The 60,948-nt window shown below is 44.3% G+C and overlaps 1 long non-coding RNA gene across 1 annotated transcript; it reads right to left on the reverse strand.

The window, feature by feature from the left end:
• Positions 1-21,690: 21,690 nt before the first annotated feature.
• Positions 21,691-48,241, reverse strand: LOC128351899 (uncharacterized). Its single transcript, XR_008320104.1, has 3 exons — positions 47,982-48,241; positions 22,773-22,874; positions 21,691-22,421 (listed from the first exon to the last, which is right to left on the reverse strand). It is a non-coding gene; the product is annotated as an uncharacterized LOC128351899 (long non-coding RNA).
• Positions 48,242-60,948: the final 12,707 nt, after the last annotated feature.

The following is a 60,948-nucleotide window of genomic DNA, read 5'->3' on the forward strand; positions in this document are numbered from 1 at the left end:
CTTTTTGTGAGCATTTTGCTCCATTTCCATTTTTCTGAAGGCTTATTGTCCAGCACAAGAAGAGCACACATATCCTCCTCAGTTTCTTGTGTTTGACACAAGGTCTGCCGTCTGCTTGCAGTGGGTCTATTATTCTCCATGCAGAGGGAATGTTGTCCTGCTAGCACTTGATCAGAGCTAGCTGTGCACAGCCCAGTTTGTTTGCAATTAAACAACAGTGCTTTAAAACAAAGGAGCAGGAAGGTTGGAGTTCATATAGCATCCTTCATACTGGAAAAGGGCTTACTAAAAACAGAAGAAGCAGGGATGCAAAGAGGTAGAAAGAATGTCAATCTAAGATCATGTCTCATGCTGTCCTCACTGTTTTGCTAGAGAATAGGTGTTGGCCGATGCCCAAGAAACCAATAGCAAAATCTGATCCACTCAATAAAAGAATTAAGTTTCAGACTTGTATGGCTCCAGTGTTACCATTTCTAAGATGTGGTGACAATTATTAACACATAGAAACAGTGAATGCCATTCAATACAGTTGTCACCACCAATATTAACAGCCATTGCTGCTTTCAGGACTTCATTTAGGAGATTTACTTTACTGCTTGTTGTTGGAGACGAGCTTTTTTCCTGCTTTAAGAGAAAACATCTAATTATGCTTTTATAAGAACATGACAGTGGACGCTTAACACACAACATTGGCTGACATGATCTGTAAGGGAAATGAAGATGGGAGTATTTTAGTAGCCATCGCACTGCTGTGGACAGTGCTATGGCTACTATGGTGCCACGGGAGAGGACGGTGGTTACTCTGTGAGCATTATTGTAGTTTCTCTTATTGGCCACAATGGCCGCCATCCTCCCCTTCCATGTCTGCAGCAGCACCACAGTGCCTTCCCGTCTCCATTACCCTCTGCAGCACATCAGCCCATGTGGGGAAAATTCATGTTTTGAAACCTGCCCCTGAAACTAATTATTCATAGATGTCATATTGTGACTTGAGCAAAGGGTGAAAGGCCACAATAGTTGAATTCATTAGGCTCACTCCCACGTGAGCCCAGACGCAAGCAAAATGTGCATCTCTCTACCTCAGTGTGAGGGTAAGAGGAAGCACTGGCAGCATTTGCCCTTTATTATGTAAATCTCAGGACCAAAACTAGATGCAACTCATGTTTGGCTCTGTGTATTTCCCCCTGCCTTTATTAAATAGCATATGAGGGAAGCAATCGGGACCACAGGCCTCCTCTTTAACAACAACAAAAAAGGTATTAGCTGCGAAGGGTTCTTTTTCACCGTAATCTAAGCCCATCCTCTAATCTAGGATATTCCCAGCAGGCCTCATGGATAGACAGGAAGTTAATACAGCAAAATTTACTGTTTGGTGTAGACAGAGACCTGATCCCCAGTTCCGAACTGTCGGACCGAAGGATGCTGTATAGCTATATCTGGAGAGAGAGAGAGAGAGCGCGCGCGCGCTTGCCAAGGAAGTAGAGGCAATAGTTTATATACATAGGAAACCAAGAAAGAAAACCTTGAGAATAGAAGTGTAACAGACCAAAAAGACTGTCTGTTAGGCTAACTGCCCATAATAATTATTTACAAAGTAACGTCACCTAGGTAGGGCATTAGTGTTTTTGGCCCTCAAATCAGACTTCTGTGGGAGGGCCGGATGGGCTCCGATTACGGTGAAAAATAACCCTTCATAGGTAAGACCAATGTTTCTTTTTCCACCGTAATCAGAGCCCATCCTCTAATCTAGGGACATACCCAAGCTAGATCAGAGAGTAGCTCAGGTGGGAAGAGGAAGTATACTAGACAACCTGTTGGACAACCATGAGGCCTAGTGCCACCTGTGCTGTGTGGAAAGACAAGATCCTGTAGTGTTTGATGAATGGGGTGACCAAGGACCAGGTTGCCGCGTGACAGATCGTCTGGAGTGACGCTCTGGCCTCGAATGACATTAATGTGGATGCATTTCTTGTCGAGTGTGAGGTAATGCTCTGTGGTACAGGGACCTCCAATGTATTGTAGGCCAGGATGATGGTATCTCTGATCCATTTTGTGAGTGTGGTCTTTGATACCTTGTTTCCCAATGTAGTGAGGCGGAATGATATGAAGAGGGATTCTGACTTCTGGAATGCTTTTGTCGTGTGTGTGTGTGTGTGTGTGTGTGTGTGTGTGTGTGTGTGTGTACACACACACACACACACACAACTCTTCTCACATCAAGGGTGTGCCATGTTTTCTCCCTTGGGTGTGTTGGAACCAGGCAAAAAGAGGTTAGTGCCACCAGCTGTGATCGGTGGAAGGTCAAGTTGACCTTTGGGGTGAATGTAGGGTCCAGGTACAGTATCACTGCCTCCTTTTGGGATATGCACAGTTCCTTTCATACTGATAGGGTGCCCAGCTCTGATACCATTCATGCAGAGGTAATCACTATCAGGAAGAGTACCTTCCCGGCGAGCACCCTGAGTGAGGCCTCCTTCATTGGCTCGAAAGGGGATCGAGTGAGTGCGTTGTGGACCTTGTTCAGATTCCACGTATGGGGGTAGGGAGTGGAGCCAGATTTTTGTCTCCCTTCAAGAAGTGTCTGATGTGAGGGTGGAGGAGTAGGGAGCCCGGGACGTTGAGTTTCAGGACAGAGGCCAGGGCCAACATTTGCCTGCATAGGGTGCTTAGTCATAGTCCCTGATGGAGACCGGACTGCAGAAAACGAAGGATGTCCAATACCTTTGCTGATGTAGGCCAAAGGCCCTTGCTCCTGGCCCATAGTGAGAATGCCATCCATGTAATCTGGTAGATTTTGTTGGTGGATGGCCTCCTAGAGGCCAGGATGGTTGACTGTACCTTGCAGTCATACAAATAGCCTTTGTAAGGCAAGATTTAGGCAGGGTAGCAATTAAAGGCCAAACTAGTTAAAGTGTTCGTTACATTGTTTGGTCTTGCATGTTTGGTTTTTGTTTGTTGGAGGCTCAAGACTATTTGCCTGCAGCTATTTGCCCATGGGAGCCAGTGCCATTAGGACAGAAGAGAACAGCTTTGGGACTGAGAACTAGGGCATGAACTGAGGGCACAACTTTGTTGAAGTTAAGCAAATGTAGGCCTGGTCAATGTCTGGATGGAAAACCACCCGATTACCCCATTTGTATGGGCCTGAGTTCCATGATGGAATAAAAGTAGGATATAAATCTAGCAACCTATGTAAGAGACTAGATGGGAAACCCTTGGAGGCCAGAGAGAATCCCTGGGCTACTAGTTGCCTATCCTTTTTTAAAGCGCTTGAGACCTTGTTAACCACCAACTGGATAAGGTTGTACTCACAGCCACAACCCTTCTCTGCAGGGATGAAGGGCCTATTAGGATGGTCCTCCTGAAAAGCCTATTGGATCCAATAGGATTTCAAGAAGCCTTGGAAAGTTTTAAGGTTGGTTATGCCAGAGATTCTGCTGATGCCCTGGTTTAGACTTGGAATAATGTACTGACACGGGTGGCAGACATGATCGCCCCAAGCAGCATCTCTGACCTGCTTCTAAATTAGCCCCTTGGTACATGGAAAAACTACAGGGGTTGAAGCAGCAACTATGGGGGCAAACTCAAGAGTGCTAGATGGCTATAGCACAAGAAAAACTCGGCTTGAATGTGACAGATTACATTTGAAGATTTATACATTTGAAGAGCTATACTCTGGCAATGCACACAGAGAAGCAGCTCTTTTCTGCCCGCATTGCTTCTGCAAGCTCACGTCCAGTGCAGTTGTCTAGGGTTGCGAGAGGGCTAGTACATGCCCCTATTTCCTTGAATGAGAATTTGGATTCAGCAGTTACCCATTGTGATGTTCTAAATGAATTTTTTTTGCAGATGAAATCTAATACTGTGAACCTACTGTGGAGGTGTCTAGTAACTCCTCTTGTATGTTTAAATTGGATCAATTTCAGTTTGTGACCCCCGAGAATGCGGACAAGCTGCTTGGGGGAGTTTGCCTTACTAGCTGTTTTCTTGATCCCTGCCCTATATGGCTTATATAATCTAGTAATGCTTCCCTGAGGGAGGGCAGAATGCTTCTTTGTGTCAAAGAAGCTATTATGAGACCGCTGTTGAAGAAACCTGCATTGGAGCCCTCAGAATTAAGCAATTATAGTCCTGTCTCTAAGAACCCATGGTTGGGCAAGTTGATTGAAAAGGTGGTAACATCTCAGCTCCAAGCAGTCTTAGAAGAAGCAGATTATCTGAACCCATTTCAAACTGGCTTTTGAGCAGGTTGAGACAGCCTTGGTCAGTTTGCTGGATGATCTCCAATTAGGAATCAACAGGGGGACTATGACTGTTGAACTTTTTAGATCTCTCAGTGGCTTTCAGTACCATCAACCATGGTATCCTCCCAGCGCACCTGAAAGGTTTGGGAGTGGGAGGCACAATACCTACCTCTCGGGTAGGTTCCACATGGTGTCACTTGGAGATTGTTGTTCTTAGAATGAGACTATTGTATGGTGTTCTGCAGGGCTAAGTTCTATCTCCAGTGTTCTATAACATCTGCATTCTATTTTAAACTGTTTTAATTGTGTTAATGATTTCATTGTTGTGTCTTTAGATTATGAACCACCCAGGGACTTGCGTATGCAGCAGTAGAAAATAAAATAAATATATATATAGAGAGAGAGAGAGCATGTAACAGAGCAAGGGGTGTGTTTTTTAGCAGAAACAAGACGACCTAAATAAAGATGCAAAAGTAACAGAAAATTGCTGTGTTGAATTCCATTGTTTCAGACACAATTGCCCAGGAGCTACAGACATCAATCTTGCAGCACACTTCAAGTGTGGGCAGCGCTCCAAACTCTAAAGGCTCTTGAGCAACATGCAGGGACTGAGGGGAATTGCACAAGGGCTCTCGCACATTCCTGCATCCCTTTGAAGCACATGTGATTCATTAGTCAGAATTCCAGACACTGTTTCCAACCTACAACACAAGCTACATCTTAACAGAGAAAGAGATCCTCAAGACCTATGTCCACTACCACCGTTGATTGCAACACATGCCTGTGACAACTTCAATAAATGTCCCATGTAGGGAAAGAGAAGTGAAGCAGCTTTTAATATCTTCCTAGATGCATTTAATACACTTTAACAGTTGAAAGTAAGAGCATCCTCATGTGACTAGTCTAATCTCAGCAGTAAATGCTTCAAGGATAGCAGTCTGAGAATATATGGGACTGCAAATAATCAAGACTCAATATGGACATTGCTATGAGTTTACAGCATACTGTGTCTAAAAGCTTCATCTTCCAAGGAAATATGGGGCTTTATGATTGGGGGTGGATTTTCACAGCACAAATCTAGATTCAGTGCTAGCGACAGACAAAAAGATGAAGCAGTGAGTGGATTATGCACTAATCCAGCCACAACTGTGCACATTTACAAAAAAATGGTTGTGTCAGAAAATGGATGTGGAAGCACACATGAAAAATCCAAACACACCTTCAATTAAACATCATACAGTATAGACCAGTGTCACCCACACAGGGATACATATTTACAATCAACTTGGATGCACATCCTAATGAATGGCACTGATCTACACTGTCTCATTTTCAATTAGATACACAGAGGTTGAGTTTTGGGGGGATTTCTTAACTGGAAAATCTTCTGGAATTTTCCCCCATGCAAATTTACTACTCATTTGCATAAAATTTGGGTAATGGAAACATTTAAAAATAATTCTTTTTTAAAAAAATGCTATAAAAATGTTCCTGTTGCTATGCAACAGATTTGTTGATCATATCTGGCATATTTTTAAGGCATATTTTTAAAATCTATTTATGCAATTTAGGGGGAAAAACCAGCCTCAAGGGCAGGATGCATCTGAGTACCAGCTGCAGGGGAGTAACAGCGGGAGAGACAGCATGGCCTCAACTCCTGCCTGTAGGCTTCCTGTGGCATCTGGTGGGCCACTGTGTGAAACAGGATGCTGGACTAGATGGACCTTGGGCCTGATCCAGCAGGGCTGTTCTTATGTTCTTAACCCACCTCCACCATATTGATTTTCCCTCACTATATCTCCAATGTTTATCATAGGAACACAGGAAGCTGCCATATACCTAGTCAGGTCCATCTAGCTCAGTATTGTCTACACAGACTGGCAGTGGCTTCTCCAAGGTTGCAGGCAGAAATCTCTCTCAGCCCTAGCTTGGAGATGCCAGGGAAGGAACTTGGAACCTTCTGCTCTTTCCAGAGCGGCTCCATCCCCTAAGGGGAATATCTTACACTGTTCATACATCAAGTCTCCCATTCATATGCAACCAGGGCAGACCCTGCTTAGCTAAGGGAACAAGTCATGCTTGCTACCAGAAGACTAGCTTTCCTCTCCTATCAAATAGCCAATTAGAAATTGGCAAGTTTCCACAGAAAAATCAAATACAGAGAAGATTTCCACACCACATCTCTAATTAGATGAACATTCAGTGTGCGTCTAAGTGCACAACCATACCTTACCCACATTCTGATGTGACTCTGTAGCACTAGCTGGATAAGGGCAAAAGTGTACTACAGAAACTCAGTGACAGCAAAGTTGAACATATCCAAGTCCTCCAAAGTTCTGTGTCCCAGTGACTGAACACCACACACCCACACGAGCAGCAGAGGGAGTGGGGTAACTTCGCCCCTCACACATACACACACATCCCACATTTAAAATCAATTTAAAACTAATTTTAAGGTTTTAAATGAAAGTTTTATGGAATTTTATTGTATTTTAACTTTTGTAAAATGAGATGCACTATGAAAGGTGGTATAAACACTGAATACAATAAATAAATAAACAAATCTCAGGGTGCCCTGGGGTTAGCTCTCGTTAGAGCAGCCCCTGCACTCAGCATGGCCGCTCCTCCCAATGATCACCCAGACAATCAGTAGCTGAGGTTAAGCAAACCACAGTTTTGCTTAACCTCAGCTAAACGCAGGGTTAAAAAGTGGGGCTTGGTGTGGCTGTCCTAGTCTGCACTTATGAATACCCTTAAGGTCTGCTAATGTCTTTCCATTATCCAAGCCAATTAAGAAGAATACACACCATCCACACCAGGCCTGAACAAATAATAAAACAAATAGTGGGTTTGAAAGGTGTCTGATATTTTGAGTGTATTAGTATTGACTTTTCATGTTGAAGGCTGACAGGCATTGAAAAGGTTAACAGACATGGTTTCACACTGACAGCAAAACAGTGAAAATATAGCAGAACATAAAATTAACTGATTGAAGGATAATGTTTATTTCACTATTAATTGGCACAACAGGACAAATAAGCATGAAATGCCTGCCTTGCTTTTTGATACAGAATATGTCTAAAAAATCACTAACAGTTTGTCCCAAGAAGAAATTCTCTCTGCCATATCATGCTTTAGCTGTGCCTCATTCACCAGACAAAGAGGACTTGTTTCATTTTGATGAGCATAACTTTTTTTTTCCTTTTTACGTGCAAGATTAATGGGAGGGTTAGTTACAAGCCATTCCTTCCTGTGTGTCCAAAGGAGAGTTAAAGCATAAACCTTGTAACATTTAGAAAGAAGTGATGCAAAAGGAAGCATTTTTCTCCACCTACAGAAATGAACTCTGACATTTGTCAAGAATAACCACTACAACATAAAGAACAATAAATGTTTAAAAGGTTGTGGACACAGCAAAAGCCAAACAATATAGAAACAAATGGAAATAGAGAGCTGCCAATTTCTGTCCTTTATCATAAATTGCATGACAAGATAATTTACAGCTGCCAGGTAAAGTATGTTCTTGTTCTTAATGTATCTTTAAAACTGCCAATTTCTGTGGAAAGAAACTTGTGGGCATAATAGACATGCCATAATCTCTGTGAGTCTTCACAAATCTTGTGGCAAGAAACTATTCCTCAGACTATTTGCTTCAAGACTGTAGGAAAAGGTGAGACAAAAGTATCTAGCTTTACCTCTCTTATGGTAATCCAAACTTTTAATACCTTGCTGCCTACAGCAGGAATAGGCCTCTGATTGCAAGATCCAGTAACAGAAGGGGTTTCAATATTATCTGTTGACAATCAATAGTAATGATGTTACAGATAGGAAACTGGTTGGAAACTATTTCAGAAGTAGTGTGTCCAAATGCGAATAGTTCTGGTAGAACATACCAGGGAAGTGCAGATATACTTCAGCCAGAGATGTGTTGAAAACTTTCTATTTCTAAAATTTCATCGTTTCATAAAATGCATTAGAAACAATGAATGGATGCCAGTACAATATTAGACAAGCTGTAAATAACAGCTGGCATCCTGGCTACATTACTTGACGGTCATCCCATCAAAATTAATAGGACAAGTTAATCATGACTAACATATTAATTGCAATGGGACCTCCATCAAGTCAGGATGTCAGCCAAAGTGTTTCAGGTGAGTATCAAGAGAGCAAGAGACTTTTGCTAATTTGTAAACAGGAGGGTAATGTGGTTGGGTTTGTTTGTTTTTAAAGTATTGATTAAATATCTTGGACAAAGAATATGAAGATCAGGTCACAGTATATTTAGGCTATCAGTAAACCTTTCTGAGGAAATATTTGTGTGAATGTTATGCAAATGAGCTAAAATGATTGGGATTTCCCCCCAGAAAATCCACATCTCTGGCTCCAGCAAATAAAGGTATTATTCCATGCCTCTCATCCAGCTAAATTTGAAAGCTGTAGTGCTGAAAGACCGTGTTGAGGATGTAAGGGGCAGGTGCATATTCGAGGCCCCAAACAAAATAGTATAAAAAGAGGGAGAAAGCAGCACATTGGACTAACCCGTGTGAATCAAAGCAGCAGCAGATTCTTTACCATAAAAGAATAGGGACAAACATAGCACCAATCAATCAATGTTTATTTTGAACAAAGATCAAATACAGAGTTTAAAACAAACAGATAGCACTTCTTCAGACCCAACAAAAACTTGAGTCGCAACAAAGGGACAAAAACTTCACCATGAAAATGTAGCTGTAATAAACAGTCAAAAGAAAGTGGAAACCTTGGCCTAAACAAATAGGCTCTTTATAGCAAAGAATATAAATATAATTAATATTTATATTAAAGAATATAAAAAGAGCTAGATCATATCAGAATAATCCATCGGTTTTCTACAGAGGCCAACCAGATGTCTCTAGGAATCTCACTCACAAGTAGATCATGAAGACCATAGCCTCCATATGTGACTAGTCTTCTAAAGAGGCCGATTGTGATATTTCAGCTCTCCATGATAACACTAGACTCAAATATCTGTTCTTGCAATGTATTATCCCTATCAGTAATCAAATATCCAGCCTTAAGGCCAACCTGGACAATAGGAGTGGCTAGACTTCAGGGCTGTGTGATCTGCTGCTGTTCTTACCAGAGTCTTGGGATCCCACAAGTCCTAATCACAAAGTGGCAACTAAAGGGATCAGGAGAAAAAACCCCACAGAAAATGTTCCATTGATCTAGTGTACAACTATGGTACACAATTACATGTCTCTGGACATCAAGTCATACCATCATCAAGACATGACATAGGATACCATAGATCAGGGGTTCCCAACCTGTGATACTCCAGATGTTAAGAACATAAGAACAGCCCTGCTGGATCAGGCACAAGGCCATCTAGCCCAGCATCCTATTTCACACAGTGGCCCACCAGATGCCTCTGGGGAGCCCACAGGCAAGAGGTATGTGCATGCTCTCTCTCCTGCTGTTGTTCCCCTGCAACTGGTATTGAGAGGCATTGTGCCTCTGAGGCTGGAGGTGGCCCACAGCCACCAGGCTAGTAGCCATTGATAGACCTCTCCAGCATGAATCTGTCTAAGCCCCTTTTAAAGCCATCCAAGCTGGTGGCCATCACCACATCCCATGGCAAAGAATTCCATAGATTTATTATATGCTGTGTGAAAAAGTACTTCCTCTTGTTGGTCCTAAATTTCCCAACCTTCAGTTTCATGAGATGACCCCTGGATCTAGTGTTGTGAGAGAGGGAGAAAAGTTGCTCTCTGTCCACCCTTTCCACTCCATGCATAATTTTACACACCTCGATCATGTCTCACCTTAGTCGCCTCTTTTCCAAGGTAAAGAGCCCCAGATGCTGTAACCTAGCCTCATAAGGAAGGTGCTCCAGGCACCTGATCATTTGGGTTGTCCTCTTCTGCACTTTTTCCAGTTCTACAGTATATTTCTTGAGATATGGTGACCAAAGCTGTATGCAGTATTCCAGATGTGGCCACACCATAGATTTGTATAAGGGCATTATAATATTAACATTTTTATTTTCAGTCCCCTTCCTAATGATTCCTAGCATGGAATTAGCTTTTTCACAGCTGCTGCACACTGAATCTACCACGACCAAGATCTCTCTCCTGGTCAGTCACTGACAGCTCAGATCCCATCAGCGTATATATGAAGTTTTTTGCCACAATGAGCATCATTTTACACTTGATTACATTGAACCGCATTTGCCATTTTGTCGCCCACTTCCCCAGTTTGCAGAGATCTCTTTGGAGCTCCTCACAATCCATTTTGTATTTCACTACGCTAAATAATAATAATAATAAAAAATAATAAATAATAATAATTCGATTTCTATACCGCCCTTCCAAAAATGGCTCAGGGCGGTTTACAAAGAGAAATAACAAATAAGATAATACTTTAGTGTCATCTGCCAATTTTACCACTTCACTGCTCATTCATGAACAAGTTAAAAAGTACTGATCCCTGGGGGACCCCACTTCTTACCTACCTCCATTTTGAAACTGTCCACATATTCCTACCCTCTGTTTCCATTCCTTCAACCAGTTACCAATCCACACATGAACCTGTCCCCTTATTCCATGACTCCTAGGTTTGATCAAGAGCCTCTGGAGGGAAACTTTATCAAAAGTTTTTTGGAAGTCCAAGTATAGGATGTCAACTGGATCACCTTTATCCACATGCCTGTTGACACTCTCAAAGGGTTATTGAGGCAAGACTTTCCCTTGCAGAAGCCATTCTGGTTCTCCTTCAGCATGAAGGAAGAACTGAAGGAAATCATCTTCCCTTTTATAGCTTCCCTGACTCTACTTGTTAGCCATGCCGGCATCCTCCTGAACTTGGTGGTACCTTTTCTCCTTCTTGGTATACATTCCAACTGTGCTCCTAGTATTGTGGTTTTAAATAAGTTCCATGTTTTTTGGAGTGACTTGACCAGTGTTCCCTCTAAGGCATGTGCATGTGCGCACTCTCACACTTTTTTGATGTCCACTCAGTTAATTTTAGATCCCACTCAGGTTTAATCAGGAAGGCTCCATTCTGAATATACATGCACGCATACTGCCACCCAGAACAAAATTCATTCTGCAGGCAAATGAAAAAAAAATTAGAGAGAACACTGGATTTGACCCTCCTGACTTTCCCTTTCAACTTCCTTTTTACCAGTCCCCTCATTTTTTATAAGTTTCTGTTGCTGAACTATAACTCCCATAATCCCCATCCACAATAAATTGTAGCTCAGGATGATGGGAGTTGCAGTTCAACAGCATCTGGAGTACCACAGGTAGGGAACCCCTGCCATAGATCAACCTCACACAATCAAGACTGCAACTGTGCCGAGATCTCACAAAGGTAGTAAAACTGAGTTTGCAGTATTTCAGGTTGTAGGAAAGGGAATGAAATGCTCCCCAAAGCAAAAAAAAAAAAAAGAAAAGCATATAACATTTTTTCTCAACATGGAAGTTTTTCTTTGTGGCCCCCATTGGATGAGTTAGAACTTGGTTTATCTAATCGTGTTTCTCTAGACTCAACGTGCAATTTCACGGGGTTATGTTTAGCCCGAATGGCTAACAAACTGGACTTATTAATTCTGAATGGCACTGCATCTGGGGACTGCCCAGGAAAATTTACCTTCCAACGGGGCACTAAGCGATCTACTATTGACTATGTATTAGTTTCTAGAGATGTATTTGAAGCAATACCCAGATTTAACATCATAGCTAGGCCAGAAAGTGACCATTATCCTTTAGTATTAAATTACACTTTCATGAAGCAAGATACGAGTTCTAGAGTTATGCCCTTTACACAACAGGCCATTGATGGGACTCCCAGAATTAAATGGAATTCCCAAATTAATCAAGTTTTCTCCGAATGGTTTAACTCAAAGAACGGAGAATCTCTTAAGGAAGGGCTGCTGGATGCACTGATTAAAAGAGACCAAAATGCCCATATTCTTGAAAAGTATGAGGTTCTTACAAGATCAATTAAATCTCTACTAACTAAAGATCATCACGCCAAACCTAAAAAGAAAACTGGCCATACCAAAAAGTGGTTTGACCAAGAATGCATAAGGACAAAAAAGCATCTTGTCATGCTCTCAAAATATGCTATTCTTTGCCCGTCTACACATACACATTTAGAACTGTCTAAAAAGAAAAAGGAGTATAAAGCTCTCCTTAGAACTAAGAAGATGATTGCAACTCAAAAGGAATGGCTATCTCTGATAGAAGCAGCCAGGAAAAATGATTTAACAAATTTTTGGAGGCTGATTTCATTATCCCAAAACAAGGTAAACTCTGAACAGGCCAATTGCCCCTGAATTATTGGAATCACACTTTCGGGAACTTTATAGCAACCACACATTTAAACCCCAGATTGACCTACATATAGATACTTTACCTTCCTGGCCTACGGTCTCCACCTATGAGGTGGAACAACTAATTATGCAGCTGAAGGGTGGAAAAGCACCCGGGAATGATTACATCCCTCCAGAACTATTAAAGGCTCATATAGACTGGTGGGCCCCAGCATTGGCTCTTTTGTTCACCTATATAGATCAAACTGCACAATTCCCTCAGCAGTGGGGCTCAGCCATGGTGGTCCCGATCTATAAAAGAGGCAATAGGGAAGATCCCTTTAATTACAGGCCAATTAGCCTTTTGAATATAATAAGTAAATTGTATGCCAAGCATCTGTGTGTAAAACTTTGCTCTTGGATGGAGCAGGAGCATATAATCCATGATGAGCAAGCAGGTTTTAGACTGAATAGATCGGTTATGGACCATTGCTTAATATTACAACAACTTGTGGACAAACAACTTAGGGTCCATAAAAGACCACTGTTCGCCACTTTCGTGGACCTTAAAATGGCCTTTGACTCAATTTCAAGGAGTTTACTATGGACTAAATTGGCTAGTACATCTATAGATCAAAGGCTTTTATTATTGCTCATCAAGCTCCATGAGAACTCCTCTTTAAGAGTACGTTTAGACACTGCCGGCAATTTCACCAATTCAATTCCAACAGAGAAAGGTGTGCGGCAAGGGTGTGTGTTGGCCCCTTATTTATTCAATCTTTACATTAACAATCTGATTAAACGGCTGCAAAATGTTGATAGCCACGCACCTAAATTAGCCAACAAAAAGATCCCTATCCTGATGTACGTGGATGATGCGGTTATTTTATCTCAAACCAGGGTCGGGCTCAAAAGAGCTTTAGACGTCCTAACATCATATTGCCAAGAGGAACACTTGAAGATCAATTATAACAAATCTAAAATTATGTGCTTTAAAAATAAACCAAGGAAATTTACATGGACCTTGGATGGACATAAATTAGAACAGGTCAATCAAATAAAATATCTTGGGGTGGTTTTTCAACAAAATGCTGGGAAAGCGGCACATATGAGAATGGTAGCTGACTCAGCAAAACGTAGTGTGGTGGTAATTAACAGATTTTTCAGAACGCAGGGAGCAGGTTTCATTCCTGCGGCTTTAAAACTATATTTAGCAAAGGTTATCCCTCAGCTGTTGTACGGGATCCAATTGGGACCTTATGCGAACTTTGATATGCTTGAAAGAATTCAATCCGGTTTCTTGAGAACTATCTTTGGGACTACAAGATGCACTGCAAATGTAATACTGCGTATGGAGGCCGGCCTCATAAAGATCGAATCTCGTGCCTGGCTATTAATCATTTACTTTTGGTTGAGAGTCCACCTACGCCCGGTGGGCCTAATTCCTCAGTTTCTATCATTAAACCCACAACCGCAGTGGTGCACTGTAGTTAGTAAAAAGCTTGCTGCTCTAGGAATAGATCCTGAACAACTGCTGGAGTTAGACTTGGGAAATGCTAAAAGAATAGTAAAACAGCGTTTGACAGATATTGAAATGCAAAATAACTGGGCCTCTTTGACAGAATTCTATAAAGGAGTAAGAACTAGATGGGATCTTTCACCAGCAAATTATTTGTCCCATATTACACTCAGCAAATTCCGGTGGGCATTTACAAGGGCAAGAACAAATTCTTTTCCCTCTGCACTATTAGCTGGGAGATACAATGGTGTTCCCCTGGAAGAACGCTACTGCAGATGCGGCAGTGGGGAAATAGAATCCATTGAGCATATTCTATTATCCTGTAAAATACATAGGCAATCAAGGGAGCACTTAATTCTACCTCTGGTCTGTAAACAGACAGACCGATCTGCTGAACAACTTGTTAAATTCTTACTCTCTGATGAAAATGTTTTTAATTTTAACTCTGTAGCCAAATTTTGTTATATTGCTTTTAAGATGTATAATGAGAACCTATAGAGTTTTTTATAAATTGTTCTGCTATTTGTATGCATGGATTGTTTGGTCTAGGACCGTAAATAAAACTTGACTTGACTTTTCTCAACATCTTTTTTTATGCCCAAGACATTATTCATACAGAAGTGCATGTGAGCCTCCACAGGCCTATCAAGTGAGTCTGAAGAGGTACAGCCCAGAAACACTTGACCACTTCAATCCAAACTAGGGCAATGTCACCAGCACAGTGTAAGAATTCAATGTGCAGGAATCTCAGATGGATTTGTCAGATGAATCCAGGTGTGTACAAATCAAGTCATGTGTATAATATACCCCTATGTATTTATTTTCCCCCTAATTCCCAAAAGGATTCAGACAGTTAATAATAAAAGTGATAAATACAACACAACGTAGAACAGAAATAGCAGTGTTAAAACCAATATTTAAAAACTAAAGAACCAGAATCTGAGAGAGAGAGGGAGGGAGAGAGAGAGAAAAATGCAAATAAAATCTCTTCAAAGGTAATCTAGGAAGGTCTGGTGTAGCAATTTTATTTATTTATTTATTCAATTTTTATACCGCCCTCCCGAAATGGCTCAGGGCGGTTTACAATTAAAACAGAAACCATTAAAACCAATAACAATTAAAACAGAAATATAAATATAAACACCAATTAACTATTAAAACATCTTTAAAAAACAAAACAATTAAAACCCTGAAAACCAGGTTAGCATTAAAACAATTAAAAACTAATTAAAAACCCTGAAAGGCCAGGCCAAACAGATGGGTTTTAAGGGCTCTCTTGAAGGTCAGTATGGAGTTAAGATTGCGAATTTCTGCTGGGAGTGCATTCCACAGCCCGGGAGCAGTTACAGAGAAGGCTCAACAATGTCTTCAATCTACATTTAAAAGCTTAAAGGTTGCTAGACAGATTTCACATAGAAGGGAATTCTGGAGAGCAGGGGCAACCACCATACATGTAGCATATTAGTAAAGAATTCACATTTTAAAACATTATAGAATCTATCTTCCCATTTTACAGTTGGGAAACACTGAGGTGGAGACACAAACAGTGAACAAGTGGCAGAAAATGTAAGACACTAAAAAATCCAACACCACATTCAATAAAGTGAGCCAAATCACAATAGGCATCAAATCATGTGTGTAGCACACATATGCCCGATGCTGCATACTGTTAAGGAATTTAGAAGACTGACAGATATAGAAGTTGACAATAGAGGCCATGAGAGGGCATAGAGCATCATCACAGAGTCGGGGGGGGGTGGAACAGAGAGGGAAAGCAACAGGGCACCACGCATATACAGGGCAGAACACGCCCTCTGCAGGGAAGAAGCATCTTGTTGCCAACCACCAGTGTTGTCACAAACTACAGCATCTAACCAGGCCAAGCCAACAAAAGGTGAAACAAACACACTCTCTTCCTACTACTGTGCTTGCTCAGACCCATGTACACTGCCCACATGTGCATCTATGCTTTGGGACTTACTCAGAGGAATGTGATCAAAACCAAACTTGCAAGTGAATTACAAATAGACTGAAGTCTTGATGGAGGCAAGCCTATGTTAGGATTCTCAGAGGATAAAGATTCTCAGAGGATAAAGCAGACCCGGAAGAAAGTTTTGTTTAAAAACTTAAAAAGAAAATAAGGTTTCTTTTCTATAAAGCAAAGGTACGGTGTAAAATGTGGTAGCTGGCAACCTTGGTGCAGTCATGGTTGCACAAGAAGTAAAGGAATGATCTTTTGTTCAAGACCCCCTGACTTGCTTAGCTTGGAACCCTGACCTCATTAAGGATGCAAAGAATTCCGGGTGGGTGCTTTACCCTTTCCTTGAGATCTTTGCACTGGCTCAGACATGCATGTCACAGCAATTTGACTTGTCTAGAAGATTGTACCCCACATCAAGGGCTTGTCTATGCATGAAATTCCACTGATCCTTGCTTTGGTCAAGACCAAAGGTTCAAAGATGGGAGGGAGGCTGTCTGGTAGCATTCCTGCTCCCCACCATTCCACAGTGAGAGGCTAGAAGTGAACCAGCCAGCCTCCTCCTCCTGACTTGCTTCTCTGAGAGAGTGGATTGTCTGGTCAACAACAATAAGTAGAAAGGTGAGGCAGCTATTTTAAATTGTGTGCGTGCAACCCTGCATGCACAAATACACAGCTTTCTGGCCTCCCCCTGCCCTATAACGTGCAGGCTGTTGGAAGTGAAGGACTTTGAGCTGTCTCTTGTCTCGATGACAGTGGAGGACAGACTAGTGAGTCAGAGGGCTAGAGGGTCAAGACATTGGTCATCCCTTCTCTACTGCTCTGACACTATCCCTTTGGAATGTAGATTGCTAATTTCAGGGACACTTCCTCCTTCCTCTCCTCTCCCTTCTCTTCCTGTTCTTTCTACCTTGCAACATGCAAGCTCCTCTCCCTGCACCATGTGTGCAGAGATGCGGAATCCATCCATCTGCATCCAGCGAGCTAGCTAGATTAGAGATCCTAACTCCTCACTTTCCTATCTAGAATGGCGTTCTTTAATAAATGCCATTTATATTGATTTGAAACTATGAACTGGCTCCAAGTTACTTTACTCTCAGCATACACGCATGCCTAACTAAATTCCGCTGTGTTGTGCCTCTGTGCACTCTGCTATAATAAAAAAGGGATTCTCCTACCAGAGAGAATTCCCAACACAGGCAAAAGCATGCATGCATATGCTGAGCAAATGTGTTTGTGTGTGTGTTAATTAGGAGGGGGAGGATGTGTGCTGAGGCAGTGGGACACAACACCAATCCATTGTGATCCAGCCTGAAGTCTAGCCATGTTCTGATCATCCATGCTGACTTCTCTGACAGGAGATTTTCCCTAATGGACCCCAGGTTTACAGCTCTTGCCCACAGATTTCAGGCAGAATTCTGTGAAACAGACCTAAACATCCAGGACTGTCACTCAGGGGCACAGAAACTGAAGAGAACAAGAGAGAGGTGCAAATGCTTTTTATCCCAGGTGTGCCAAGAGAGAAGCAACCCCTCATCCTTCAACAGGCACTTTTGGGGCGGGGATATGAGTTATTTGGTTTGGCAAAGGCAGCCGCAGAGCCAGCCGAAAGTCAGCCTGGGTCTGGCCCCGCTTGGTGGCCCCCTCCACATACGTCCATGCACATGACGTCACAAACATGGGGGCGTGGCTCGAGCTCCGGAGGAGCCCAGAGCAAACTCCGCCCTCCCACCTGGGCGAACTCTCAGACAGCGCTGGCTGCCCATTTCAGGCAGTGCCAGCTGCCCAATAGGACGTTTCCCCCTATCTCTCCCTCCAGAGAGGAAGAAAAAGGGAAAAACGTCCTATTAGGCAGCCGGCGCTGCCTGAAATAACCAATGGAGAGTTCGCCCGGGCTCTCGGCAGCCCGGGTGTGGGAGGGGGGAGTTCACTCTGGGCTCCTATGGAGGCTTTGGCGGCCCTTTTCATTGGTGGCCTGGGTTCTTTGAGCCCGTTGGCACAATGGTGGCTACGCACCTGGGTGGAGGGAGAGTTCATTACAATTTGGGGGTGGGGGGTTCCTGCATCCTGAGGAGGATCTGCATCCTGCCTGTATTACCCAAAGGAGTAGTAAAATCCTTGTAGCCTGTTTTCTGGTCCACACTAACTCCGAAATACGTGCTACTGGATGGAACTCCTTCTGAAGCATGAATACACAGAATGGCAGCTTTAGTGAAATTCTCAGACAGGCTATGCCATTCATCAATTATGTTTTTCCTTGATGAACAAAGAGTGGTCTTCTTACTGAACCAATTATGGAGTTGCAGAAGTCAGGTCATATACAAAGAGGAAGTTTATAATTAGATCTAAATAGCATTTACGTTACCTTCACATTTGTCTGCTAGCAGCATGAGAGCCAGAAATCTTATATCTCTATATATCTTATCTTATATCTCTAGATAGGTACTAGTACAGTTCCAAATTGATCTTCAAACTCCATAAAACAGTAGCCTAAGTTGCACAGCTGGATAAATGTCAGGCATTAGCAGCACTCTCTTGCTCGAGGAAGTGGCTATCTTAATGGCTGTTGCCATGGGTACCAGAGCAGCACATGATAATAATATCAAGATAGATAAAGCAGGGAAAGAAAACCTATGATCACTCTATTTCAGGTTTCCTACATAGTTTTAAATTAACTGCCATCAGTAATTCAGATCACGTGGTGTACTTTAATATATCACAAAAGGAACTCCTATTAATATATGGCTGTTGCAAACCCATTTGTTTGCTCTTGACATATTATTTCCCACAAAGCTATTTCAGTGGCATGAAAGGGGTCATGTTAGTTATTTCTGAATTTGCTATGTGGCTGTTCATTGCACACATTTCCCCTAGAATGTTTGTTGATTTTATCTTTATGGTGTTTTTAGCCTCCTAGCAGAAGCTTTCAGTTTCCCTAGGTAACAGATTACTTGCTCAGTTTTAACACACACAGAGAGAAACAGGAATCATATTTCTTCCCAATTAGATTTTCTGTATGACATCAGAATGTGCTGATGTCCACTGTGGCATTAAGAGTTGGGAAACCTCATGAGTCAAATCAATGAATACAAAGAACTGACCTGTTTTGACTTAAAGTTCCAAAAATAGAAGATGACTGCAAAGAGATGGAGATTACTAAAATGGTGTGATGTCATTCTGATACACAATTTTCAGCTCTTCACACACAGGCAAAGCCCAACAGTGCCGGATTAACCTAGTAGCAAAAGTAGCATATGCTATGGGCCCCGCATTTTTGGGGGCCCCGCACTAAATGTTTGCAAGCTGTCTGGTGAAATCGGCATCTCACTGTATTCTCACAATCTGGCAATGCTGTTGTTTACATGTTGCAGGGAACTGCATGCAGCATGGTACGTGTTGTTGCATGTGTGCAGGTGTGTGTTGGTTGGCTCCTTGCTGTGTCATGTGCAGGTGTGGTGTCCTTTGTACTATCTCCCACGCTCCCAAGCCGTTGTAGCGTACGCTGTTACACCACTGGAGGGTGTGCCACCGTGGTGAGCCTGTGACAAGGGATGTGCGACTCCAGGGCTGGACGCAGTCAGATTTCAGTGACTGTCAATTAATTACTGTCACTTTGTGACTTCCGAGTGTGATTGTGTGCCATGTATAAATGCCCGCTTGGAGGGAGGGAGGGGGAAGAGAAAATATACGTGCAAACCCGTCGTGGTGTTCTTCCTCGAGCATGACTGAAGTCGTACGTAATCATTACGGACGTCATTAATAACGTGATACGAATAAATAATTTCATTCAAATTGAATTACTTTACTATGCAAGAAAATAGTGTATGTTTTAATATTTATGAGCATTTTTTTTAATTTAGGCCCCTTTATAACATATGCTACAGGCCCCACACTAGCTTAATCCGGCCCTGGAGCCCAAGAGTGTGCTTTGGGGGATACCCATGGGTACAACTATGTCCCTGTAATTATTATTATTATTATTATTTTTACATTTATATCCCGCTCTTCCTCCAAAGAGCTCAGAGCGGTGTACTACATACTTAGGTTTCTCTTTCACAACAACCCTTGTTCTATTCTTCAATCCTTGTCTTCTTGGTTCCATGTAATATTCTAATTTTCTGAGATTGTGGATTTGGGGTTTTCATGAGCTGTACGCCATGATCATCACAATTATAACAAATTAAGGCTTGACTTATCTCGCTTTTCATGTAATGTGTCTGTCTCATATATCAGTTTCACCTTTTAATTTGCATTACTGAAATTAATGGACTTTTGCACGATATTCTAATTTTCCGAGTTTCACCTGTATTTAAATCAAAAATAAGTCTCAAACGTCAAATAAGTCAAAAATTCAAAGCAACTAAACATGAATAATCTGGATATTTGTAAGATTGAATAGAGATGTGCAAATCCATTCAATTTGAGTCAAATCAGGGTGATCCTATTGAATATCCCCTAAAATGGAGGGCCTGTTTTGATTTTGAATTGAATTACCCCCAATTCAACTCAAATCAATTAGTTATTCGAGCACCATTTTGAGGCCATTTTTTCTGGGGAGAGCTGATCTACTAATTGGGATCTGCAGGCAGACCAGTCCTCTGCTCTGGACTTAGCACGTTGGCCCACCTCAGAGGACTGGGTAGACCAGTCCTCTGAGCAGCCCAATGCACCAAGTCTGGGGTGTAGGGCTGGTCTACCCACCGACTCCAATTGGTAGACTAGCTCTCCCAGAAAAACAGCACTTCAATCAATTTGAGTGATTCAAGGTTGATTCATCAAACCAGCTGGCCAAGCCAGCTGTTTTGATGAATCGATTCAAGGATTTTGCAATTTGATTCGTGCTCAAATCAAATCGCAATATCCAATTCGTACACATCACTAGGATTCAAGTACTTCCATCTCTTTTTTCCACTGGTCTCCCTACACATTTCATACCAAAGACATATTAGCACATGTGGAGCAGACTAGAACAAACAGAGCAGAGCCTGGGTACACTTAGATAAAATAAGCAAAAAAATAATCTTGTTATTTACAGAACAAGAACACAGAGGAGAAATAAAGATTCCATATTAAAAGGGGGGGAGACAATGACTATGTACTACGAGAGGAGTACTGCTGCTTTCTGCACTAATGCAGCACATACACCCATTGGGGAGGCATATTTCACTGTTCTCTCCTGACCCTGGAAGCACTTCCTGAAAGCTGGAACTAGGTCCCTGAGGGCTGTGCAACCCTTTGAACCTATTTGCCAGTCAAAGGGAAAGCTTCCAGGGGAAGAAGAGATTGGCAAAAATCACACAGCCCCACATGAACAGCAGAGGTATACTAGTCTGCAGCACTGCAGTACCTGTACTTTGTTCCAAGTGCTGGTGCTTCCTTAGTCTGCACATGAGTCATTGTATGGTACACACAGAGCGCAAGTCCCTTAATTACCAGTTTCTAGATGTCAGGAGTCTATTGTCCCAAACAAGATCAATGAATCCTAAAATCAGAGCAGAATAAAGCTCGAACTCCCGTTGTTGGATACACCTCATAGCATCACTATCTAGCATAGGAAATGGATGAAAAACAAAATGTGCCCAGGGCACATCTATTTTATTGTTAATCACACAGTTAGTAGAAGTCTAGGACCAATCACAACATGACACTGAAGTAGATCAAAAGGTGTTTATCATATAGATTAATTTCTCAGCTGAGAACTGAATGGAGAGAATGAGCAATCCTTGCAGTCTGAGATGCCATGGAAGGCAAACAACTTTACAGATTTACAAAACATATTGTCCTATTGACAGAGAAGGTGCTCGAATGGAAGAATTTTACATAGTTTGGTAACTAGCATTACCGTTACAATTTCATAGACAGTTTCACAAGATACGTCAGAGGGAGGACAAATGAATTATTTTGGAAGTTGGAACATGAGAAAATCATGGCTTCATTATTGCCGTATCCATAATGTAGTTTGTTCCTATATCTACTTCACAGTTCTCAAAGAACACTCAATATACAGTACAGTTCAATTAGATCCTTGACTAACACATGAAATAAAATGGTTTGAGGCAAGCCAAAATAGCTAGACAGACTCCAATAATCACTCTATAGTTCTATTTCTGCTAGAGTCTCATACCAACACTTTGGTTCCCCCTATGCTTACACACCCTCTACTAAGAATTAAAACAACATAAGGAGGGATTCTGGAAATAGCTGAAGTAATGGAGGATCTTTTGGGGCTGAAAGGTGTGTGTGTGTGTGGGGAAAATCTGAACAATAAAACAGAGCATGGTCCAAAAAGAGATCATTGTGGATTTGCATGTTGCTTGTTGCAAGGTGGATTCACTTCATGGTGAGAAGACCAAAAAAAAGGGTCAGTGGGCTGCATCTTAACCTCTGTTGAAAAGATGGAAAGGAGGGATAAGTGTAGCAATGTCAACAATGTACAGAGAACGCAGAAGCTATCTCCACGAACACTGAGCCCATTAGAACTTGAGATGTAGCTTAGCAAAATATTCCTAAGCAAAGTCAAGGCCCTGTACAACCAAATGGGATAGCCAGGGGCAGCTCACTAATGAGGCGAGGAGCTGTAAGAGCCTCAGGTGTTGCCTACTCCACAGGGCAATGAGTGGAGGCCACTCACAACCCCATCATCACTCACAGGCGCCGCCTCACCTGCCTGCCACCGCCACCCACTCTCTGGTACCTCACTGCCCCACCCTTCCCTATCTTCCAACTCTGTCTTACCTCTAGGCAAGCTACTCCAGGGTTGTATAGAGCAGATTGGTGGTGGCTGGTGAAGGAGCTCTTTCTTGCCCGATGTGGCCCATCTGCACTGACATGGAATGCCTTGAAGGTAAAGCAAATGAGGGGAAAGATGGGGATGGGGGTAAAGCTGGGAGGGAAGGGGCTGGCCAAGCCCCCTGATACCAACACCCCCTTCACATAACTTTCCTCCAGTTTCTCCCATCTTGTAGCTGGTTCACTGGCTGGATGCCTTGCTTACTTTTTCACTCACACACTCATTCTTTCATATGGGGGTCGGGGGAGATATCCAGATAGTGAACCAGATGCAAGCCAGGAGAGGCCGAGGAAGGGCTCCTAACACTGCTGTCAGCATGAGGAGCATGGCCTCAGATGACGCCATAGCAAGAACTAGTCCTGGGAACTGCAAGTAGTATCCCACCCATGTCAGCTCCCCCAGCTGCTCACTGTCTGCCCCTGGATTTACTCCCTAAGGATTTGGCCTCAGAATGTCAAGGAGAGGAGATTTTGGCCCTGGCCCTGGCCCTGTTCCTTGAGGTGTTCAGGGGGTCCCTGTGGCAGCTCCTCTCCTGGGAGTATGTGCCACTCTCCCAAACAACCTCCTCACCCCTGACCTGCTCCAGCTTATAGAGTCCCTGACACACTTTACACTCCCACCCCACACTAATTGGACTCCCAGATTTATTTGTTTCCAATTACTTCCCTGCTGGCACTGTGTTGGTAAGGAGTCTTGGAATTCCCTCTCAGCCACTCCCTCCCTGAGGCATCTCTGTAATGTCATCAGGGAGCACCTCAGGCTGGGCCATTCCTCTGCAGCTCACCTCATTGGGCGCCAGCATGCAGACAAGGCTATTGGCTACCTCTCCCAACAGCCCCTGTGCTAGTGCCTCTGCCACAACCTTGTCAGGCCACCTGTCACCGGTCCCCATTTCCTCTGCCACATGCCACAGTGGTAAGGCCAGCAAGTTTGCCCGCCAGACAATCAGCTCTTCAAAATGACCTTACAGAAAGGGGAAACAGTATGTCCTTGGATCATTACTATTAGTTTGCTAACCATTTGAATTATGCAATCAAGAGACACTCAAAATCTTCCTGTGGCTCAGGGAGCTCATGTGGCAGAGGCATACCAATTTCTGTGGTTTATGGAGCATGTAAATGAAAACAACACCGAGACAGCATCCAGGATGCTGGAAGCCACCAGAGCCTCCTAGGGAAGATGATGGCCACTGGTGATCAACCTTTTCAGGTAGTTGAAAACCCCGGCTTCCACCAAATTATCCAGACGCTCGTACCCGGCTACACAATCCCCTCATGAACCACGTTCAGCTGGACCATGGTTCTTCCCTGTGCGGAAGATGCAAGGAGCTTGTGTCAGGCTCACTGTGTGCAGCATTGTCTGGCACCAGAGTTCATTTCACCACTGATCTCTGGAACAGTGTGAGTGGAATGCACGCTGCTTTCCTGGCCCTGACTGCTCACTGGTGCAGCCTGGAGTGAGAAAGAGAGGGAACCTCCAGTGCTGCTTCTGGCTCCTGCCCATCCTACTCTGCATTTCAGCTCAGGTGGGTTGTCTTGCACATGGAGACCTTGGATATCAGACATGCCAAACTGAAGAGTGGATAGGTGGTCTCAGACAGGGCTTCATTGTAACAAACAATGGCTCCAATGTCACTGCAGCAGTAGAGACAGTGATGGAGTATGTGAACATCTGCTGCATGGCACACACACTCCACCTGTGAGGGATGCCTTTGGCCTCAACAGCTTCTGCTCAACCCAACCCTCACCTCTTCTTTCTTCAGCCATGCCATGTCGTAGCATGCTGCTAATGCTGTGACATGACAACTGGACGCAGATACACACAAGCATAACCTGTGATGCTGAACATACCCCTTGTTCCACCTGGCCAGCAGTACTTGTGGGGCTGTGGGCACACACACAAAACACTAGGTGGTTGTGCCAGTATGGCACTGTGTATATTTGTAAATGTGTAGATTTGTTAATGTGTACCTGTATTCTACCAAATAAAACCACATGGCTCTGTGGTCGCCAGGAGTCGACACAGACTCAACGAGCACAACTTTACATTAGATTTGTAAATATGTAGATGTTTTGAATGTGTACATATGCGACTTGTCTTGGGGGGAGGCAGTGGGGGGAGGCAGCGGAGGGTCAGGGAAAGTAAAATGTGGATTTAAAAAAATGCAAATCTGCAAATGTGTAAAATTGTAAATATTTGAATATGTAGACCTAGCTGCTGTTGTGTAGAAGTGCGGTGCAGCTGTGTGTGTGTGCACATTCATGGAGGTTTTTGGTGTGTGGTGGAGACTAGAAGTTTCTTTCTTTGTGTAGATTGTGTTTTGGAAGCTTTGGTTTATGTAGATAGTTGGTGTGTGTATAGCTGTTCTGTATAGATGGATGTGTGCATATATACTTGTATATAATGTATTTGTGCAATGTGTATATATACTACAGCTGTATAGATGGATGTGTGCATATACAGTATACTTGTATATAATGTATTTGTGTAGTGTGTATATAGGCCACCACTTCTTTCCTTTTCCCTCTTCAGTTTAGTTCTAGCACGCACACACACAGCCCAACTCATGCACCACCAATGATGAGTGAGTGGTCTGGTGCCAACATGTGTCTGTAGCTTGTGTGGACCTGCCAGTCTGAGGCAGATCTTCCTTTTAGGCACACCGCATGCACGAAGAGAGGAGCAGAAAAAATCTCAAGGTATTTTATTTTAATTTCTCATTCAATGTGGTTCATTTTTGCCTCACCCTCTTTCTTTGCAGTTTATGAGCTGGGATGGTTTTGCTGCCTTGAGCGATAGTGTGTCTTGCTAGGTGTTTGTTTGTGGCTGTAGTACTCTTTGATGTCTGGTGGTCTAGTTTTCTGTACAGGCAGGCAGGCCTGTCTCTGTGGTTGGTTGTTCTTTGGTTTGCAGTTTGTTGTCTTAGTTGTGTCACTGCCTGTTGGATTGTGGTCTTCTAGGGGCACAAAACCGGGGTGGGTGGTAGGCACTTATGAGTGCCAACAACTACCAAAATCCTAAAGCAATCAGACACTCCTTCAATTTTTAATGTTTTTCTGAAGATTTTTCAATTTTTTGCATTTCCCCCATAAGGAATAATGGGGATTTGAGGCTGCCCCATCTGCCCCCTTGGGGGGTGCCTGGGCACCCCAAGGTGGGTTTGTGGGCAAGGCAGGTTGGTCCACAACCCCCCCCCCCCAAGCTTCTGGGGTTCATGGTTTTACTTTTATTTATGTTTTATTTTTGCCATCTCTTCAATGAATGCAAGGACTCCATTAAGAACAGCAACCATGAGTTCACACACAGGTCACTAGGTCAGGTCACACAGGTTGGATTTGTTAATGGACTCCATGCATTCATTGGGAGGGAACTTGGAACCTTCAGCATGCAAGCATGCAGCTGCTCTTCCCGGAGTTGCTCCATCCCCTCTTATAGTGCTCACATGTAGTCTTCCATTAAAATGCAAAGCAGGGTGGACCCTCCTTAGCAAAAGGGACAATTCATGCTTGCTACCACAAAACCAGCTCTCCTCTCCATCCAATCATCTTTGGCTACCAAAAGATCAGGTACTCACATTACTATCTGACTAGAGTACCAAACTTCTTCCACTGAAGATTAGCACCCTATAGCCACTGGCACTCTTTAGACCAGACTTACGGGCCAAAGTACAGTCCTTTGCCATAGGGGGGGGGCTCCAAAATATCCCTCCAGGGGCCTCAGTGTTGCCCACCACTGGCCATGCTGTGCCACCACTGGGTCCGAGACGAGACTTGTGAGACCCAGGCAGCCTGGCTGGACTGCCAACAGCCTGATCTTTCATGTACGCAGTAGGGGTGGCATTGAGTGTGGGCTGGGCTGCCTCCACGGAGGCTGCTGCAAGAGCAGGGTGTGGCAGCCGAGTGTGGGCCTCCTGCCTGCCTCAGCAGTGACGGGCCAAATTGTTCCCAGCTTCCCCACCCATACAGCATGCCTGTGAGATGGAGCAGAAGCAGCAGACAAGCGGTAGCTGCCTGCATGCCTTTGTGGTGGTTGACCCAATCTCTCCCAGCTTCCCCTCCCATGCAGCGTGCCTACAAAAGTGAGAAGGAGCAGAGGCTGCTGCGAGGCAATGGAAGGAGGAGGAGAAGCAAGCTTCCCCTCAGCAAAGCAAAACCTTACAATGCTGTGCCCCACGGAAGTTTCCTTCTCCCCAGTAGCGCAGCTGAGATTGCTGGGTTGCTACTGAGCTCTGTCTTGCTTGAGCTTGGGGAAAGAAGGGAGTCTCTAATGGTCTTCCATCACTGGAGGCCAATCATGAGGGTGGAAGTGGGTGGGAGACAGCACAGGTCAGACAAGATAAAGTAAGCCTCCCCGCCCCGCCCATGTGACGTCTGGAAGTATTATTGTACTTAATAGGGCAGTACAAAATTATTTCACTGTGTCCAAATGCAACACGCAGGGAAGAGAAAGAAGGTTTGCTAAACTTTGGGAAAGGAAGGCATCTGCTCCCTTCTTACTTGGAAGCTATATGCTTTGTGTGAGATTTAAGAACTCCCATTTTTTAATCCATATTTTTTTATGTTTTCCACATAGCTTAAAATAGTACATGAAAACTTTTATATTGACAAATACCATTAAGTGTGACTAAGAATAAAAATCCTATATTATGCTATCTCTAGAAGAGAGTGGTTTCTCTTGCCAATATTCAATGAATATTTTTCAAGTTTCTCATAGAAGTGATACTTTTATGTGTACTCTGTTATTTTAACCCCCTTTTCTATTCCTTCAACGATGTATAAGCACATGTGCTTTGCCTTAATCACTGTAAAAGCACAAAGAAAATTAAAAAGCCATATGCATGCATGGGTTTTTGCATTATTTTGCCCTGCTTTATAAGACCTAATGCTGCTAGCTAATCCTTCAAAAGCAAAAGGCATTCAGATATCATACTTATTCTAAAGATGCTGTAATAGTTTTTTCTTTTAATGCTCGATGGTAGGGATAAGCAGAACATAGATTAGGGTCTACCAGTAGATCTCTGGGTGATTTACAGTAAATCAGGGGAAATCTGTGACTCTCAGCAGTTTAGCAGCCGAAAGTATTACTGCAAACTTTAAAAAAAAAAAAAAAGACACTCTACCCTAACTAGCTCCATGGTAATTGCTTGTCTCAGCCTTAGGGCTCCTCACCAGTACTAGGAATGTTAATTGGTTGCCTTTGACCAAATATTTGTGTCGCTCTGCTGGCCCATTTTAGAGCTGTGTTCAAATTCCTGATCGGCAACAGCAACTAAAATAGCTGATCTGGCTCCGAATATCTGTGCCCCTAGTGCACTGCCCCTTTCTCCCCCCCCACCACTTTTTTGCCTGCCTGCCCCCACCAGTTCTCCTCCCATGACCAGATCCAAGGGCCCTGGCAGATTCATATGGGCCCGGCTCCAAGCCACATAGGGCTTTAAATACCAGCACGAGTCCAAAGGCAAACTGGCATCCATTAAAGACTCTGCAGGATAGTTGTAATACATATGTAACTAGCTGACTGGGCACATAGCATCTGCACCCCTAGTTCTCCCTGCCTATCCCCCCCTTCAGCCCCGTCTCCTTAACTCTTCCCCCGGGCATCTCTGACACCTGCCTGGCCCGCTTCACCCCTCCCCCACTCCCCACTCGTCGTTTCTGGCCAGCTTGCTGGCCCATTCACTCTGCCGCCACCGCCTCCTCTTCCTGGTGGCCTAGCCACCTCCTGACCCAGGCAGCCACGCAGGCCCCCCCCCCGCCACTGCCTCATCTCCACCGCCTCCTGCTTGCCATGACTGGTCCCACCACCGCCATTTCCCCTGGCAGCAGCTCAACAGCCTCCTGAGTCCTGCTGCGCGTGAGCCGCTGCCACCCAGCCAATCCGCTGAGTGCCGGAATGCATCACCACACATCCAGGACAGCCACGTCTATGGGAATTAATATGTAATGATGACTAGCACCCACAAACCTCTTTGCAGTAGTGTTCTGAACTAGCTGAAGCTTTCTCTTCAAAGGCAGCCCCAACTAGAGCACATTGCAGTAGTCCAATCTGGATGTGATCAATGCATAAGTAACAGAAGTCAGGTCTGGATTCTCCAAGCGGGTTGCAGCTGGCATAGCAGCCAAAGCTGGTAAAGGGCACCCCTGGATACTGCTGCCACCTGAGCCTTTAGGCACCCTGTTGAGTCCAGGAGGACCGCAGGCTACAATCGTGGTCTCTCAGGGAGAGTGCAACCGTACCCAATACCAGATATATCTCACTACACAGAACACCAGTTCTATTAACCCAAAGCACCTCTGTCTTATCTGGATTAAGTTTCAGTTTGTTTGCCCCCACCCAAATGCATGGTCTGAGATCTTCCAGGATACAGACTGTAAAGGAAGACGTAAGAGTGAGAAACTAAGTTCAGTCTTATATGGTTTAGAGATAAATAGCACATCTCTAGCTCATCTGGTGCTTGCTGACATGTACTGTTGACATGTGTAAGTATTTTATGGTACAACCCAGCCAATATTAGCTGCTTTGTTCAGTATTATCAAACACCTACTACTTTATTGTTGTAGGTATAATGAACAGTTTCATAGGGTTAAAAGCCTATTGGCTTTTAAAGCAGAAGATGTCCGCCACCTAGTGGCTAGCAGTTATAGTAAAACTATAGGTTGGTGAGGTGGCGGGTGAAGGTGGGGGGAGGTTTGTTGTTCTGTAATGAAAATCTCACCAGCTCATAGTAGAAGCTGCAAATAGGCAGCCATTCTACTATATATTAGCACACATCTGCCCTGGACTACAGGAAAATTCTCTTTACATATCATCCAGCATTTCACTGATGCAACACACAGAATACATGCTTAAAATATTCCTATGCCCATAGGAAAGATGACTGACTAAACCCTTTGCCACCTGCTACACAGAGCTGAAAGCTCTGCTCTGTTCGCTATAAGTTGTTTTAATTTACATTGCAATGGTCTATCTTGCACTGTTTTGTTTGTTCTTTAGGTTAAAAACATGCCCAAAAAAAAGAAAGAAGAAAGGATGTCCTAGAAGCAGTTATTAACAGTTCAAAGTGAGCCTCACAAGCACATGAAATGCATTTGCACAAATTAATTTGCCAGAGATACTGTGGAACAATCTGAACCCTAATGAATGGCAGTACTAGCAACTCAAGCTAGCAAATCACACTAACAAAATGTTAACCACTCATCCCTCTAAAGACAAAGATAAGGAAATAGGTTTATTATTATTATTTACATTTATAAACCTTCCCATCCAGAGGCTCTGTTTACCAGAACAAGTTCCAGAAAATGGGAAGTGTCCCCAATAATAATGAATAGTTAGAGACTACCTTCTTTGCGCTAGAAAGAACATTACAGACAACCAACTTGTCCAAAGGGTACATGCACACCATGGTAAGATGCAGCCGGACACTTGATAAATGGTCCTCTGTATCCATACAGTTAATGTGCTAACTAAGTGACTTCAGGTCAGAAGAAAAAGAACAGGATCTTGAGTGTACAGGTGGCCCTCATTATCCAGGGTCCCAGCACCAGAACCTGCAGTTTTCTGTATCTGCAGATGGGTCTTAGAGACCCGGTTTCTTTATCCGCAGTACAAAAATAGGTTAAAATTTGCTTATTTGTGGGTGCTGAGTGGCCAGAAATGCCTTAGAAATGACTTCCAGTGTCACTTCCAATCAGCATCTTTAAAAAAAACCGAACATGAACGTTTTTCGGCAAATATTCGCCAAAAATTCTGCTGATTTGGGGGTGGGGGTTGTGGAGCCCTGGAGAACAAGGTACTGTGCAACTCTACTTTTATTTCTCCCCCCTCCCACTTCTTTGGCTTTGCGGGGGGGGGGGTGAGGATGCTAACCCCTAGATTTCCACAGGGGTGCAGTTTATTCATTCACGGTTTCCATACTCACAGTTATAGGTGAGAACAGAACTCCCAAGAATAAAGAGGGCCACCTATATATGCAAGAATGGCACTGAAGGCCAGAACCTCACCAAGGATCACATGTTCACATGATACAGCATATCAAGTCAACGACAAGTAGCCCTGCTCTCCCTGGACCTCAGCACTTTCAACAGGCCTTGTGAAGAGACTCACATGCATGTAGTCATGGTGACAATGTTACCAAGACTATACATTACCATGACTGCATGGTAAGTTACCAGCAATTTATAATTTGTTAAAATATTTTCAGAGGCATAGCTATGTTATTGTGTTTCACCAAAAGCAAACAAGAGTCTTGTGGCATCTCAAAGTCTAATTTGCGAAGCATAAGCATTTGTGGACTGGGGTCTGCTTCATCCAACGCATGAGGGAGTGGGCTCTAGTTCACAAAAGCTTATGCTTCAGTAAGTGTGTCTTTGATGTGTCACAAAGACTCTTGTTTGGTTTGGTTTTAAAAAAATATGTATGGCATACTTTCTATTAAACAGCAGATGCAATATTCCCCATCACAGAGTTTTTTAGAAACTGAAAGTTTGCGTTTTAATAGGCAAGATCTGAACGTTGCCACTAGAAGATCTTATACTTGCCATATCATCATATAGACAATATAGGGAATGAAAGCCCCAGTGTGTGTCTGTGTGTGTGCATGTGCACCCTGATATTTGCTCAAATGTACTTTCATTTTCATCCAGCACTGTGCTCTGGGACAGCCTGAGGCATAGGGAAAGAGACTTGCAATAGAAAACTTTCAAGTCAAGTCACTTAGTACTCTACAACAATGCATTAGGCTTCAGTGGAGAATGAAAAAAGTGATTACAAGAGAATAAGGTAGCAAAGGCCAGGGAATATATCTGAAGGACGATGGATGCAAACAGGGTCACCAACAGAAGAAAGGAAAGTATTTGGGAGAAATGAAACTGAAATGTGGTGACAGATGTACAGAAATACAGGTGGAGGGGGGGGGGATCCCATGTATAGTCAGTCTTGGAAAAGTGTCTTGCTGCCCAGTGCTGACCACTCTGAAATCTCATGATGAAATGCTCTTGCCAGGATTGGTATTTTATCTAACACGTCAAGATTGTTCTTTGTTCTTCTCAGCTATGTTCCATAGACAGAGGGGTAACTAGGGAAAACGGTGCCTAGGGCAAGCACTGAAACTGCCCCCACCCCCTGGCGCCCCCGTCCAAATATCTGACACGCATCTTTCAGAAAACTTGTCTTTTACCATAATATTAGCTCCAAAATACAAAAAACAAAATTACAAAAATACAAGTCAAGCTCCACAGAGCTCATTAATCCTGACTAACTATTTAACCAGGAAGGATCCTTGCAGTGGTGAAGATGGTAGAATACAGGCGGAGGTTACCATTACCATCTCCATAGAACCTCAACTTACCCATGCCTGGCCTTAAAATGATTTATTCAGATCAGAAGAAAAATAAAAAAGTCTTGAGTGTATATGCAAAGGAACAGAATAATGGCAATGAAGGCCAGAACCCCACCAAGGAACACGTTTGTTTATTGAGTCAAGTTTGTATGCAGCTCCAAACATTTGTCTCTGGGTGGTTTACAACCATGTTCGCATGACACAGCATATAAAATCAATGCCAAGTAGCCTTGCTCACACCTGTTAACCTCAGGATATTCAACAGGGCTTGTGAACATGCATATAAACAGCAGGGTCCTTATTGGTTCATATTTATTAGAAAATGCATATCTCACTTTTCCAACTTCAAAAATGAAAACATTTAAGGTGGCATGTAGGGTCTATTGAATGTGCATAGGCAAGGCCAGCAGGAATGATTCTCACCCTCATTAATAGTACACACCACTTCATATGAAAAGGCCTGGTGTATAACTGACTTTCCATGAAATATCAGAATAGCATATCTGCATAGGAAGCCATCTAGCACATACTTAACTTGATCCGACAGTGCATAGGAAGCTGCCTTATACTATACCAGACCATTGGTTCATCTAGCTCAGTATCATCTACACAGACTGGCAGCAGCTTCTTCAAGGTTGCAGGCAGGAGTCTATCTTGGATGCTAGGGAGGGAACCTGGAACCTTCTGCATGCAAGCACACAGATGCTCTTCCCAGAGCAAACCCATCCCTTGAGGGGAATATCTTATAGTGCTCACATGTGATCTCCCATTCAGATGGGAGTACACTGCCCAGAGCCTTTGGATGGGGCGGTCTAGAAATGTAATAAATAAATAAATAAATAAAATGCAAATCAGGGCAGACTTTGCTTAGCAAAGGGGACAATTCATGCTTGCTACCACAAGACCAACAGTAGGTTATACATCTTATCAATATCATTCATATTAATACACATAGGAAGAAATCTTCTCCATATATATATATATATATATATATATATATATATATATATAGAGGCAACAAACACAGGTAAAACAAAATATGGTGAACAATATCTTCAGGACCAGAGTCAGAGTTCACCCAGATTGAGCACTCGCATAGGGGCTCACACTAGAGACCATTCCCTAAAACCCTTGAGTAGCCACCGTTGTAAGGTGGCAGTGTGAGCTTCTTGGCCAAAAAGCATCCAGCACTGCTAATTCCTGCCCTCTATATTGGTGAATATTGGTCATAAATGCACAATGGCTAATTTATTGGGGTCGTTTCCCTTCCCAACCTTCCTAGTGAATGGGCTGGAACTTTACTTACAGATGGGTCAAGAGCATGACCTGAAAATGAAAGGCTATAAATGCTTTTATCAAATGATATAAATGCTTTGTGTGCATGATAAAAAAAAAGATACCATACATATTTTTACCGTATACATCAGGTTCACATCATTTCCGTTACCTTACTTTTTTCAAAGTTTAAACGTATGTCATTCTCAGCATATCTGGAATCTATCTATAATTTGTTACAAATAACCAAGATGACTAGACAATTTAAACAGCAGACAAACTCATCATGATGCCTTCTGAAATGTTATGCCCTGAATAGCCTCTGCTTTTATATCTGCCAGGCAGCTCTCCCTTTCTGCTTCAAATCCCTGTTTGAGACTTACAATACTTTGAGTTTGCCCTTGCATCGCTAATCCCATGCATGGCATCTCTCATGAGAGTTCGCGAGCAGCTGCCGGATAGCCGTGGGGACGGGCAGACGGCAGGTGGGGAGGGAAAGCGGCAGCCAGGTTGGCCAGCAGGTGGTGAGGGAAAGCAGACTGGGACTGAAGACAAAATGAAGATGGGGGAGAGACAGGGAGAACTGGAGAGCAGATGCTCTGTGCCAAATCAGCTAGTTTAGTATATTTGTATACCACCCCAAACTTTATGTCTCTGGGCAATTTACAACAAACATAATAAAAACAGCAATTAAAACAGTTTAAAACAATTCAACTTTGAAATCCAATGAAAAGGCTTGGGTGAACAAATGCGTTTTAAACATCTTCATATAAACTGCCAGAAATTGGGAGGTTCTTACTGCAGCAGGAGTACATTCTAAAGTCTCAGGACAGAAACAGAAAAGGCTCATTCCTGAAGAGCCACCAGACAAGCCAATGGTGACTCGAGGCGAAGCTCCCCAGATTATCTTAATAGGCTCGTAACAAAGAAGGGGGACCTAAGCTTTTCAGGGCTTTATGGGTTATAACTACCTCTTATCTGGGAACATATTGGTAGCCAGTGTATTTCTTTTAATATAGGTGTAATATGGTCTCTTTAAGATGGTACAGACACCAACATGGCTGCTACATTTTGCGCCAACCGCAGTTTTCAGACTGTGTACAAGGGCAGTCCCATGTAGAGTGCATTGCAGTAGTTAAGTCTAGAAGCTACCACTGCATATGTACTACTGTTTTAAGTGTCTTCAGAAATGAGCACAACTGATGCAGCTGGTGTATTAGCCAAAGCTGATCAATAGCACTCTTGGCCACTACTTCAACCTAAGACACCGGAGAAAGGTTTGAAACCAGAAGTACTCCCAGACTGCACACCTGTTCCTTCTGGGGGAGTGTAACCCTATTAAAACAGGCAGATCAAAATTACCTTAGAGAGCACCTTCTTCTGCATGATCCCCACTGCACATTAAGGTCATCTGTGGGGGTCCATCTCCAGTTTACACCGGTATTTCTGGTGGCAACTCAGGGGCGGGCCTTCTCTGTAGCTACTCCTGAGCTGTTGAATGCACTCACTACAGAAATCCATAATTTGAAATTATTATTGGCCTTCAGGAGAGTCCTCAAAAGCCCTGTTTGGCCGGGCTTCCCAGAGTTTTTGATTTATTGTAAATGTTTTTAACTTGCTATATCCTGGTTTTCCCGGGCTTTCAAAGTGTTTTGAATGTTTTAATTGTTTTATGGTCTCTGTTTTTAATAGTTAATTTTAATTGTTTTGTTTTTAATGTAAACCGCCCTGAGCCATTTTTGGAAGGGTGGTATAGAAATCGAATGGATGGATGAATAAGATAAAGTTGTCTTTTGAGTTGCACAGAATAAGTATCTCCATCTTAATTGGATTCAGTAGTAGTTTGTTATTCCTCATCAAGCCCATCACCACCTTCAGGTAAGCATTTAGGGACGTTGTACCTTTTCCTGATTGTGCGGACATGAAGAAAGGAACATTTTCCTTTCTTTTTCCCAGTAGCTGGAGCTCATCAGTAATGGGATCAGCCACTGAGCATGCTCAAGAGAGGCCGGAAATAACTGAACACTAACTCCTCTTGCCAGAGGGCGCCATCCCCAGTTCCAGGACTGTAGCGAAGAGTGGTGATAAGAGCTGAGACATTGCTAAGAGAAACAAAAAAACTCAAGGACAAAAGTGTAACAACCAACTAAGGGAAAACAGGAAAGGTCAGAGAGAGAGAGAGAGAGAGAGAGGGAAAGAAGGCAATCTAAGACTATAACCCTGGAAGCTGCCTCCACCCCAAAGCAAACCTAACCCTTCCAACTATGTACAAAAGGTCAAAGAGCAACTCCCAGATGAAACATCCGGGAGGGCCTGATGAGCTCCAGCTACAGGGAAACTTTAGTGCATTGAATGTAGAACTGTAGGGTGCAGTGGACGTCCAGATTATGCCAAAGCTTTTCCTTGTGATGGGAGGGGTTGGGACAGAAGGAAGGCAAGATGACTTCTTGGGAATGATGGAACATCATGTTGACCTTTGACATAAAGAGCCCAGAAGTTCAATATAATTAATTAATTAAGAAAGAAAGAAAGTCAGATCCAATTTCAGAATTGCTGCATTGGGTTGGAAGAGGCACAGCTCTTTGTGAACTGAGAGAGCCCCTAGCTCTGAAACCCTGTGAGCTGAGGTGATGGCCACCAGGAATAGGGTCTTGTACAAGAGAATTCTCAGGGGGATAGAGCTTAGAGGCTCAAAAGGCAGAGACGCGAGGGCGTTCAGAACCTTCTTGAGATTCCATGAAGGAAAATGAAGAACTGGCAGAGGAACCAAATTAGAAGCTTCCCTGAGGAAACGAGAGATGGAGGTAGGGACTGGCTACCAGGATCCGAAATGTCCAGAACCGTAGCCAGGGCTGAGACTTGTCTTTTCAAGGTGGATGGTTTCAGTCGTAACTACAGACCCAAATGAAGAAAAGCCAGGACCTCAGCAACTCTTGCTGAAACTGGGTTGATGTGATTTCTATGGAACCACCTGGGAAAAGCCATCCAAGTGGCCTGGAAGATGCATTGATAGCAGGGCAGCGGCAAGGGTGAATGCACATTCCCTGCAGGTGGAGGTGGGCCATGAGAACCACCGTTATCTTCGTGAATAGCTATGGAGCTGATGCCAGACCGAATGGGAGTGCCCGATATTGTTAATGGCCGTTGTTGTAGGAGAAGCGCAGGAACTTTCTGTGTTCCAGGAGAACAGGAAGATGCAAGTACGCCTCTGAGAGGTCCACTGACACGAAGAAGTCATTTGGGAGCATTGCCTGCTTAATGGAGTACAGAGACTCCATCCTGAACTTCCGCTTCCTGATGAACTTGTTGAGGCATTTGAGGTTCAGCACTGCCCTCCAGGACCCATTCATAACCCTAATCTGTTTCTTTCAAAACTGGTCATAAGAACAGCCCTGTTGGATCAGGCTCAAAGCCTATCTAGTCCAGCATCCTGTGACCTGTTTCCCACAGTGGCCTACCAGATGCCTCTGAGAAGTCCACAGACAAGGGATGAGGGCATGTCCTCTCTCCTGCTGTTGCTCCCCTGAAACTGGTTTTCAGAGGAATCTTGCCTCCAAGTCTGGAGGTGGCCTATAGTCACCCAACAAGTAGCCACTGACAGATCTGTCCTCCATGAATTTGTCTAAGCCCTTTAAAAAGCCATCCAAGCTAATGGCCATCACCACATCCTGTAAACTTGCTCTATCAGAAGCCTAAAGATATTGATAAGATTGATATGGATTATATCAGAGATCTTTGGAGCAATGCTCTTGAAGACCCTATCTTATTAAATCAATGGTGGGTTGCTTTGAAAGCAGTGAAACATGCCTCTTTGGATCTCAAAATGAAGCAAATACAGCAGAAACCTTTATTCCATGTGTATTGGACACCTCAGAGAATGTTTAACAAGGGATAGTTGTAGACTTCTAGATGTTCGAGGTGTAATCTGTACGAGGGTATACTAACATATATGGTTTGGTCCTGTCCAGTTATTGCACCATTTTGGCTTGAAATCCATAATGTTGTTAACATGACATTGCTGCAATCATGTTTTGTTGGGGTACATCCTCAGCATATGGAATCTAGCATTATATCAAGAATTGTGGGTTCTTCATGCTTGGCGGAGGTCACCAAAATGATTATAATACAGCACTGGAAGGACATTTACTCCTAAACTGCAACTTAGGATAACTGACATGTGTTCCTTATCATTTGAACTGGTCCCATCCCCCCAACCCCAATGGAAAGGTAATTTTCAGCTAATTGGTCTAAATTTAGTGAATTGTTTATGCTTTGAAAACCACACACACACACACACACTTAGAAGAAGGTGGATGCCCCTTCCTCTTTCCCTTTCTTTTTTCCTAGGTAGGTTGTATCTTATTAAGTTCAAGTTATGTTTAAGAGATCTTTCTTTTCTTTTTAAGTTATACTCACATATATCATTGCTATCCTTGATTATGTTATATGCACTGTTATAATCTTATTGTAATAATTTTAAAAAACACCACATCCCGTGGCAGAGAATTCCATAGATTAATTATGCGCTGCATGAAAAAGTACTTGCTTTTGTTGGTCCTAAATTTCCTGGCCTTCAGTTTCATGGGATGACCCCTGCTTCTAGTGTTGTGAGAAAGGGAGAAAATGTTTTATCTGTCCACTCTCTCTACTCCATGTATACTTTTATACACCGTAGTTGCATCTTTTCCAAACTAAAAGCCCCAGACGCTCTACCCCTTTTTTGTAGCCAAGAGTCTACCACCCTCTGTTTCTTCAAAAAAGGTCTAATAATTGCCTCCTTAAATCAGGAGGGCATCCTACTTTCTTCAGAAAAGCATTTATGATGCGGCCCCTTCCAAAATCCTTCCTGCAAGATAATATAAGCCATGTTAGCAATTCTCAAGAGCACAGGCCAATCCTCAAGAGGGCAGGTGCCGCCATAACACCCCAGGCAGCTTATCCACATCTTCATGAGTCACAGACTGAAACTGATCCAGTCTAACCATATAAGAGTTGTTGCTGGGCACCTCCACATTGGATTTTCCAATAGTTGTGGCGTCTAGGTTGGCTCAAATATGAGATTTTTTAATCCACTCTCTCACTCTCTCTCTCTCTCAACGGGTAACCGAATCTCCTTGCCTTGTTTTCAATATTAAGTTACATTATTTTCTATTGTGGATACAGTTTCCCCCACCCCAAACATGCATTGGGTAAATAATTTGGGCATCTCTCTCTCTCCCCGCCCCGCTCACACACACTTTTGCTCTGCTAAGCAAGTGCATCTCCTGAACCATTACATACTCTGTTAATATTGCACTCATTCTTTATTGCCCTTGTAACATTCCTGAGATAATCTAATAAAAGGAGGTGATAGGAATAATCGAACAATCATTTGGATTATTAGTGGTACGTAATTCATTATGCACTCTTTTTGTGTGATATCCTTAAATCAGCAGGCCTTCTTAATTAGAGGGACTTGAAATTTTTCTTCCGTAATAATCAAGGACTTGACCTCTAAATAACTCAACTGACCATCCAGTTTATCCAACCATTCCCCCCACTCCACAGAATGAGTCACTTAATTACAAACAAGGTCACACAGAAGAAAGATGTAACCCTATATATACCTATCAACACTGTCAGCACTTCTTTAAAATACAGAAAAGGAAGAAAACAATTGCCAGTATAAGTTGTATCAGCTTGCTTCAATAATTTATTGATAGTGTTGTATTTGTCTGGTTTATACATTCTTAAATAACTGTCATTAAAAGGTTGAATCTTCCCAGGGTGCTGTTTCTTGCTGAGCCTTTATTATAACTGTGGGGATTTAGTTTTGTTAGATCTCTTCAAAGGAGAAAAATGTGGGGGCGGGGGGTTTCTGTTTAAATGCAAGCACCGTTAAGCTTTTGCAGGCATTTACAGCAGCCCATCCAATCTGAACAATACTCAGAACCAGCCATCATCATAGTAGCATGCGCATACACATCTCACTTGCATCACCTGTTGTTGTCACCTAATCACATTGGGAGAGAGTTGTCCAACCACCAGTGTCATCTCTAATTTTTTTCTATCTGTGTGCAGAATGAGTTTTGTTCTAGGACGCAGTATCAAGGCAGTGTGTGTGCTTGTGAATTCTGAGTGGGGCTTGCCTGATTCAACCTGAGCGGGGTCTAAAATTGACTGAGAGGACATTAAAAAACAACATGTGAGTGCACACACACACACCTTAGAAAGGGCACTGCCAACCACCCATCTGTGCACAAAAGTAAATACTACTTTAAAGCAGTATTTGGTTGTGCATAGAGTTCATTCAGATGAACTCTCCCCTTTGCAATGGTTTGCTGGTCTGAAAAATTCATGCACTCCACCATGCACTGAATTGGGCTGGTCCAAACCAGTCTACAGTATTCCTTTCACAGATTGGATGCAGAAAAAGTAAAGCTCTGCATTTTGTCCAGCTAGCTTTATAAAAAATAATAAAAATGGGAGAAAAGTACTTTAATAATGTTGCTTGAATCTATTTGTAGGATCAAATGATCAGTGTCTTAGGTGACTATGCATTGAATGGCTCTCTGTTTTCCATGTCATGGCACAGATGAAAACATAAAGGTTGTCAGATGAAGGCTGGACCTATTTAAAATGTGTAAGAATAAAATGTTGGAAAGCTACTCATGTTTCGAGTCAGATTCATCCAGTAGTCAGTGGGCGCTCCAGTCTCCAAAGGCATCTAAAATCTGCATGTCTATCTAGTCTACACACTTTTCTAGTCAGCAGTACGATGGAGGGTAGCCAATATACTGAAGCTCAATCCAGATGCATGTGAGTTGTTTTTGATTTAGGGACTTCATGAATAGCTTCTTTTGAATGAAACTGTGCCCCCACTGAAAAAGCAAGTTCGCAGCTGATGAGCATTCCTAGATCCAGCCCTGCTCCTGGATTCCCAGATGTAGCTGTAAGCCTAAGTGGCTTTTTCCAGCTTTGCCTGGGATACCACCCTCCCTTTGATGACAAGAATCTTGGCTTATTAGTACTGCTTTTGGCAACTTCTACAGTACTAGACTACTGGAACATTCTGTACAAGGAACTGTCCTTAACATCAGTTCAGAAACTACTTATCGGCCAAAATATAGCATCCAGAATCTTAACTCAAATAGCCATGGGGAGTATATATTAGAAGTACTGACACATTGAGGCTCTCCACACGAGTAGTGGAGAGCCGTGAGGGGTTTTGCATGGAGAGTAGGCTTGACCTGCTCTCCCCACAGACGATCACGCGGCTAGCCCTGAGCCACCCACATGATTACCAGCGCTGTCACGGAGCCGGTTGGGGTGACAGGAATTGGGGGCCTCCTGGCCCCCGGAAGTCCCAGAATGCCCCACGCAAGTGCACGGGGCATTCTGGGGAGCCCCCCAATTCGGAGAGGATTGTTGTTGCCTCCCTGATGGGGGTCGCTGTGATGTGGAACCATGCCACGGTGATACACAATCAAGCGAATGGGGTTGGTGGAGCGCGTGCTCCGCTAACCTCGTTTGGGGGGAGCAATTACGCAGCTTGCAACTGGAAACCGCACAGCTCCCGTTGCAGCACATGACCCACAAAAAAGGGTGGGCTCCCTTAACCCAGTTTCTGTGGGTCATGAGAATAGGCTCATTGATTTGTTTCCAGTTCCAGCCCTAGGTACCATTGCAAATCTTCAAAGCCCTCTACCACTTGGGCACTGGACACCTGAAGGAACACCTATATATCCTCCGTGTGTGTGACGATCTTTCAAGGAGGCTCTCCCACATGACATGTGCCTCTGCTGTCTCAAGTGCACAAAATGGCTATATGACCCTACCTATCCTTGCTTCTTAGACCTCTCTGCTGTCATTTAGTGTGCAGGTGAAGAATGCTTTATTTCAGAGGGCATTTCACTACATTTGGTTGAAATTTTAAGTGTTTTTTGTTTACTTCTACTGGTTGTATTTTAATGGTTATGATTTTAGTGTTTTAAAAATCATATTATTTATTTTAAACTACTAAGTTATATTTATGAGCTGTCTATAATGTTAATAAGTAGCACATGCAGCTTACATCCCTGCATTGACACTGGCTTTGGACACTAAAGTGATGCTGCCTAATGGTGCTTGTACGTAGCACAATTTTGATTAATTTATAGAATCTAGTCTTGCTAATGTTTACTTAATTACCATCTGTGGTTTGCTTCTCGCAGACAAATCATTCAGTGGGGTTGTACAGAGGGGAGAATTTGAGTTTCACTACAAAGCTTGACTAATGAAATCAATGGCAGAATTCTCATTGTAATCAGGTATAAGAACTTTCCTGGTCTCATTCTGGGATGTGCTGAGCAGCTGCACCTCCAGCTGGCATTAGTGGAGAAAAAATAATATTCAGTCTTCAATAAAGGCACTTCTCTAAGCTATTCCAATTTAGGTTGGCAGCTAATTTCATTGGTATCATGCTTAATAGAAGTTATATATTTTGTATTGGCTTTCCGAAGGCACTCAAAAATAGGTCATACATTTTTGCTGAGCTGTTAATAGTTTCTCTCCCCCCACCCCTATACGGCATTACCTCAAAGTGATGTGAAGGCTATACACTTGCATTTATAAAGCTTGTTTGGGGTGGAACAACAACATCAAGCCATTCTGTTATGGTGGCACTTCAAAAACTCTGACTTTGACCTTCAAGAACTGGAGAATAGTTTCTGTCACTGGAAGGTCTGAGACATTAAATATTCATTAATTCTTATTCGCCAAGGTGACAACTCTGATATTGCAGGTTGTCTGCTGTGGTAACCAAGCTCGCGAGTCATCAAACATGGAACCTGCTCAAGTAGCAATTATCTTGTCAGAGATGGTTGTGTCTCCTCACAATACACATTATCATAGTTATTTCAGTATATGTTGCCTTTCATCTTATGTTACCTTTCTCCAAAGTAATGTACTTTACAACATGAGCAAATCATATGTACCTAATATAATGCCTCCTTGCATTTATTATTCTCTTAGTCTTAGAGTCCGACTTATGAGCCATTGTGTAGGCACAGAAGTTCCCAGAGGATCAGATACTGTAAGGGTCCATCCAAAATAAGGGTAAAATGTGATGGGTGCCTTTATTCTGGAACACACGTTCAGTCCCTTTCAAGCCTAGCACAAGGGTACTTGAACCAAGCATGAGGAGGAAAATATGAAAAAAAATCACCAGAACCCAGAAATAGCCCAAGAAGTTGCGACTCCTTGGACAGATATCCAAATGATACCAGACCAATGATGGTAAAAAGGAAATATATTAAATTTACAACTTGCTGCCTTGTAATCTACCACTGAGGCCATTGTGTATCCCATGATCTGCCACTGCAGCTTGTTTACCCTTCCTAATGGTAGGAATAGCTTTGGACAATCTAGAAATCAGATTGTTGTACAGCCATAGGTCTGCATGCTAAAATGGAAGGAAATCAGGGAGAATGCAAGTTCTATCCCAGTTTATAAGTGCAGAATGGGTGTCCACTCTTGTACAGTTGTCCCCTGTCAACTGTGAGGGTTCCATTCCTGGAAACTCTCAGTTGGTGAGCCATTGGTTTCAATGGCAAGAAGGGGGGGTAGGGGAATCGCAGTCACAAATTGACCAGAAAATAAGGTTTCAAAAAAATTAAAAGTGTCCCCTCTGATCCCAAAAAATGACCCCCTGGAAATGACCTCCCAAAACCTCCCCAAAATCACCCAGACCCCTGAAAATCGCCCCCTGACCTCTGGAAATGTATTTGTTTATTAACATTTTCTTGTATACCGCCTCCTTCAAAGACTCTAGGCCAGGCCTGCTCAACTTAGGCCCTCCAGCTGTTTTTGGACTACAATTCCCAGAATCCCCAGCCACACTGGCCAATAGCCAGGGATTATGGGAGTTGTGGGCCAACATCTGCAGGAGGGCCAAAGTTGAGCAGGCCTGCTCTAGGCAGTGGACGACAACAATACCAATCACAATTTTTTAAATAAGTGTGTGTGTGTGTGTGTGTGTGTGTGTGTGTGTGTATTAAAGGGCTAATGCCAGGCAAAACAGGTAGGTCTTAAGAAGGGCCTTAAAAGCAGCTAGGGAGAGAGCTGAATGAATCTGGGGGGGAAGAATGTTCCAAAGAAGAGGGGCAGCCACAGAGAAGGCACTCCTATGGGAAATGTCAGAGAGAGATGACCCTCTGACACCCCCCACAAACCTTGAAATTGTAAAAAACAAACAAACAAAAAAACACACCCCAAAATCGCTACCCCGCAGATACTCCGATTGTGATTGGCGAGGGTGGTCACAATTTCCCAGTCGCGGATACTCAAACCCACGATTGGGAAAACTGTGATAGGCAAGGGACGACTGTACTACCTGACTGCCTCATAATGTAGCTTAGCTCCTTCTAAGGCCAAGAAAGTAAATGGGAAACAGATTTTTGAAACCTTTCAGTGCATGTCAGTTTCTAACCTAAGTGATGTATGGGTTTATAATATGTTTTCTTTTAATGCCATCTTCTATTCTCTCACACTGGGAGGTATTCCTGTTTTTCTTTTGTGTAGTTTTTGGCTAGGCATTTTTAAAGGTTCAGTAACTAATTGAATATTGCTGATTTATGAAGGGAAAATATGTTAGTTTGTGTGGTTTATCTAAATTAAATTCTGGCAGCTGAAACAGAGTCATAACAAAGATAATTTATTGTAGCTGTTTCAGGTTGCAGTTGGTTTGTGGATTTGAATTCTGATGTGGGTTTATTTGGTAGACTTTCAAGTGAAGCGTCTTCTTTTTGTTTAAGAGTGGGTTCTGCTGATATAATGTCATGAAATTATGTGTGTGCGCAAAATATTTTCATTTCCAAGAATTTTATCTCTTCCTTATTACCTGTTAATTCTTGTTGCCAGTACATCTTGAGAATTTTTTTGTGTGATTTTGTGAATTAATAATGGATGTAGAAAAGCAATACAAGATATATTAAAATTAAATTTACAATATAGTCCCGGAATTCTAAAATATATAACTAAAAATAAATTGTAACAGCCTATGAATGTAACCGGAGTGCTGAGGAACAAAGGAAGCACCCTTATGCTGAATCAGACCATTGGTCCATCTGGTTCAGTACCATCTACTACACTGACTGGCAACAGCTTCTTCAAGGTTTGAGACAGGAGTCCTTCCCAGTCCTACCTGGAGATGCCAGGGAGTGGATGTGGGACCTTCCGCATGCAAGCATGCAGAAGCTCTTCCACTAAATGAAGAGTGCCACTAAATGAGCCAGTGTAGTATAGTGGTTAGAGTGCTGGACTAGGACTGGGGAAACCCGAATTCAAATCCCCATTCAGCCATGATATTTGCTGGGTGACTCTGGACCAGTCACTTTTCTCTCAGCCTAACCTACTTCACAGGGTTGTTGTGAGGAGAAACTCAAGTATGTAGTACACTGCTCTGGGCTCCTTGGAGAAAGAGCAGGATATAAAATGTAAATAATAATAATAATAAATTACAGCCCCATCTCTTAAGAGGAATATTTTACAGCAGTGTACACATGCAGTCACCCCTCTAAATGGTTAAAGCTTGCTATTACAATTATCATCTAAACCTGTCTATAAATATCACAGAATTCATGTTAAGAGAGAGAAATACACAATCACAAAGTGATATTTGAAAGAGCCAACAGACTGATCCACTAATGTAGTCTGCCATAAAAAGATAGAACACGTCTGAGGATTGCAGGTAATTTGAATTGGAAATGGAGTAGAACTGTGCAACTCTCAAGAAATTCAGAAATGAAAAATTGATATGTATCACATTGACATGATGCATTCCATCCAATGGGTAACATTCATCCATGAAGAAAAATATCTACTACAGCAAGAGGTAGCTAACATCCTCAAAGTGTTTATTGACCTATTTTATTTTATTTTATTTTCCATTCCTATACCGCCCATCCTAGCACAGCTCAGGGAAGTTTACAGCTAAAATTCAACCCATTTCAAACATAAAGCATAAAAGAAAAGCAGTTAAAATATTAACATAAAACTTATTTTTAAAGCCATTTAAAACCAAACCAAATATTATTAAAAGCCAGGCAGAAAGAATTGGCTCTCTTGAAGGCCTGCAAAGAAGATAAGCCTCTTTTACCAATGGGGAGTACATTCCACAACCTCGGAGCGACAACTGAGAAAGTCCAACCCTGGGTTGCCACCAGATGAACTGGTGGCACCTGAAGACAGACCTCTCCAGATGACCTTAATAAGTGGTGGGGGTCTTGCATAGAAAGGTGTTCTCTCAGGAAGCCAGGGCCTAAGCCATTCAGGGCTTTAAAAGATAATAACCAGCATGTTTTATTTCACCGGAAACCATACCAGCTGCCAGTGCAACTGTTTAAGAACCAGCGTGATGTGGTCTCTCCGAGTTACTTTGGAGACCAATCTGGCTGTAGCATTTTGGACTAACTGAAGTTTCCCAACTACATACAAAGGCAGTCCTACATACAGCATATTGCAGTAGTCTAGCCTGAAGATTACCAGCTGATGCACCACCATTTTGAGTTTTAAAAAAAAGGCCAAACTGTCATATCAGCCAAAGCTGATAAAAAGTGCTCCTGGCCATAGCCTCAACTTGAGACACGAGGGAGAGACCAGGATTGAACGTACCTGTTCTTTCTGGGTGAATGTAACCCCATCTAGAACAGGAAATGATATCCTGTCCTCCAGATTACAACCCCTGACAATGAGCCCCCCTTCATTTTGCTTGGATTCAGTTTCAATTTATTTTCCCTCATCCAGCCCATTACTGCCTATAGGCAGGCATTTAGGTAGATAATGTTATTTCCTGATATTGATGACACTGAGAGATAGATTTGGGAGTCACCATCATAATGATAGCATCCAGCACCAAATCCCCTGATGACCTCACCCAGCAGTTTCATGTAGAGGTTAAAAAGCACTGGTTATAGAATGAAGCCTTGAGGAACTCCATAGAACTGCTTCCATTTTGAAGAGCAACTGTCACCAAGCACCACCATTTGAAATCTACCCAAGATATTTTTTTTTATTTACTATTTTATTTACATATTATATTGATATACTGCCCCATCTAAACAGCTCTGCCCCATCCTAACAGCAACAATAATAAAACCCACGAATCAGTCCTTTAAAAACAATCATTACAAAACAATTTAAAAACCTATCAAAAACCATTAATAATTAAAAACATTAAAACAGTTTTAAAACCCTGGAAGGCCAGGCCAAACAGATAGATTTTAAGGGCTCTCCTGAAGGGCAACAATGAACTCAAGCTATGGATTTCTGCCGGGAGTGCATTCCACAGCCCAGGAGCAGCCACAGAGAAGGCCTGCCTCTGAGTCACCACCAGACATACCAGAGGTAACTGGAGAAGGCCCTCCTTAACCTTAAGGTGTGGTGGGGATCATGCAGAAGAATATAGGAATGGGACCAATGCAAAGAATGCCTCCTATAACCAAATCCCTCAGGTGATTCAGTCTAGATGCTCCATTATTGCTTATTGTTATGTCCCACTATTAAGATGCTATTTATATCTCACTTTCCATTTGAAAATCTTATCTGTTAACAATAATAATAATACAAATACCACACTAAAATTGACAGCACTGGCTCAAAATATCAGAAATGCCAATATTAGCAGGAAATGCAGAACAAAAGTCAGATCAGCCATCCCAGGGGAGAGACATCACCAAAGCAGCAATAGAAGACACACAACTCCAAGATGCACTAGAAATGCTATTCATTAGACCTAATGCATTTCTTCTTCAGGGGCACTATGAAATAAATCTCTCTCTTCCACCCTCCCTCCCTCTCCCTCTATATATATCTCCAGACACACTTCAAGCATAAGACAGGTTTTTTAAAAAGTTACCTCAAAAATATCATGAATTACAATAATAAACAACCTGTTAAAAATGGGACACATCTCATTTAGAAAGAGTTTAAGACAAGCATGAAATTAAAACTTAGTACTAACAGTCTACAAGGAATACCAACCAAAATAAACAACATCAAATGAGACAGACAGACACCAACACACACATTTGTTTCATTAAGACATACGACACATCATATAAACTCAATCAACTCACTGCAGATAGAAGCTTCCTAGAAATTTTTATCTGTATCCCTTGCAAACAACGTATATGAAGCCTTGGCCTCCTGATATTAGTTTTAAATCTAACAAAACCAAAGTGGTTTAGTAAAACAAAGCAATGCACTTTATTACCTCTGCCTTGTATTCTACAGTATGTGGAAAGATAATTCTTGACCCAGAGCAGTCAAAGATACCTCTGGGTAAAAAAGCCAAAAGATTCATTGGCCTGTACTACCAAAGGAGACACAGAAATTACTCAGTGGGAGGCTGAAAACCTTAAGGCACTGCTATCTAATATAAGGATAACATTAACCCTTCCACAGTAAAAACCAAGGCTCATAGACCTGTGATATCAAATGAACTGGAAGTGGGGGGACGGGACCAGTCACTATCAGAAAAACTAATCAGCAATATCATATAAGCTCAAAAGCTCAATAAACTTACTGCAGATAGAAGCCTCCTAGAAATTCAGAGAGATCGGAGATCAGCTCTGACCTAGGAGATTGGAGAAGATGAAGAAAGAAAGGGGGTAGATTCTACCAGCTCCCTGGCCTCTCCTGATGAACAGCCATCTCACCCTGCCTGTGCATTCCTGTCTCAGGCAAGGAGATTTGTTTTTGCAGCCCCAGACCTTCTGAAGGACCAGCTTGTGGCAGCCTGATTGCTGCCCTATTCCACCTGTGCCTTCTATCTGAGTGCTTGACTTGTTCCACCTGTCCCCAAGGACCAGAGATCTCTTGTGAGAGAGATCTTGGCAGCATATATTGGAGGAAGGCACACCAGAGACATAGATGGCAGACTGTAGGCAGCTGGCTTTTGGTGGCAGGCCTTCAGTGTGGGACTGGAGAAGTCATATTAAGGTGAGGTTGGAGGTTTGGGTTGAATGTTGTTATTTCTCCCTTTTATTGGGTTGTGCCAGGCCTTTGGTTGTCATGTGTTTGGGTTTTCTTGGGCAGAGTGATGCAGGGTGTGTGTCCAGCAGCTCTAGGGCAGCTATTAGGGAACAGAAGAATTTGTGTTGGCAGAGCAGCTGGCCATTACAGAGAAAGGGAAACCAGTAATTTAGTAATTGTTTGCACTTTCGGCTGCCCTGTCAGCTCTCTGGCTTCGGGGAGCAGTTCCAACTTCCCACAGAACCTAGCCTTGCTCCTTTGCAATGCCAGGTCAGTTGGTTCAGAATAAGACTGAAATCATCCATGACTTGATCATGGATGAGGGAGCTGACCTGGCTTGTATAACTGAGACTTAGATGGGGGAGACTAGTGGCCCAGTTTCTCCCACTAGGCTACTCTGTTGTGGAGCAGGCTAGGGGAAGTCAATGGGGCATGGGGGTGGAGTGGCTGTGGTCCATAAGTATACCATTTCCCTTACCAGGTCCCCTGTGAGATAGTTGACTTACATTGAGTGTGTCTTTCTGAGGCTGGCAACTAGGGATAGATTGGGGATTCTGTTGGTGTACTGTCCACCCCACTGCCCAACTGACTCCCTAACTGAGCTGATGGAGCTTGTCTCAGAGTTGGTGTTGGAGTCACCCAGAGTTTTGGTTTGGGGGACTTCAATATCAATTGTGAGGCTTCAATATCAATTGTCTGGTGCAGTTCAGGAGTTCATAGCGGTCATTACAACTATGGGCCTATCCCAACTAATTTCAGGACCAACTCATGTTGCCGGCTATACACTCGATTTGGTCTTTTGTTTGGATCGGGGGGGGGGTGTTCCATGGGTGTGGGATCCTGTGGTTTCCCCATTGTCATGGATAGACCACTATCCATGAGACTGTTAAAGATGGCCTAGTACAGGGGTGGGGAACCTTGGCACTCCAGCTGTTTTTGAACTACAACTCCCATCATCCCCAGCCATAATTATTATGGCTGGGGATGGTGGGAGTTGTAGTTCAAAAACAGCTGGAGTGCCAAGGTTCCCCACCCCTGGCCTAGTAGTTAATATCATTAACTCATCGCTGAGGGAGGGTAGGATGCCTCCTTGTTTGAAGGAGGCAATGATTAGACCACTTAGGATGCTTCCTTGTTTGAAGGAGACAATAATCTAGACCATTGTAGATTAGACCACAGTAATCTAGTCTTCCCTAGGTCCCTCAATGATGGATAGTTATAAGCCAATCTCCCATGGTTGGGCAAGGTGATTGAAAGAGTAGTGGCTAACCAGCTTCAGGCGGTTTTGGAGGAAACCATTTATCTAGACCCATTTTAAACTGGCTTTAGAGTGGGCTATGGGGTTGAGTCTACCTTGGTCAGCCTGATGGATGACCTTTACCATGGAATCGACAGAGGAAGTGCGACTCTGTTGATTCTTTTGGATATCTTGGTGGTGTTTGATACCATCGACCAAGGATAGCCTTTTGGATCGCCTGGGGAAATTGGGAATAGGAGGCACTGCTTTGCAGTGGTTCAGCTCCTATCTCTCAGGCAGATTCCAGATGGTGGAGCTTGGTGACAGTTCCTCTTTCAAATGGGAGCTATTATATGGAGTCCCTCAGGGCTCCATTTTGTCACCAATGCTTTTTAGTATTTACATGAAACCACTGGTTGAGGTAATCAGGAGATTTGGTGCAGGTTGTTATCAGTATGCTGATGACACCCAAATCTATTTCTCCTTATTATCATTAGGAGTGTGCACGGTTCAGTCCGGGCACAATGTAAAAGACCGCCGGACCGGTTCGGAGGTCCAGCAGGCCGGAGGATCGGGAGGGCGGGGGCATATAGTTTTAAGGGGGGGTGGTAGTACTCCCCCCCCCGCCGCTCTTCCCCTTCCTGCGCTGGTGCATTTTAAAATCTTCCTGGGGCGGCAGAGTTCCTCCCTGCCGCCCCTGCCCCCATCGTCATCCAAAGCCTTCAAAGGAGTACAGCTAGTAGCACGCATGCGCCCTGCGCGTCGCACGCACTCGTCTCCACCTCTGGCGCGCACGCGCCGTGACATATGTGGCACGCGCGCATCAGTGGTGGAGACAAGCGCGCGCCGCGCAGGGAGCATGCGCACTGCTAGCTGTACTCCTTTGAAGGCTTTGGATGACGACGGGGGCAGGGGCGGCAGGGAGGAACTCTGCCGCCCCAGGAAGATCTTAAAACGCACCAGCGCAGGAGGGGGAAGAGCGGCGGGGGGGGAGTACTACCACCCCCCCTTAAAGCTACATGCCCCCCAGTGCCAGACCACGCCTCCGTGGTTCCGTGCACATCCCTAATTATAAACATCAGGAAATGGCATTCACTCCCTAAATGAATGCCTACAGGCAGTAATGGGCTGGATGAGGGATAACTAATTGAAGCTGAATACAAGCAAGACGGAGGAGTTCCTTGTCAGGATGGAATCAGAATTTAAGGGATTATTTAATCTTCCTGTGCTGGATAGGGTTACACTCCCCCAGAAGGAACAGGTACGCAGCTTGGGAGTGCTCTTCCAAGGCTTCACCCTGCTATCTCCGGTGGAAACTGTGGCCAGGAGTGCTTTTTATCAACTTTGGCTGATTCAACAGTTGTATCCATTCCTTGAAGAGAATGATCTCAAAACAGTGGTGCATCAGCTGGTGACCTCCAGGCTCGACTACTGCAATGCGCTCTACATAGGGCTGCCTTTGTACGTAGTTTGTAATGTGGCAGCCAGATTGGTCTCTGGGGTAACCTGGAGAGACCATATTACGCCTGTCTTAAAACAGTTGCACTGGCTGCTGATATGTTTCCAGGCAAAATACAAAGTGCTGGTTATTACCTTTAAAGCTCTGAACGGCTTGGGTCTGGGCTACCTTAGAGAGTGCCTTCTTTGGTATGATCCTCATCGCTCGTTTAGGCACACAAGCACTTTAATTGTTTTTAAATGGTTTTAATGGTTTTTGAATTGTTTTTATATTGTTTTTAGTACTGTGTTTTGAATTGTGTGTTTTTATGTCTTTTTAAAGTTGGAAGCTCTTTTTAAAGTTGTTGTACACCACCCAGAGCCTTTGGATGGGGTGGTTTATAAAAATAAAAATAAAATAATAATAATAATAATAGATATTATTAAAATATATTTTAAATATATTATAATAATATAATATAATAATTATAATATATTATAAATATATTATTATAAACAAATAACATAAAATACAATCTACCTGTAGCCAAAAATTGGTGGGACCATAAAATTGAAAAAGTTGTAGAAGCAAGCCGATCGCAGCTGCTCTAGGCTGCGCGGCTCGTTTGCCTCAGCCCCCTAGGAGGAGCATGTGATGCTGGGAGCTGACTCCCATTGGTCAGGTGTCCTCCTGGGGGCGGGGCCAGAGCAGGCCTATGGCCTGCTTGCAGGCACCCGCCCAGTCCATCTCTCGGAGCTGCAGAGAGCGGACTTGGGTGACCGTTTCTCCCAGGCCAGCTGCGCATGTGGCTGGGCCTGCGGGATAAACTTGGCTGGGGGGCTTCGGGCTTTTAGGCCCACCCCATCCCATTCAATGTTGGGCTGCCGGGCCGCAGCGGATCCCGGCCGCTGGCAATTCTCGGATGGCGGCGCCCCCCCCCCCCCTTCAGCATCGGGCTGCCGTGCTGTGGCGGGGTTTTTGGGCTTTTAAGCCCACCCCTCCCCATTCAAGGTTGGGTGGCCGGGCCACAATTTTCGGCCCGCATTTTGGGCCTAGCCTGGCCGCAGCGATTGCATGGCGGCAGCGGCATAGGCGGGGGCCGGGCTTTTATGCCCGCTGCCTGTAGACGTGTTCCCTGGCTTGGCAGGCGTGCTGTTGGGCCAGCGTGCCACCAGGCATGGTCTGCGGATCTGCGGGGCGAGCGCAGGTGTCTCGATCCGAGATTCCTGCCGAAGGTGGTAACAGATTTCCACCTAAATCAAGACATAGTGCTGCCAACTTTTTTCAGTAGTCCGGAGACGGACTTAGAGAAGGCCCTCCACACGTTGGACGTGCGTAGATCACTCCTATATTATTTGGAGAGAACTCATGACTTTAGGAAGAGTAAAAAGCTTTTTCTCTCCTTCCGGGGGCGTAGCAAGGGCCGTCCAATCTCTCGCCAGAGACTTGCTCACTGGCTAGTGGAGCTGATTTTCCTCGCCTATAAAAGCCAGAAGATAACACCGCCAAAGACGATTCGGGCTCACTCTACTAGGGCCTACGCAACGTCTGCGGCACATCTGTCAGGCATTAAAATGGCAGATGTCTGCCTGGCGACGACATGGTCATTGCATCTACCATTCGTAAAGCATTATGCTCCGGATCTGCGGATGGCTAGGGAGGCAAATTTTGGAAGATCAGTGTTGAAACGTGTGTTGGCATAGCTGGGGGTCATCTGCACCCGCCTCCTTATGGGGTAGCTTGCTAAACACCCAGTTCTTATGGATACAATGGATCACAATCCAGATAAACAGGTTGCTTACCTGTAACTTATGATCTGGATGTGATCCGTTGTATTCATAAGTCCTTCCCAGCCGGCCCCGCTGCAGAGTGCATGGACTAGTGGATGCTGGTGTGCGGATCGTCACTTATATGGCGGTCTGCGAGAAATCTGAAGGAGAGGCGCCCCAACCGACGCATCACAACCTTGTGTGGATAGAATTGAGTGTAGGGCCTATCCATCCGCAGGGCCATCATCTCGCTCACTCTCTTAGCCGATGTAATGGCTACCAAGAATGCCACCTTTAAGGTCAGAAACTTTAATGGAACAGTCGCCAGTGGCTCAAACGGTGCCTCCGTTAGGGCAGAGAGTACTAAGGACAGACTCCATTGCTCCATTGGGCTGTGCACAGGCGGGTAGAGGTTATTAACACCCTTCAGGAAACATTTACATTCCAGGTGGGAGAAAACCGTGGACCCATCCCATCCCCTGTGCTTTGACGAGATTGCAGCCAAATGCAGCTTAATGGAGACATTCGCCAATCCACTCAGTTTGAGCGATGTCAGGTAACGTAGCACATCCCGTGGGGTCGCACGCAATGGCGTGACACTCTTCCCCTTCATATACCTCTTGAAGCGGTTCCACTTGCAGGCATAACTGCGTCTTGTCGACGCACGCCTACTATTCAGTAAGATGTTGTTTAATAGTTGATTCTCCAAGCGGTCAGCTTGAGAGAGTGCACATCGGGTTGTAACACCTTTCCTTGTTCTCTTTGTAACAGGTTTGGAGCCTTGGGGAACTTGTGGAACACTGAATGAGACATTCCCAGAAGTGTGGCAAACCACGGCTGGCGCGGGCACCAAGGAGCCAGAAGTATGCATTTCGTTTGGTCCCGCAATATCTGCGCAACCACACGGCCCATTAGCGGCAGCGGGGGGGGGGAAAGATATAACAGCCCCGTCTTCCAGGCCCGTTGAAAAGCATCCCCCAGGGATCCTTGGCCTATGCCCGCACGCGAACAATAATTGACACACTTTTTGTTGGCAACCATGGCAAATAAGTCTATCGATGGGACGCCCCAGATCTCGAACACCCTGTCGAGATACATCGGGTTGATTTCCCACTCGTGTCTTTGGTTGAAACTGATGTCCCTGCTGAGCCTGTCGGCCAAGCAGTTGTCTACACCCTTTATGTGTATTGCCACCGGGTGAATCGAATGTCGAATGCACCAGTCCCATATTTTTCTCGCAAGTAGGCAAAGAGACAGTGACACTGTTCCCCCTTGATGGTTGAGGTAGGCAATCGCCGTTGTGTTGTCTAACTCCAGCTGTACTGCTTGTCCCCGTATCATAGGTTCGAATGCCCTTAGGCCCTGGAACACAGCCAATAGCTCCAAGTAATTTATATGTTGAAGTCTCTGCAACTGGGTCCATGTCCCCTGCACGCATACGCTGGTGCAATGCGCACCCCAGCCCGTCATCGAGGCATCTGTCGTTATCCGGGAGGTGGGCTCCTTGGACACAAACTCGACTCCTTTGCCCAAATTGCCCATGTCTAGCCACCACCCTAGGCTGGCGAGGACATGTTGTGGTAATGTCAAGTGCATGTTCTGGCCATCCACATTGGGTCGGAAGTTGTGGAGAAACCAATGCTGCAACGTGCGCATGCGGAGGCGCGTGTGCGACACCGTTGCGGTGCATGATGCCATCAAACCCAACATCCGCTGGATTTGAACCGCTGGCTGCCGTGGAGTCCTCTGAAAGTGACGTATGAGTTCGTGCATTTGGGTAATTCTTTCCGCAGGTAAGAACGCCCTGGCCAATTCCAAGTCCAGCACCGCTCCGATGAAGTTCACTCGAGTCATGGGTTCGAGTCTCGACTTCTTCCAATTCACATTGATGCCGAGGCACTCCAATAAGGCTAGCTTCCCAGTAACAGTGAGCAGCTGGAGCAGCGTCAGGGTTCTATCCCGGCCCAAGGTATGTTCCTGGGGGGTTGGTTTGGGGTGCTCCAGGGCGTCTGCAATCACGTGGCCGGGCCCTCAGGCCTCGGACTGCATGGCGCTGGTGGAGGCAGGGGTCGAGCCTTCAAGCCAACCTGCTTCACTGTGTTTCCAACTTCGCTTTGGGAACTTCATTTTGGCACTTTCACTTTGTTTCCAACTTCAGCCAGCGAGGAGTCTCTGTATGTTCATACATTTGAACCCCTCGGCGGGTTTGGAAGGGCCGTGGGGCTGGCTTCTGCACCATTGGGTACTTCTGCTCTTGCCCTCTCTCTAGCCTTGCTCTTAGGGCCTTATGCTCTCAGTGCTACCTTCTCTTTTGCTTATGTGCCTATTCTTTGGCATGTAAGTTATAGTGCTCTGCACATTGACTGCTGTGCCCCAGGATAAATATGTCGTTCTAACATATTCAGGAGAAAGCCTGAACTGCAAATTTTACCCAGGGGCCATCTGGAAACTCACAACTGGACATGGACACCAAAAAAAAAAAGGGGGGGGAGGTTATAATTGAAATCAATGGTGGGACTTTAATGAATGGGTGGCATAAGAATGCAGTAACACTGTAAATTTAAACAAGCAGAGAAGGCAGCGGCTACTTCGCATGGAACTTTATGTTCCAATGCCAATTTATTTTAAAGCTCATTTATTCATTCTCCCCCCCCCCCCGCACGCACACTATATGTGAACCCCAAGTAAACTGTTTTGAGCCAGCGTGGTGTAGTGGTTAGAGTACTGGACTAGGACCGGGGAGACCCGAGTTAAAATCCGCATTCAGCCATAAAACTAGCTGGGTGACTGGGCCGGTCACTCCTCTCTCAGCCTGGTCTGCTGCAGAGGGTTGCTGTGATGAGGAGCTTGCAGGTGCATGGTGCACCGCTCTGGGCTCCTTGGAGGAAGAGCGGGATATCAATGCAAAAATAATATAATTACAATAATAATAATATAAGTTAATCGCCGGACCTTGATAATGACCAACTGATTGATCACTGTTAAAAGGCATCCATAGTATTAGATGGCCTATCTGAGGGATGCTGAACTGCAACACCTTTCTGGCAAATTTAATCTTGGCACGAGTTAAATGTACCCAGACTGAGACCTGAGTTCAACTCCCCACTTAGCCTTTTCTTGCTGGGTGACTGCGGGCCAGACTCCTGGCCAGTCACTCTTCTCAAATGCTTAGAATAAATGCTCTCCTCTGTGAGAATACCCATCAGGCTGGGGTACTAGCTGGGTGAGCCAGTGTGGTGCAGTGGTTGGAGCGCTGCACTAGGGGCGGGATATGAATGTTAGAATGAATAAATAATAGCAATAGTAATAAAGGAGTTGGCAGCCAGACCTTGGAAACGAACCTTGGATAAATTGCTGTTAAACGCACGCATAGTAATATGAGCCGGCGTGGTGTAGTGGTTGGAGTGCTGGACTGGGACCGAGTTTGGGTCCCAACTGGCTGGGTGACTCGCTGAGCCTGGGTGACTCGCTGAGCCTGGGTGACTCGCCACTCTCTCTCAGCCTGGCCTGCTTCGCAGGGTTGTGGTTGGGGAGAGACTTAAGTGTGTGCTGAACCGCCCCAGGTTCGCCCGTGTTCCTTTGAGGAAGGGCGGATATAAATGTAATAATAGCAATAATAATGGTATTAGATTGCCTATCTGAGGGATGCTGATCTGCAGCGCCTTCTTGCAAATTTAATCTTTTCAGGAGTTGTAGGTGCCCAGAGTGGGACCTCAGTTCAAGTCCCCATTCAGCCATGGTTCTTATTGGGTGAATGCGGGCCAGTCTCTTTTCTGGGTGCAACCCACCCACAGGGTTGTTGTGTGGCTGGCCCAGGGTTGCAGGGCTGCAACACTTTTTTTTTTTTTTTTGCAATTTAGTCGGCATCAGTTAAATACACGCAGACCTAGCATCAGTTAAATGTGCACAGACTGAGACCCGAGTTCAAATCCCCATTCAGCCATGTTTCTTACCGGGTGACTGCGGGCCAGTCTTTCTCTGGGTGCAGCCCGCTCTGCAGGGCTGTTGTGTGCTGGCCCGGGGAGGCTGGGCTGCAACACTGTTCTTGCTGCAATGCCTTTCTTGCGATTTAGTCCTAATATCTGTTAAATGCACCAGGACTGAGACCTGAGCTCAAATCCCCACTTAGCCATGGTTCTTACTTATGTGGGCCAGTCGTTTTTCTTACCGGCCCCTCAGGGCTGCTGGGTGGCTTGCCCCGTGGCTGGCAGGGTCTCCCCTGGCTGCATGCAGGTGGGGGGACCCAATGGACGAGACCTGAGTTTGACTCCTCATTCAGTCATGATTCTGGCGTGGTGACGCCCGTCCAGTCACCCCTCTCGCAGCCTAACCTTGTTGTTGGGAGGAAGAACCAAGTTGTGTAGTGGACCCTTTGGGCACCTGGCGGGAAGGGCAGAATACAACAGGTTAAGACAATAAAAAATAAATATTGAGGAGTAACAGCCACAGGTCTAGCTGGGTCACTCCTCTCGAGGAGGAACCAAGTTGTGTAGTGCACCATTCGGGGCTCCCGGGAAGAAAGCAGGATATAACATGTTAAAACAATAATAACACATAAACAAGGATTGACGATGATAATAATTCAACATGATTCAGGTGCACTGGTTAATATTTTCAGATCCCCACTCTACAGGCTCAACCATCCCTTGCCAGGCATCTCAGCGATGTAGCATGTAACACGGAATGGCCCGGGGTGCGGGTCTCAGCAACATGCTGGAGAATGTATAGTGGTCTGGGACGCGGGTCTCAGCGATACGGTGGAGAGCAAACAGTGGTTGGGACGTGGGTCTCACCCATGTGGCTTTGAACGTAGAATGGAACACCAATGGCTGGGACGCGGGTCTCGGCAATATTGGTGGTGAGCGCACAGTGGTCTGGGGTGCAGATCTCAGCCACGTGGCTCGGAACGTGGAATGGAACACCAAAAGGCTTGGGGCGTGGGTCTCGGCATGTGGTGGGGAGCGCACAGCGGTCTGGGGTGCGGATCTCAGCCACGTGGCTCGGAACGTGGAATGGAACACCAAATGGCCTGGGACGGGTGTCTCAGCAATATTGGTGGGGAGCACACAGTGGTCTGGATGCGGGTCTCAGCCATGTGGCTTGGAGCGTGGAATGGAACACCAAATGGCCTGGGACGTGTGTCTCAGCAATATGGTGGAGAGTGCACAGTGGTCTGGACGTGGGTCTCAGCCATGTGGCTTGGAACATGGAATGGAACATGGAATGGCTTGGGACGCGGGCCTCAGCAATACAACGGGGAGCACACAGTGGTCTGGGATGCGGGTCTCAGCCACGCGATGTCTCCAACGGAGCGGGCCAGAGTCCTCGTCTGGGGCCACGCCTTTGTTCGGGGTGTTCAAATGGGCGCAGGGTGCCGAACCCGGAACACAGGTGGGCCTGGGGCAGTGGGCCTCAGCGGAACGGCTTGGAGGAATGGGCATGCAGAGGGCCCAATTTCTGCCAATGCTACGCGAATTCCTGCCGCTGCATTTCGGGGGCAACGACCTAGTCAGCTAGCCGGGATTCTTGCTGTCTCAGCAGACCATACCAAACCTGGAGGAGGTGCTTGCATGGTGCCCGGAGAGGGTTATACTCTTGTCTGACATCACACAGTGTAGAGTATGGAGGGGGGCATGTAAGCAGAACAAGATCGATAGGGCTAGATGGAGAGTTAACGAGGCAATGACACGAGGGGCGGTTGCACACTGCATAATGACGCACTCTTGTCGCAGCCCGCACTCGACAGGGGTGATGGGGAACACCTTTCACCTGAGGGGATACGGCTACTCATTGATGACTGAGGCTGGGCTTGGCAATGGTCCTGAAGGGCCTGTGGGGTGCGGGGTGTTAAGCTAGGCTAACGCTTGCTGTGGCAGGTACAGTGCGGGTAAAAAAACTGGGAAATAACTGGTGCAACACCTTAGGTAAGCTTTTGGGCTTCAACTAGGAGGCGCTGATCCCCTGAGGCTTGACAGATCGGGGATACATCTCAGCTCCTACCCTGCTCTAGGCGGCTTCCTTCCGTATGGCTGTGCAGCGTCTGAGGGATAGTGCCGACAGCAGGGACCTGACATTAGGTCGGCTGAAAACGGCGTTCCCGCTTGTCAGTGGTCAAACTGCCTTGAGCCAAGGTGCCAGCGGCCTAGGTCTTCAAGTAAGGCGGCCACACACGTGGCCGACCATTGAGTGCCCGCACTGAGGGGGTGGAGTGCCAGTCCCAGCTGAATGCCTTAACAAGTCTACTGCAATTGGAATGTTAATAAAGAGGCCAGTTTCACCAAATGTAACTGCGTCCGTGTCACCTTGGGTCTGGGTGCAAAATGAAGATGTAAAAATATTATGGGACTTCTGACTACAAACAGACAAACATTTGCCACACAATACACCAGATATAACTGTAGTCAAGAAGAAAGAAAAGCAAGTCAAAATAATCGACATAGCAATACCAGGGGATAGCAGAATAGAAGAAAAAGAAATAGAAAAAATCACAAAATACAAAGATCTACAAATGGAAATTGAAAGGCTGTGGCAGAAAAAGACCAAAATAATCCCAGTGGTAATTGGCGCCCTGGGTGCAGTTCCAAAAGACCTTGAAGAGCACCTCAACACCATAGGGGTCACAGAAATCACCATCAGCCAATTACAAAAAGCAAATTTACTGGGAACAGCCTACATTCTGTGACGATATCTATAACAACAGCAACAACAGTGACAATGAGATTCAGCCATCCCAGGTCCTTGGGAAGGACTCGATGTCTGGATAAAACAAACCAGTCAATAACACCTGTCTGACTGTGTAAACAAGAAATAATAATGCAACAAGAAATGAAGAGCAACGCCTGCCAGCACAGAACTCCAAACTTGCTGGAATATGCCTTGGCCAACCATCTAAAAGACAGCAGGGAAGAACTGAGATGCAGAACACGGGAAGCAGTTCTGCCACTTCCGTAGCACTCTGAGAAGGCTTACCCTGGATAGGGTACCCACCACACCAGAGGGGGAACACAGAACATAACTTCCCACCACACTAGAGGGGGAACATAACTTTCAAAGAAGATCTTCACATGTGGATAGGCTATGGAGAAGGTCTCAAGTGTCTATCAACTAGACCATTTGGGGCCTAGAAACTAAGAGAAATTAAGAGCCAGTGTAATTGTAAAATGCTCTAAGCAACTCTAGGTTGGAACCTGGCAGCTGCATTTGCTACTACTTGCATTTTCTGAACACTTTTCAAAGGAAGCCCCACAAAAATAGTAGTTACAATTATTATTACTGCTATTGTGATGGTATACTTTGGAGCCCACCCTGAGTGCTACTTGCAGCACAGAATCGTGACCTAGAAATGCTAAGAATAAGTAATGGATTAGGACTTCCTAAGGCCTTTCAGAAACAAGAATGGTTCACCAGCCATCTAAAAGTGAACAAGCAAGGCTCTTTCAGAAGGAAGATCTAGAAGGTGAGAGCTGCCACTAAGGTGACCATGCTTTATGTAGCCACTAATCCTACCTCTGAGAGCCATAATGGCTCCAGAGCAGAATCTCCAAAGGATGTAAACACATGGTCAGGCTTATATGGGAGAAAAATACTGGCCTCCTTGGTGAAAAGGTTTAATGCTATTTTGGGTCTTTAAGGTGCCAATTAATGAAATAAACTGAAATCCAAGCCTTGCATCAGCTTGCCAGAAGTGGAACACTGTTTAGGGTTTTAACTTCAAAAGGTAGGGATTGCCAACCTTCCAGGACTGGCTGGAGTCTGCAGGAATTGACATTGATCTCCAAGTGGCTTTTAAAAGCAATCCTGGACATTTTAATGACTGAAAAATAATGGAAAACATATTGTGGGGTGGGGGGATTCCAGGAGTAGCTTCAGTCAGAGTTGGCATCCCTAACACCAAATGAGTTCTTATGATGTTAAATATTAAAACATATTTTTAAATGTTTTAGATAGCAGCTGCTATGTCTGTACCAGCAACGCCTAGAGCAATCTCCAACCCAGATGCCTTCAATGCCTGCCTTTAATAATGCTAGATAGTATTTATTTCAACCTTTCCCCTGCTAATATATATAAGTAAAGT

This window comes from Hemicordylus capensis, chromosome 3 (genome assembly GCF_027244095.1).
Source record: "Hemicordylus capensis ecotype Gifberg chromosome 3, rHemCap1.1.pri, whole genome shotgun sequence".
Classification (NCBI taxonomy): domain Eukaryota; kingdom Metazoa; phylum Chordata; class Lepidosauria; order Squamata; family Cordylidae; genus Hemicordylus; species Hemicordylus capensis.